Source organism: Haliotis cracherodii, unplaced genomic scaffold, assembly GCF_022045235.1.
Source record: "Haliotis cracherodii isolate W230 unplaced genomic scaffold, xgHalCrac1.p SCAF_14, whole genome shotgun sequence".
Lineage (NCBI taxonomy): Eukaryota > Metazoa > Mollusca > Gastropoda > Lepetellida > Haliotidae > Haliotis > Haliotis cracherodii.
In genome coordinates this window covers 1918287-1990375 of record NW_027266269.1, presented here as the reverse complement: position 1 = coordinate 1990375, position 72089 = coordinate 1918287, and the positions used below count along the sequence as shown (strand labels likewise).

Genomic DNA, 72089 nt, shown 5'->3' with positions numbered 1-72089 from the left:
GTTTAGATTTTAAAATATTGATATCCTCCTTAGGCATATGGACCCACCAGCAATCTGCCCAACACCACAACAGTCTGCCTTGTGTGATTCCATAAAATCTACTCTACAGTATCCATGCAGACATCTCTCAAGGAAATATTTAGTTTTGTTATGTGTTGTTTGATCATATAATATTCTGCTTGAACTCTTCATCCATATATATTGATATCTACCATATTTTTTAACCAGAAATAAAGTATTTCTGGGAATATTTTCTCAGGCAGAGCTTCTTTTGTGTACATTTACTTTAGAAAGTCCGCAATCATACATAGCTAAATGTTACTTTTCTATCTTACCGATTTGTGAAATTGGTGTAGGTGCATCGGTACCTTCAAAGTTTAGTTCATCATTTTGGTGACATTTCGAAGGCTTATATGGATGTTTTTTTCTAGTATCTGCAGGGAATTCCATTATATACAGTTAGCATCATTACATTAAGGGAAACAAAGGCTTTTTTTCTCTTATTATGGAGGTAAATCTGCATAACATATACCTTTTAAAAGCATATCAATGCCATGTCTAAGAATAATGTATCAAATCTATCCACAACCCAACCTAAAACTCTGTTAGTCCATCGCCAAAACGTTTCTTGTATCTGTTGACATGATGTATCTAATGATTAAATCATATAACTCAATTCAGTTATTACTTTTTGATTGTTCCAGAAATAAGGTCCAGTATATTCAACACGGTCACCTGTGTTATTTATATTTGGACTGTGAGCTGATAATTTATACTTTTCAAGTCAGCTAATTCCTCATCCATTCTGTACTGAAAGGATGTACTCACTGAATATGAGACATGTGTCTGGTATCAGCATAGCTTAAATATATCAATGTGTGAAGCCCATTTGTGGTGTTCCCCGCCGTGATATTGATGGAATATTGCTTAAAGCGACGTAAAACCATACTCACTCACCCACTCACTTAAATATATATTTTTTTGTTCAAATCCTGCCTGTCATGGAAGGGATGTCAGTGTGTACGAATCATATACCAAAGTACACAGTCACCTGAAAAATGATCATAAAAACACACAGATATACTAGTATGCTCTGATCGAACGAGCGTCCATCATTTAGGTCTCGAGTAGTACAATTATATCTATTTCCTATGATAATAGAAACTGTTTTGACCTATTTCTTGTAACACGATACATGGTCAAGATACATGGGTTTCTGTTTTGTAGTTCTTGCCTGGGACTCTGGCTCACCTCGATTTTGATTTGAAGTACATTCGGAAAATTCTAGCTGTCGCACTAATTCATACCACATGGAGCCAACTGGTTGTTGAGTATCCCCTTCCTTGGGCACTCGTGATTCTCCACCTCAACCCCGGGCCTCCCCACTCAACCCTGCACCTCCCTATGCAGTGTCTAGTTAAAGTGTATTTATGGTTGTATTATCTGCCAAGTCGGGTGACGTGTCTCCAGGCCAGGAGCAGCTTGTTATCTTTGGAAGCACCTGCTCAAGATAACGAATAATACTAGCAGAGTCGCAAACACTTCTACTCAATGTGTACTTTGCAGACTTGGTAGTCATAGACAAGGGCACAGTTAAGACATTTAGGGCATATTTGTTGTACTGTTCTGATCTGTACTGATCAACTCTAGGTTAATTAGCGGCTGATGACATGATCAACTCCGGTAAATCAGTGGCTAATGGCATGATCAAGGTCTGGTAAATCAGTGGCTGATGGCATGAGCAGCTCCTGGTAATTCAGTGGCTGGTGGCATGATCAACTCCAGGTAAATCAGTGGCTGATGGCATGATCAACTCCTTGTTGATCAGCGGCTGATGGCATGATCAACCCCTGGTAAATCAGTGGCTGATGGCATGATCAAGGTCTGATAAATCAGTGGCTGATGGCATGAGCAACTCCTGGTAAATCAGTGGCTGATGGCATGATCAACTCCAGGTAAATCAGTGGCTGATGGCATGATCAACTCCTTGTTGATCAGCGGCTGATGGCATGATCAACTCCTGGTAAATCAGTGGCTGATGGCATGATCAACCCCTGGTAAATCAGTGGCTGATGGCATGAGCAATTCCTGGTAAATCAGTCGCTGATGGCATGATCAACTCTGATAAATCAGTGGCTGATGGCATGATCAACTCCAGGTGAGTCAGTGGCTGATGGCATGATCAACTCCTTGTTGATCAGCGGCTGATGGCATGATCAACCCCTGGTAAATCAGTGGCTGATGGCATGATCAACCCCTGGTAAATCAGTGGATGATGGCATGATCAACTCCAGGTAAATCAGTGGCTGATGGCATGATCAACTCCAGGTAAATCAGTGGCTCATGGCATGATCAACGTCTGGTAAATCAGTGGCTGGTGGCACGATGAACGTCTGGTAAATCAGTAGTTGATGATATGGTCAACTTCTGGTAAATCTGTAACTGATGATATGGTCAACTTCTGGTAAATCTGTAACTGATGATATGGTCAACTTCTGGTAAATCAGTAGTTGATGACATGGTCAACTTCTGGTAAATCAGTAGTTGATGACATGGTCAACTTCTGGTAAATCAGTAGTTGATGATATGGTCAACTTCTGGTAAATCAGTAGTTGATGACATAGTCAACTTCTGGTAAATCAGTACTTGATGATATGGTCAACTTCTGGTTAATCAGTAGTTGATGATATGGTCAACTTCTGGTAAATCAGTAGTTGATGATATGGTCAACTTCTGGTAAATCAGTAGTTGATGACATGGTCAACTTCTGGTAAATCAGTAGTTGTTGATATGGTCAACTTCTGGTAAATCAGTAGTTGATGATATGGTCAACTTCTGGTAAATCAGTACTTGATGATATGGTCAACTTCTGGTAAATCAGTGGTTGATGATATGGTCAACTTCTGGTAAATCAGTAGTTGATGATATGGTCAACTTCTGGTAAATCAGTAGTTGATGACATGGTCAACTTCTGGTAAATCAGTAGTTGATGATATGGTCAACTTCTGGTAAATCAGAAGTTGATGATATGGTCAACTTCTGGTAAATCAGTAGTTGATGACATAGTCAACTTCTGGTAAATCAGTAGTTGATGATATGGTCAACTTCTGGTTAATCAGTAGTTGATGATATGGTCAATTTCTGGTAAATCAGTAGTTGATGATATGGTCAACTTCTGGTTAATCAGTAGTTGATGATATGGTCAACTTCTGGTAAATCAGTACTTGATGATATGGTCAACTTCTGGTAAATCAGTAGTTGATGACATGGTCAACTTCTGGTAAATCAGTAGTTGATGATATGGTCAACTTCTGGTAAATCAGTTGTTGATGATATGTTCAACTTCTGGTAAATCAGTGGTTGATGATATGGTCAACTTCTGGTAAATCAGTAGTTGATGATATGGTCAACTTCTGGTAAATCAGTAGTTCATGACATGGTCAATTTCTGGTTAATCAGTACATGATGATATGGTCAACTTCTGGTAAATCAGTAGTTGATGATATGGTCAACTTCTGGTAAATCAGTAGTTGATGATATGGTCAACTTCTGGTTAATCAGTAGTTGATGATATGGTTAACTTCTGGTAAATCAGTAGTTGATGATATGGTCAACTTCTGGTTAATCAGTAGTTGATGATATGGTCAACTTCTGGTAAATCAGTAGTTGATGATATAGTCAAGTTCTGGTCAATCAGTAGTTGATGATATGGTCAACTTCTGGTAAATCAGTACTTGATGATATGGTCAACTTCTGGTAAATAAGTAGTTGATGATATGGTCATGTTTATTTCGTGGTTAATTCCAGTTAAAGCAATGGTTGATGACATGATACATTCATGATAAAACTGTGGTCAATTGCATTGTCAAAACAGGTAAATCCGTGATTGATGGCAAGGTCAACTCCCGGTAATATAATGGTCGATGGTATGGTCAGCTCATGGTTAGTCAGTAGTTGATGGTAATGTCAGTTCAACTCCAGGTACACCAGTGGTTGGTGGTATTTCAATACCTGGTAAATCAGTGGGTGATTGCATGACAGACTCCAGGTAAGTCAGTGGATAATGTCATGGTCAACTGCAGGTAAATCGGTGGCTGACAGCATGAACAACTTCAGGTAATTTAGTGACAGACGTAACAATTCAGTGGTTGATGGAAGGAACAACTCCAGGTTAGTCAGTGGCTGATGGAAGGAACAACTCCAGGTTAGTCAGTGGCTGATGGAAGGAACAACTCCAGGTTAGTCAGTGACTGATAGCATGAACATCAAGAGGTAAATGAGTGACTGAGAGCGTTTGCAACTCAACGCGCTGCTGTGGGGCGATAACGTGCAGTCCAACAGATCACACATGTCGATTCACGAAGCACATTTCAGTTGGCTCTTAAACTATCAAGGGTATGTCTGACATATTCAAATTTTAAAAAAAATCAGTTCAATTTATTGATAAGATGTGCCTACATTATATTTCGGTCACATACTATTTGTATTGTTTGACTGTTACATGAATATTTAGACAAACTTTGGGGTATGGACCTGTTCCCAGACAAAATGTGAATAATTCTGACCAACTATACGTTGACACTGCACAGTACTAAAGCTACTAAAGCATCAGATACTAAAACCCTTTCATACAGGCGGTGTATAGTTCACGGGCAGGCTTGCCATTAACTCATCTGACAAACAAACAAAACAATCTGGTATTGTGTTTTGTTTACTGTTGATGTGTTTAATCTCCCCTTGGGGTAGAATGTGTCACCAGCACCCTGCTGCTGGTGGAAGGAGGCGACCAACTAGGGCAGCGTGTGGGGACTCGGGATGAAAAGCGTCCCAAGCTCCAAGTGTTTGTCAAAAGAGACGACCAAATAGGGCAGCCTGTGGGGACGTGGGGTGAAAAGTGTCCTAAGCACCCGGTGTTTTTTGAAAGAGGCCACCAACTAGGGCAGCCTGTGGGGACTCGGGGTGAAAAGTGTCCCAAGCACCCGGTGTTTTTGGAAAGAGACGACCAAACTGGGAAGCCTGTCAAATACAGCCAATCAAATGGCTGTTGAAATGATTACTGCGTATCCTCATGCAAATAATACAGAATACACTTACATTAAAAATAAAGGCCAAATTTGGTCCACTTCGGGTTTTATACATAAGATTAAGAGCCAGGTCACATTCAGCTCATCAAATTACATCATGCATTGGATACTAAAGAGTACATATGAAAACTTTCTTGGTGCTGTAACAGCGTGATAATGCGACATTTCATCAACATATGCTGTTGTCGCATTGCCGGGCTTGTAATAATAATTGCATATTTCAATATTTGGACAAAACGTGATCTATTGTTATCAATGAATGCGTCCAATAATCGAACTCAGTCACAACAATTAGAAAAGTGCATACATACGTCAGTGAACGAGGTAAGACTTTGAGTTAAAGGGTCGTCGGTCAACTGGTATTAACTCTGTTTAAATAAATAGCACTCAAATGTAGACATCACAAACACATTATTGTACAAATCGTCAGTGAGTACTGCTAAATGCTGCTCTGAATAGGTTTGCTATATAGTTGTGGCGTTTCAACTGGAAAGCCGGAATTGATGCAGGTCCAACACGAGAAACATGACATGCCTTATTCAAGGAAGATGTCAATTTACCCTCAAACTACAGACCAAGTGTTCGAAAATTGCATCAGAGATTTGTGTATTTATTTTAATATGAATAATATCCTATATTTATCAATATGGGCTTGTTTGTATCAGGACATTCTACTACTAAATCTATCTCGTTTTTATTGGGCCTATATTAGACAATGTTTCAGATGTATCGGATAAAACTGTTGTCGAGAAAACACTGCTGCACTTGAAATGATCTAACTAGAAGCAGCTGGCATTGTAATAGGTATCCCTTAATTCTCTTCAAGATCGAGCTTAAGTTTTATGACAAGATGGGAATCACTACCTAATCAAAGGGAATCTTTAAAAAAAGTTTTACAGTATACAGTTTTTAACAAATGTTTTGTCCATCATATTTACAGGGCATCTTACCACCCAAACTACTACAGAACTGCTGGAAATATATGTACAATCTTAAGGATGGATGTACATAATTATGTATAGATAACTGAAACATTATAATTTGTCACATTGTAACATTTAACAAGAAATAAATACCTTGATGACAAACACTTCTTTCATTTATTTCACTTACACAGGGATACATAGTAGATAATTACGGGATTCTTAGACAATAGTCACACTCTCCCGTATGCGAATGAACTATACATTTTAATATTTCATATGCAAAAAAGGGGTCAACTGTATACTGGACAATGATTTACTTGATCGTCTTCGAAAGACGGCAGACTGATCTTGTGTACCAAAATGAGAAGTGGCATATACACATTCTCAAGCACACATTTTCAATAAAACATTACTTTCCACTCTCAGAACGGGTTATCACATACAATCGACACCCTTGGTAATTACGAAAAATGCAGTATTTAATTGCTAGCTCCAGTGTAGAGCTAGAACTACAATACTAACCATCCTATGCCATAATAGGATTATACCTTTTTACAAGCAGTCTATAAACCAACCTGGTGATCACTCTACTGACTCCAACCTCACTTCTCGAGCTCTCCAAACGCAATGGAAGCCGATAGAAAGACGTTGTACAATCTAGGTGAAGCAGTAAATCCAATCAGCCAATCAACATCCTCAATAATATGACTCCACGCTGCCCACTAACATGAAATTCACATGCTATGCATATTCATTAACCTCGTCTAGATATAGAACATGTAAAGATAATAACACGAATATTACTGTAATAAAACAAGCAAGAATTTTTTTAACTTATTGTTGGCTTTTTTATATACAGAAACCACAGGATACAAAAGTAATTAGCGCCTCCCCCATTAACCCCACAACCCCTATGTGGTGTCTACTTGAAGTATTTATGGGTGTATTAAGTCAGGAGACATGTCTCAAGACCTGTGACAGGATGTGATCTAGAAATCAGTTGGGGCAGATAATGGAGTCGCGAAAATACACACATGCATCGACGAGCACTCAACATGTATTTTGGTATTTATATCTGCGAAGTCAGGTGACATGCCTCAAGACCAGTGACAGATTGTGTTCTAGAAATCAGTTGGGGCAGATAATGTATCGCGAAAATACACACATGTATCGACGTCCACTGTATTTCGCTGACATGGAAGTCACAGAGAAGGGCATAGTTTAAACCTAGTCAAGGCTCCTTATTCCTAAATAAATACTAACATGAAATGCTATTCACAATACAAAACCTGTCCTAAACATGGAAATGACAAAGGGAATATCATGAATATGTTAACCACAGAACTGTATAACGCAAGCAAGACACTTGTTGATATTGACTTTTATATCAGATAAAATACAGTACACTAAAGTCACTGATCATACATAAACATATACACACGTATACACATACACGCACACTTTGCAATGCAATGTACATATTAAAGATACAATGCCTGTTTACATGTAATTGGAGGGAAGTAAAATAACATTTGACTAATCCCATTAAAAACATATGTCAATAAAATATACCCATGTATATTAATACAATTATTTTTTGTCGTTTTGAAATTGATTGCCCCGAGGAACGTTATGCTCAGTAAATCTCAGTCTAGGACATATCTGTCCTTGATTCATTTAGTTAAATTTGAAACCATGTTTTCTTTGGATGAGTTTGTCCATTACCCTTCCGTGGTTCAAAGTCTTTGGAAACTGTATGGAGTTCTTCCAATGCTTGAGCAGCAGCATAGACGCGACAGTTAATGTCATGCAAAGGACAGTCCGCATTGAGAGAAACAGAAATAATGTCATTTAGTTTATCAAGTTGACTATGAAATTGTTCTATTTGCTCCTGTTTCTTAATCGGTAAAGCACGGATTTGATTATAAAATAACATAAAGAAAATATACAAGGGGTCATTAGAAAGATAATTGTCAGCAGAAGGGTCGGAAGAGGGATAAAACGTGTTTGCATTGTCAGAGTTGATAAATCAGTGGTTGAAGGCAACTCCAGGTAAAGCAGTAGTTGGTGACATGATCAATTCAAGGTAAATCAAAGGATTATGGCATGATCAACTCCAGGTAAATCAGTGGTTGATGACATGATCAACTCCAGGTAAATCAGTGGTTGATGACATGATCAACTCCAGGAAAATCAGTGGTTGATGACATGATCAACTCCAGGTAAATCAGTAGTTGATGACATGATCAACTCCAGGTAAATCAGTGGTTGTTGACATGATCAACTCCCGGTTAATCAGTGGTTGTTGACATGATCAACTCCCGGTAAATCAGTGGCTGATGGCATGGTCAACTCCAGGAAAATCAGTGGTTGATGACTTCATCAAGTCAGTAGTGACATGATCAACCTAAGGTAAGTAAGTGGTTCAATACATGATCAACTCAAGGTAAATCAGTGGTTGATGACATGATCAACCCCAGGTAAGTAAGTGTTTGAGTACATGATCAACTCCAGATAAAGCAGTGGCTGCTGACATGATAGGCAACTACATGTAATGCTGGGGCACGATGGCATGCAGACAAACGGGGCACACATTGTGTCGTTTAACAGGTAAGCAGAGAATAATTGTCACCTTCCTTAAGTCGCCACTGCAAAGTACTTAAGATATTAAGCCAACATACTGTCTTTTATTTCGGGCACTTTTTGACATTTTACTAATATGAGTAACAAGAACAAGTCTGGCCTTATGTAACCAATGAACACCTTGACAAAGAACACAAGTATCCGGTTTGAAAAAGGAAATACCGTATTTACATAGCCTCAATGTGTTTCTCTGTCTACTTCATACTTTTATTGTTACAGATTTATGAGTTGACAGGGACACCAGGTAATGTTAGTTGTGTCATTTTGACATAACCCACTTAATGCATGGTCAATATAAGAACAGATGCACACTGTCATTTCCAATGTCACATAGAACACCTAGATCGAAATCTGACCTTATTCTAAAGCTATTTAACACAACATTATCTAGACCCTCCTCCACTGCACACTACGCCACCCTCCCTGCTCCACTTCAACCTGATATAGGCGGCGGTCACCATTTGTACTTGGTGTTGTACTCATATTGTTATCTCTAAATCCCAACCATCAACCCCGCCCCCGGCCACCCAACCCCCACCCCTCCAGACACACATACACACGCGCTCCCGCGCACACACAACACACACACGTGCACGCACGCACGCACGCACGCACGCACGCACGCACGCACGCACTCACGCACGCACACACACACACACCTAAAAAAAATATTTTAAAAAATTAAAGAAAAATAAAAAAACAAAACAATATCGCACTAGTTTGCGCCCGCCTGCTATTTTTTAAAGGGACGGTCTGGTAGCCTAGTGGTTTAAGCGTTCGCTGTACAATTTGTGAAGCCCATTTCCGGTGTCCCCCGCCGTGATATTGTTGGAATGGTGCTAAAAGCGGCGAAAAACTACCCTCACTCACTCACTGACTCTTTTTTGAAAATAAGTCCCCGTACTCATACCGATTGTTTCTCCTAGATGGTAAACCTCACGCATTTCAAACGCTGGTAGACTTTTTTGATTCGTGTCAATGTGAACGACTCCGTTTAGGTGCCTCACAAATTCGAAAGGTGTCGACTTGCAGAATTTAAAGAAGCATGTGTTTTAATCGTGTGCCCGCCTGTTTCCGCCACATTGGCGTTCAGTTTGTAGTTACACCACCATTACACATACAGGGGCACGGAGGGTCAGTCGTCTGAGGTGCCACAATTCACTGAATTCCTGATTATGTTTCTAGGTTTGTGAGCACCATAGCCGTGCTGGTGAGTTTCATAGTATCCATACTCATAATGATTGATTATCCAAGACAGTTAACGTCTTTATCTGTATTGCGTATATATGGCTCTCCTCCCACGTTAAAACGCCTGTGATACAGATGAACACGGATATGAAACAACCGCACTCGCTCACTCTCTCATTTCCTCTTGGACATTTCATATAACCATATTTGCTTGGGTAAGTGACTGATTGAGCGAGTTATGTATAAAATAAATTTAACCCTTGCACAGTTCAGTTAGCATTGGTTACATCCGTCTACCTGTGTGCGAGGAACGCAAACATCAATACAACAACCAAATTAATATGCTGCTCACAGTTAAGCTAGAATTGACAACAAATGTCATCACATCATATCTCAATAAGTCGTAAGAAAAGAAGGAATTTATAACCAAGAATAATTAGAAATGTTCAGATAGGGTTGAGGGTGTCGTTCAAGTACGATTCCATTAAGTCCTCTTCCAGCCATTCGCATGTCAGTAAACACATTGCTCATTTCCTGAGTAGATATATACTGGCTCCAACGACCATTAGGAATAACCGTAATGCTGGCCTAAGTGTGCGACGGCTGACGCGCTGGCTGATTCAGTCCATCCCACAACCCACCCCACCCCCACCCCGACCAAACCCCTCCTACCCTTGGCCTCTACTCCAACTAGACCCCCTTCGTGGTTTGTAGTTTAGTGAGTTTGGTGTCTGACTGATATGAGGAAGGTCGGGTTTCGGTCACCTTGACGAATCATGCCAAAGGACATTAACAATGGTACTTGTGATCCCTCCTGTAATGCAATATACACACTTCCGCTGACTTTATTCAGACATGTGAATGCGTTTTCCACATATCATGCCTTTTTAGTTTCATTCCGGGGAAAAAAACACAAAGGTGACTTTGAAACAGACAAGGAGAGGATCGTGTGTCTTTCACCATGTACCTCAAGATACAAGGATACGTCTAGTAGTCTGCCCAGAGACCGGAAGGTTCGAGCCCTGGCAATGTCTTGCCAAAAGCCATGAATGAAACTGCACTTGGTGTTATCCTGCAGACAAGGAATTGTCGGCTCTCTGTTTTTTGGCTGCATTCGTGGTCTCCTATGGAAGAGCGTCCGCCTGGAGAGCGGAAAGTCGGGCGTTCTCTCCCCGACCGTGTCATACCAAGAGACATCGAAATATGGCACTTGTTGTCCTGCCTGTCGGGGGCTAAATAAGCACTGGTCGGCTTACTGTGTCAGTATGCTGTGTCTGAGTAGGGTATTATCTCAGTGGACACGCGTGCACTCACGCACGCACGCCTATATGTACGTCTCTATAACCCTGAACGTGACGTTCAAATCCATTTAACCTCACCTTTTCTTCAACTATACTACACCATTCACCTTCTGAGTGGCGGTAGGGTAGCAGAGTGGTTAAAGCGTTCGCTCGTCACGCCGAAGACCCGGGTTCGATTCCTGACATCGGTACAATGTGTGAAGTCCATTTCTGGTGTCCCACACCGTGATATTTCTGGAATATTGCTAAAAGCGGGTAAAACCAAACTCACTCACTCACTCACCTGCTGCACCCGGCAACGCCCACCGTTCTCCCCTAACTCTGTCTTCTCCCGCCATTCCACTTTCAGTGACACATACTGTCTGTTATACAGTCACGCTACTCTTGCCCGTTCAGAGATTACCTCTCAGTTGTGACGGGTCACACAGACATGTCAAGCCTCATTTATCGTGAGCGCGCTTACTGTGTGTAGGGAAAACAGTATGTGTCAATAAGGGAATAACCTGTTTATTTTGCGGAAAATAATTAAGTATGAATATGAACACATATCAGTTGTGAGTTTGGTTGGGTTTTTTTTATGTTGAATATGGAAAATGGCGACTATAGTAGATCTTTTCGGATAGTTATACCTGTTTCTGAGAAATGACATAAAAAGAGTTTACACAGCAGGGACATTTGACATTTTTTTGTGAAAATCTAGCAACGTTGAACGAAAAGACGTGCAAAAGTATTGTATAAAACTGTCGACAGGGCACGTCATGAGAACATCAACGAAAGAACAAAGACAAGATGTTACGTTTAACCGCTACACAGAGGGCGAGAGCCGCAGCTTGGAGCCAGGCATGCCGCCATTGCAAGAACGTGTTGATCCACCCATGTCACCATTAACAGATTGATGCCACGTTTACCACAGACAGGACATACATCAGGCAGGCGAAGAAGCGGGAGACAACGGGTGAATACGCCCATTGAAGACACAGGGTCAGTCGACAGACAGTGTATGTGTGATCAAGAGAACGTGGCATCGTAGCACGTCAATCCTACCGCTGAGTACTGTTATCACATCAAAACAGATAAAACAGGATAACACGGGGCAGGCGAGTCTGACGTTGGCAAGTGCGAGAATGGGACACGTCATGTCCTCCATTGATGGTAGGTGGACGTTTAGCACTCATTCATGGGAAACAAACACCTCAACACTCACATCATAACACACTCATTGGATACAAACACCACAACACTCACATCACAACACACTCATGGGAAACACACACCACAACACTCACATCATAACACACTCATGGGAAGCAAACACCACAACACTCACATCCCAACACACTCATGGGAAACAAACACCACAACACTCACATCTCAACACACTCATGGGAAACCAACACCACAACACTCACATCACAACACACTCATGGTATACAAACACCACAACACTCACATCATAACACACTCATTGGATACAAACAGCACAACAATCACATCACAACACACTGATGGGAAACAGACAGCACAACACTCACATCACAACACATTCATGGGAAACAAACACCACATAACTCACATCACAACAACTCAATGAAAACAAACACCACAACACTCACATCACAACATATTCATGGGAAACAAACACCACAACACTCACATCACAACACACTCAATGGAAACAAACACCACAACACTCACATCACAACACACTCAATGGAAACAAACACCACAACACTCACATGGGAAACAAACACCACGACACTCACATCATAACACACTGATGGGAAACAATCACCAAAACACTCACATCACAACACACTCATGGAAAACAAACATCACAACACACTCATGGGAAACAAACACCACAATACTCACATTACAACACACTGATGTGAAACAACCACAACACTCACATCACAACACACTGATGTGAAACAAACACCACAACACTCACATCACAACACACTCATGGAAAACAAACACCACAACACTCACATCACAACACACTCATGGAAAACAAACACCACAACACTCACATCTCAACACACTCATGGAAAACAAACGCCACAACACTCACATCATAACACACTGATTGGAAACAAACACGACCAACACTCACATCACCACACAATCATTGGAAACACACACCACAACACTCACATCACAACACACTCATTGGAAACACACACCACAACACTCACATCACAACACACTCATGGGAAACAAACACGACCGACACTTACATCACAACACACTCAATGGAAACAAACATGACCGACACTCACATCACAGCACACTTATTGGAAAACAAACACCACCAACACACACATCACAACACATTCATGGGAAACAAACACCACAACACTCACATTACAACACACTCATTGGAAACAAACACCACAACACTCACATCTCAACACACTCATTGGAAACACACACGACCAACACTCACATCACAACACATTCATGGGAAACAAACACCACACAACTCACATCACAACACACTCATGGGAAACAAACACCATAACACTCACATCATAACACACTCATGGAAAACAAACGCCACAACACTCACATCATAACACACTGATTGGAAATAAACCCGACCAACACTCACATCACCACACAATCATTGGAAACACACACCACAACACTCACATCACAACACACTCATTAGAAACAAACACCACAACATTCACATCACAACACACTCATGGGAAACAAACACCACAACACTCACATCACAACACACTCATGGGAAACAAACACGACCGACACTTACATCACAACACACTTATTGGAAAACAAACACCACCAACACACACATCACAACACATTCATGGGAAACAAACATGACCGACACTCACATCACAGCACACTTATTGGAAAACAAACACCACCAACACACACATCACAACACATTCATGGGAAACAAACACCACAACACTCACATCACAACACACTCATTGGAAACAAACACCACAACACTCACATCTCAACACACTCATTGGAAACAAACACGACCAACACTCGAATCAAGTGTTAGATGGCTTTAGTTGGTGTTTGTGAAATATTAACATTTTAATTCGGTTGTGTCGCGGAGTTATTTCCGTTGTTAAAAACCAGCAACACAGAACAAACCTTTTTTATTTGAAATATACATATTCGTTTTATCTTTTAACAAATCTGAGACATTGCTCAATGTCATAATTTTAAATGAAGTACTTTATGAAAAAGTTTGATTGATTCGAAAACTCAATAAGCCATAATAGGTATTGTAGGTCAAGTATCAACACAAACTATTGAATCTAGGTCGTGTCAAACATTGAACATCATCAACATGCCTTACACATTGCGCGCCTGGTGTGGGTCAGTAATAAGGAAGTATTTACTGTGGCTTCTACAGAGGACGTACCAGGCGGACGTTGATACACCGACAGCCCACACGGCAACTGTGGAGGAAATATTGACTGTGGCTTCTACAAGGCACAGACGGACGTTGATACACCGACAGCCCACACGGGAACTGTGGAGGAAATATTTACTGTGGCTTCTGCAAGGGACAGACGGACGTTGATACACCGACAGCCCACTGTGGAGGAAGTATCGAATTTCTGTTCAACTAGAACAAATATATAACTGATAACACACACTTGTGTTGTTGCTTGAAAACCATACAGGATGAATACATGGAAATTAAAATGGCTGCGTCATAATGTAGTTTAATTTAAATTTAAACAAAAATACAACACGGGCTATAGGGTAAGTATGCTAATTATAGTTAACATAGAATCCAACGTGGTGTATGTTTCAGCTGTCCACATACAACTGGTGCGAACATACATACAAATTAGAACAGATAGGATTGCAACTTAGGAAGGATGGTGGAAGGTGTACACGCGGGTTGTCAACGTACTAGACAGTGGAGGAGATGTCCTCACTGCCAGATGCACGGTTAATGGGTTAATCAAGAACTTAAACATTGGAAGGTGTTGTGTCTGTTGTTGTCTCATCAAGTCATCTGACATGACATGCCTGAGAATTAATCGGAGAACATGTCCTTATATATGTGATATGTCTCATAACACCATGATTTGTCTATGATTGAGGAAACTGTTTTGTTGCTTTGATTGCCATCGCTGAAGTTCACTAGTAGAGTATATACACTATGTATACAAGTGTCATGTAATTCGTCAATGTCATTGTCGCTGTACAATATCATTCGTAATCTATTGACACTTATGCTACGGTCTGCTTCTTTTCTGCATGTTATCCACTGTGGCCACGATCCCAATGTATTTCAATCTGTCACACAGACACAGACACACACACACACACAGTCAGACACAGACACACACAGACACAGACACACATACACACAGACACACACAGTCAGACACAGACACACACAAACACACACACACACCGTCAGACACACACACACACACAAACGTTCAGGCACGTCACTATCATATTTAAAAAAACGTTAAGCACTGCTTCACCTCACCTTTAAAGATGCATACTGTATACATAGATACTATGTATCTATATATGTGCGTGTGTGTCAGAGAATGTCTCATGTAGTGTGTTTTGTCAGGTTTACCTTGTGAGAAATACGACACTCGACTGTACCAAGACCTGATGATCGAACTCGAATTTAAGCCTGGTTATGATTGCTGTCATCACCATACGTGTAGTGGCTGCTACACCAAAGTACTAAGTGTTGTTCTTTGGGCAAAATAACTCCATTTTAAAAACAAACAAACATATTTTAATAACAGTTGTTATTGGTTACTTGACAATGAATTAAACTAATACAACACGTATCCAGTATATCAAACAGATATGACAAACATATTATGGCTCATTTCGTAAGCGGAACATGTTTTTTTTGCAGCTCGTTAAACTGAACATATACATTGTATAACGCACGGAGACTGACCACGGGGAAATGTTTCCTTCTGAAACCACAAACATCCCACTGACTGGGTCCCTGATTTATCTTCGACTCAGGGTATGGATGGCATGTTTGTGTGTGATTTCTTTAGGAGGCCATGTCATGCTCTCTGTATCAAGGTGTATTGTACACTTCGTCTCGATGTATGCATGGCGTGTTCGTCTGGGATAAATTCAGGAGTCCATGTCCTGCTCTCTGTTTCACGGTGTATTGTACACTATGTCTCTGTGTATGCATGGCGTGTTGAAAGAAGGATTTGTTGAATTCCCCACAGTTGTGTTCACATAGGATCTATGGTGGCTGAAGATTACATCTAACGGTATGAATCAAAATGATCAGAAGGGGCACACACCCATCCATGTGATTCAGCATATCTACTATTTTAATATTAGTTAAGGGCCTTTAACAAGTCACTCTTAACGATTATATGACGCTTCAGTACCTTCCTCAGACCGTTATGCTTGTTTGAAAGAGCTTGCCCAATGAGTTAATGACCACTCTTTGTAGAACCCTTTCTCTATTCATCTACTCACTCCCCACTGATATCCAAGCTGTTTACAGAAGCCACTACTCTGTTCATGGTGTATTGTACACTACGTCTCGGGGTATGTACAAAATACAATCTCTAGAATGTAATGACCTGATCTTTGACGTCAAAATATTGATTAAAACGCGTAAAATGTGCCTTTCCACAAAAGTTGAATAATGTGTACATTGCTCAGCATGGAGGGAAATTCATGATTCGAACTCTTTCCTTTGTCATGCCGTTTGGTAACAGGGCTTGCCATCATTTTGAATTGCTATGCATATATTCAAATAGGAACATGACTGTGATTACATGATACCAGTCACTGACTATGACCTTTCACTAAAGATGCATCTTAAACTGTCTGTAATGATGTGATGAAACCGGAACACATATATTCCTTCTTCACCTGCTAAACTGTGTTCTACTGTTTTCTCTGATTTTAGAATGTGATCCTTTAAGTGGCGCATAAACCAGGACGGCAGCGAATGTTCCAGTGTGGGAGTTTAGAATGTGATCCTTTAAGTGGCGCATAAACAAGGACGGCAGCGAATGTCCAGTGTTGGAGGTTAGAATGTGATCCTATAAGTGGCGCATAAACCACAACGGCAGCGAATGTTCCAGTGTGGGAGTTTAGAATGTGATCCTTTAAGTGGCGCATAAACCAGGACGGCAGCAAATGTTCCAGTGTTGGAGGTTAGTATGGCCGCATATGGCATGATCCTCAGTAAGGTATACCACTTTTTTAGTTAACAAAATAGAAAAGATGAGTTAAAATGTTAACTTTAAAGCCATGTGTGCACACACCATGTTCCACAGAGAGATTCACTCAGTTGGAAGAGGCAAATTACTATAAACAGTCCACCTGTAACCATTAGTTATCAGAAAACGGTGTCAAATGAACGCTTTCAGCATTTTTTTCACTTATACATCGACATGCATGCACTTGTGTCTGGCTGTTTGTATTAGTCCTAACTGTAGTGCTAGACCATTGAGGACTAAGGACTGACGCTTCAGTGTCCTCCTTTAGTATAAATTAATTACCCCTTATTATAACTCATTCACCCAACGTTTACGCGAAGCGTCTTTAACATATATTTTTGTCACCCTGCCTTTCCATCACGTGATGTCTAAGAGAGCAACTGACTCGAGGAGGTAGAGGGGAAGAACTCCCGTCGTGGGAGAAACATGAGCACGCAAGAGCGATACCATGGTACACATGGTCACCCAGAGAGAGATAGAGATAGACACAGAGAGAGAGAGAGACAAACAGACACACAGACAGACAGAAAAACAGACTCAGAGACAGACAGACAGACAGACAGACATACATACACTGAAAACGATTGCTTTCAGCATTGATATTTCGATATATTTTATAATACAGAATAATGTCTTAGAAAATGAAATAAGTAGCTGTTTACCCATAATGTTTCTACATATGCTAACATTATCATATTATTGTCGCTGTGTGCACAATGGATATATCATAATGCAGAGTTGGTCACACATGACATAAAAACACATCACTTATCTTTTATTTAACCAGGGAACTAAACGTAATACGCCAGTTTTAATATTAACGATTTACAAGGAACAGAACGGTGTTTTCTTAAGTATGCGGATACATTTAACAAAGAGATCAAACTTGTTTCAAAGAGCAATGCGACTCTGGTCATCTAACACCTCTCTGATCTTGACTCGGAATAAACGAATTCAAGTGAATGAGGTAGCAGTGTCCTGATGGGAGAAACCAGACATTCACTTTACACATGTCAGGATTCGAACTGAAACCTTGCTCGATGAGTGAGCATGGTTTTACGCCGCTTTTCGCAATATACCAGCAATATCATGGCGTGGGGCACCAGCAATGGGCTTCACACATTGTACCCATGTTGGGAATCGAACCCGTGTCTTCGGCGGGACGAGCAAACGCTTTAAGCACTAGGCTACCCGACTGCCCCGAGTGACGAATGAACGGCATAGACGTAGAATAATGACGACATGAAACGCAAGAGGAAATGTATTCAAGTTTCGAATTATTTATTGCTAATTGTAAAGTATACACAAACTGTCGTAACCAAGACATAAACAAGATGATAACATTCTGGTCCGTGCTCTGGCATATTGTAACGATTCCATAATATACAGCATATGGCAAAACTAAAATGAAACATCAACTTTACAAATCCCTTCGTATCAAACACCATCTGTTGTGAAAGTATATGACATATAGTAAATTGATTAGCGTTTGTTCTGTTACCTTGTGATGCAGACAATCAGGGTTAGTTACCCTCAACAGTTATCTAACACCCTAAAGGAAGCATTGAATTGACTACAAATATAAATACAATACTGTAACACAATATGCTAAAGTTAATGTTATAAAACAATCAGTCCTTGCTCGATGCTGACTCCTCATAGATCTAGAAGAATGGATTTAAGAAATTTGAATGTGTTGGCTCAAATAATGTTATTGAAGTTAATCACTAATACAATTCCAAGTCATATGCCACAAAAACACTTTTGATGGTGGACAAATGGGACGAGATTGAATGTTTATGTTCCATGGTCAAATATAAACAGGGACAGTCGGGGAATATGTTGACACTCCATTCTGTTTTAAACACCGGCTACACAAAAAATACAACAAACAAAAACAGTTTTACATTTTCAAATGACAGAGTCCAACAAAATTTTGAACAGGAAACTAAATGTGTATGCTGTTCTTCAAAACAGTCGGTCTAAGACCACGCATGTATCCGTGTATAATTATGGGCAATTAAGTGTTACAACACTTATCTGAGTCGCAAAGGAACTCATTAATGGTTATTTACGCTGCACAGCTAATTCTCGTATCAAACATTTCATCTGGTGTTTTTTAGTAAGTATTAGTAGAAATGTTCAAATAGCATCTGGTGACAGTTCAATAACAGTATATACAGTATGTGGCAAAATCACATGAAACAATTATGATTTATCCTTACAAATCCCTACTTATTAAACATAATTTCTGTACAAATCAAAAACATAGTAACATGTTTAGCAATCGTTCTGTTACATTGGTATGCACACATTCAGGGTAGATTACCCTGCACAGAAATCTAAAACCCCCGGAGAAGCACCTAAATTATTTACAAAATCCAAATAAAAAAAGTTTCAATTTTCTAAATGACAGTATCCAACACATTTTGAACAGGGAACTACATATATATTCTAGTGGGTCTTCAAAACAGTAGGTCTAAGACATTAAACCACGCAATTCACATCAAATGTATCCGACAAGGAGACTTGTTATGATATGTTTTTTTATAAAAAATCATTCAACGTATGACTATTTGATTCTAGCACAGATAATACTTCCTAGAAGAAAGTGTTCTGATATATTTGCTTCCGGGATAGATCATGTGGATGTGTAAGTATAAGTGGAACATATAAGGAAATATATCGGTTATTTACGCTGCACAGCTGATTCTCCAATTAAACATTTCATCTGGTGTGCTTTGGTAACTATTAGTAGAACATATAAGGCAATAATAAATACAATATTCAGATAGCATTACAGTAGATATAGCAGATAGATATTCGGTGGCAGTTCAATAGCATTGCAGTATATACAGTATGTGGCAAAATCACATGAAACAAATTATGATTTATACTCACAAATCCCTACTTATCAAACATCATATACTGTACAAATCTTAGTAACGTGTTTATAAGTATCCTGTTACCTTGGTATTCACACATTAAAGGTTGGTTACCCTGGTTAACGCCACACTCAGCAATATTCCAGCTCTATGACTGCAGCAAATTGAGTGAGTGGGTTTGGTTTAAAGCCGCTTTTAACAATATTCCAGTTATATCACGGCGTGTCAGCTTAATGTGGGAGGAAAGCCCGAAGTAATGCAGGTCTCAGACGTGAAACCCACGGGCACGTGTACGGTGCTGACAAACCGGGAAACATAAGGCATACATCTGGGATACATTAAGTTGGTAGAATGGTGGACATTTAATTGTAAAACAAACATAATCTGTGTCACAAAGGAAATAAATACAGGTTATTTACTATGCATGGCTAATTATCGCATTAAAGGTATTATTTTGTTTCTTGTGGGAGGCATTAGAAGACCGTATTATGAGGTGACAGTCCAATAACATTGCAGTATATACAGCATATGACAAAATCACATGACATAAATAAAGACTGTTCTTTGCAAATCCCTACTTATTTAACATCATATGCGGTACAGACCTAAGACATGGTAAAGTATTCAGTGTTACCTTGGTATGCACATACTTAGACTTAGTTACCCTGCACACTTATCTAACATCACAAGAGAAGCATACGAGTTAATTACAAAGTACATCTAAAATACAACAACACAATATGGTAAATATAACGTGTTTGTAACATCACAGCTCCTGAATGTTGAATGTTAATATATAGAACAGAGTTGCTTTCTGCTGTATTTATTTGTTGATTTTGTTAAATGACATTGGAGTCAATAAGTAATACCCTTTCTTGTTATATGTCCCACAAACTTAAAACTGCGAACAAATGGGACGAGATTGAGTAGTTATTTGTCTATGACCAAATCTAAATATTGAAAGTCAGAAACATTTTGAATCTTCATCTAGTTTTAAATAAGAGCAGCACAACCAAGAAGGGAAGGTGATGATAAAGCAACATAGAAATAAAATAGAACGTAATACAACCTGCAATTCTTAAAATGTCAATTAATAGCAAGAAATACGTCCTTGTTATGCACCGAAACAGGATCAATGACCCTGCAAGGCTATCTAACCCCCAGGAGAAACATTTTAATTTATGACAACATTGACATGATATTGTCATTGCGGAAACATGTATAGACATCAAATATTACGCACAAAGGCAATACACGATTACACATTATGTTAGGCACAGAACGTTTCTATACATGTCTTGGTATTATTATTTGATTCTAGTACAGAAGCTATTATTTTCAGAATAACGGAATCTGATACACCTGCTTCTGATATACATTACATGGTTGTGTGGAGTGCTGGGCAATTACCTCCATATCATAAAGACACCAAATAAAGATTATTTACATTGCATAGCTAACTATCCCGTTACTGTATCATCCTGTGTGTTTTTGGACGTATTGGTATAACATATAGTGAAAGGATAAATACAAATGTCCAATGGTAACACTAAAGTAACATTGTGTATACAGCATATGACAAAATCATCTAATGTAAAGATAAAGTAAAGTATATATCATGTAAGGAAGCCCCTATAATGTATCAGGTACGACTGTTTGTTTTGTGGGTGTACATAATGCTGGGTATTCACCACCAAGAAGGAGTAAACTGTCTGGTGGTGGCCCTGGTACCTTGAACATGGATTCCTCCACGGAAGCTGTATTTCACACATTGTGATACAGCTGCTTCTGTTAGACATGTGCCATGTGTAATGCTTCTGTGATAATATGTGTCATCGCTATACAGCTGCTTCTGTTATACATCTGCCACGTGTAATGCTTCTGTGATAATATGTGTCACTGCAATACAGCTGCTTCTGTTATACATGTGCCATGTGTAATGTTTTTGTAATATTATGTGTCATTGCAAGTCAGATTAGGATTCATAGTATATACAATATTTAGACTAATACATTAATTTATCCCAGCACAAGAAACAAAACAATGTTGAAGCTTTTTTTCCGGTATTGCATACATATAAAGCTTATAGACGTAACTAGTTATAGACTATCGGTTTTACATAACTACTCATCTAAAAAACCCAGCCTTATCGCTGCTGCATTCATCGCTGGTGTCCAGCCCTTGTCACAAAACACGGGAAGTATATTAGCATGTTTTGTTTAAAACATATTATACATGTGTAATGCTTTTCACACAGGAACCCGTGCACAATCCATATTGGTATGCATCCCAATATCAAACAAAAATGATTTTTGAAAATGTTTCTAGTTCAACACTATCAAAACACCTTCGCAGGTATGACTGTCGGGGGCAGAACTACTTGAAAATAAGCTTCATCACGTGTATCTCAAGACTTATCCAATAGGTACTTGACAATGTCGTCGTTGTTGCCACGACGAGCCAGGGAGGTGATATCTTCCCCTGTACTTGAGACTAGAGACAGATCTGCCTTGTGAGACACCAGCAACTGGAAGACATCACCATGGCCACACACAGCCGCCATCATCACCGGCGTCCAGTCATAGCGACCTCGGACATTGATGTCATAGGATGGGAGCAGATACTCCACACACTGTCTGTTCCCTCCTCGACAGGCCAGATGTAGTAAGCTATCTCCAAATTGATCTTTCTGAACAAGGTCAGGACTTAGTTGTGAATATGTCTTTAGGTAGTCCACTTGTGATGTCACTAGTGACTTCATCAATTCATTCCATGGTGTGATGCTCTTGTCTGAATGTTCCTCTCGTCCTAACTCCTTGATGATTCCCCTGCTTCCTCCCTGGAGGGCCAGAGTATACACATCATCTCCTGCCCTGTCTGCCAGTGTCACATCTGCTCCTAGGCCTTTAAGATATTTAAAAACAGCATAGTTTCCCTCTACAGCTGCCATTGCCAACGGTGTCCAACCAACGTTATCTTTCAGGTTAATATCAGAATATGACATGACATCCTTCACCATCTTCACGTTTCCTGCCTCACAAGCCAAATGGAGGAGACCATCTCCATCATTGTCCACCATGTTGACGTCAGCACCATGGTCCACCACAAAGTCAACTACATCAGTGTGACCTTCACACACAGCTAGCATCAGTGGCGTGTGGCCATTCTCTCCTCGTGTGTTGATGTCAAAGTCACCAATAACATGTCTAACGATGTCAATGTTTCCACCGTCACAGGCTGCATGGAGTAGAGTATCATTATCATCACCAGTGAGTGATGGGTTAGCTCCATTTAACAGGAGGAGATCAAATGTATCCTTATTCCCACTGGAGGCTCCTTTCATTAAAGGTGTCCAACTTTTGTTCCCCCGACAGTTGATGTCAAAGTCACCAATAAAATGTCTAACAATGTCAATGTTTCCACCTTCACTGCAGCCATGTGGTCGCCGACTATCAATGATAAACAGTGGCAGTAGATATTCTACAATGGACCTATTTCCACCTTCACATGCCAGATGAGGAACAGTGTCATTGTCATCATCAGTCAGTGTGAGATCAGCTCCCTTTGACACAAGCAGGTCGAAAACATCCTTATTTGCACTCTCAGCTGCAACCATTAACGCAGTCCTGCCATGTTGTCCCCGACTGTCAATGTCAAATGATGACAGTAGATATTCTACAATGGCCCTATTTCCACCTTGAGAAGCAAGATGAAGTACAGTGTCATTGTCGTCATCAGTCAGTGTGAGATCAGCTCCCTTTGACACAAGCAGGTTCAAAACATCCTTATTTGCACTCTCAGCTGCAACCATTAACGGTGTTCTGTCACATAGTCCCCGACAATTAATGTCAAATGATGGCAGTAGATATTCTACAATGGACCAATTTCCACCTTCACATGCCAGATGAAGTACAGTGTCATTGTCGTCATCAGTCAGTGTGAGATCAGCTCCCTTTGACACAAGCAGGTCGAAAACATCCTTGTTTGCACTCTCAGCTGCAACCATTAATGGTGTTCTGTCATATTGTCCCCGACAATTAATGTCAAATGATGGCAGTAGATATTCTACAATGGACCTATTTCCACCTTCACATGCCAGATGAAGTACAGTGTCATTGTCGTCATCAGTCAGTGTGAGATCAGCTCCCTTTGACACAAGCAGGTCGAAAACATCCTTGTTTGCACTCTCAGCTGCAACCATTAACGCAGTCAGGCCATGTTGTCCCCGACTATTAATGTCCAATGATGACAGTAGATATTCTACAATGGCCCTATTTCCACCTTGAGAAGCGAGATGAAGTACAGTGTCATTGTCATCATCAGTCAGTGTGAGATCAGCTCCCTTTGACACAAGCAGGTTGAAAACATCCTTATTTGCACTCTCAGCTGCAACCATTAATGATGTTCTGTCATATTGTCCCTGACAATTAATGTCAAATGATGGCAGTAAATATTCTACAATGGACCTATTTCCACCTTCACATGCCAGATGCAGCACAGTGTCATTGTCGTCATCAGTCAGTGTGAGATCAGCTCCCTTTGACACAAGCAGGTCGACAACATCCTTCTTTGCACACTCAGCTGCAACCATTAACGGCGTTCCGTTATATTGTCCCCGACTATTAATGTCAAATGATGGCAGTAGATATTCTACAATGGACCTATTTCCACCTTGACATGCCAGATGAAGGACAGTGTCATTGTCGTCATCAGTCAGTGTGAGATCAGCTCCCTTTGACACAAGCAGGTTAAATAAATCCTCAAGCCCAAGCAGCACGGATATGCCGGTTGGCGTGACACCATCTGCCCCTTTACTGTTGATGTCACAAAAAGGAAGGAGTTGACGCACAAGGTATATATTTCCCGAGTAGCAGGCATAATGAAACATGTTGTTGCCATGTTCATCTGTCACTGATGTATCAGTCAGGAAGGGTTTGAGTTCAGCAAGGATCGTATCCACTACATCCTGTCTTTCCAAAATAGGATGCATGATAGACATCCGATAGTTCCCCTCCCTCACAGCCCCAGCCAGTCTTGAAGCAATGATGTCATTGTAGGCATCTGATACATAGATGATATGACTTTCCTCATCAGTCTCGCATGCAGGTACTGTTTGGGCCTGAACACGTTCGTACAGGAATTGTATGCTGCAGTGTTGTAATACAAAAGCACAATTGATTTTGTAATAGACAAAGGCACAGGCATCATAGATTGCTGGGTGTGAAAAACTTGTATTGTCTCTTCTGGTAAAAAATGTACCGAAAAATCCCTTCACGCAACTGATAACCTTTGCACGGTCAACACCACTAACTACACTTGAAACTGTGGAGAGATGTTTCTCCAGAGCTTGGCTGCCTGATTCCAAATTGCAAAGGTTCAGGTTACCTTCACAAAGCAACATCAGGATCAGTGCTGCTGACTTGTTATTCCTTTCGTTTAGCAGAGATTCCAGTTCTGCCCTGAGATAAGTTAAAGGTGTCTTAAAAAAAACTTCATATTGATCATGTGATTTGGGAAAACTGAAGAACAGTTTGCATGTGAGCGGGAAGCCAAACAGTTGATCCTTAATGTCACATATTTTGTCTAAATCAAAATAACTACTGTTACTGTTATAATTTTTATGTTTTATAAACATCTGTTTCTTTTCTTCGACTGTGTAGCGACACTCAGTCTGTGTAAGATCAATTACAGAATCTCCTTTGAAAAACACACACTCTTTTTCTCCCAAGTGTGATTTTCCCAGCTCAAGATTGTATGATTTTGTGGTAAATATGATATGAACGTTTCCCATGTTTTTCTCTCTCTGAGCTGAATGCGACTTAAGTTTTCCATTAGATTGGAAGGGTTTAGAAAATTCAGATGTCATTTGCTCCAGCCAAGAGTTGAGAATACCTAAAATCCGTCTGAGGTGAGGTGAATCCGTTGATATACCAACTGTTCCAAATATGTCATCAAATATGAAACACATATATCTACCTTTTCTTGCACTACTTAATTTGAATTCTGAAATGCTGTTGACAAAATATAGTTCATATCCTTTCTTCTGGTATTCTGACCCCAACTTCAGCGCCATTGACGTCTTTCCTTCCCCTGAAGCACCAGATATTGTCACATGTCTAAAGTTCTCTAAACATTCCTTGACTTTATGGTAGATAGCAGTCTCTTCAAATAATTCTTCTGTCTTCTGGATCTCCCACTCAAGCATACCTGGAAGACAACATGGAGACATTTAGAAAACAAAATAGATAGACAAGGTAATCATAATCTGCAAGGTCCACTCAACCCCTAGGCTCCCGATCGACACTACTGTTTTTCACAAAACACCAGACATGCAGAGAACATCATTGACGTGTTTTACTTGAATAAGTCAGTTCCGTCCGTAGGTTTTTGCTGTTGCTTATAGCAGAACTCGCAAAGAATTATGTTTGAAATATAGATAGTGCAATGACTCTCACTTTGCATTGTCCACGTGTGGGTGTCGTGGAATTATTGAGGTTAACAGCATCAGTAAAACACAAAACATCATTTCGAACGATCCTCACTGCAGACCAACAGTCATTGCCGACTACATATAGATGATATGCTTACTCCTATGAAATCGCACAGCCAACATGACGTCACGAGATCGTCTTGCGGGCTCCCCTCACAGTTGGCCTTCACAGAACCGAATTGGAAGCTGACTTTTCATTGAATGCAGATGTTTCTAACTTGGTGATGTCTGTGTATATAACTGCTTTTATGAACATGATTTAAGAATCGGCATCTCATCGTTTCTTATAAATAGTCTTGGAGAAAGCACCGCACATTCTATGATCGAATCATCAGCTGAGAATGTTGCAATGATAGGCCATCCATAAGCAACCCATAGGCCATCCACAAGCCATCCATAAGCCATCTTAATCCACCCTCAGTTTTGTTTTACAACGCTGATTTTTTATAATATGTTTTTGATATAGTTTAAGTCAATTATAAGTAAATTACTACACTCGTTGTGGATAGACACCGTTTGTATTACAACACGCGTTATTCAAGGCGTTTCTTACGAGCAAAAGTGATTTAGACACGTTTTGAAATACACGATTTGCTTCCGCTAGATTCATTCGATTTGAAATACACAACACAACACGTAAATAAACATGGCATCTAACGCGGCCTCGTTTAGTTATCTATATATCTACATATAGCGTTCATATATCATACACATATAATAAACTGAACAAAAAACTTCCCTCCGACATTGAATAAGGTTTAATGCAAAGTTATGTTTTTACCAAATCTGAATAAATTTTGGTTGGCAACAGATAAAAGACTTCTGTGTGTGTCCAAATGGTTTAATTTGCCACACTGACTTCAGAAAATGTGTGATTTTATAAAAAAAACAAAAAAACATGAACATGCCAATATATCAATATACAAATCACAGTGCGTGTGTCCACCTCTGGTTGCGATGCAAGCAGCACATCTTCGTCTCATGGAATGGAGCAGGCATCGCACAAGTCCTGTGGGATATCTGTCCATATATGCTGGAGCATGTTTCGAGGTTCCTAGAGTTCCTGTTGAACGCATGGCTGACGTCGAAGGTGCTGATCCTGTGCTCGATTGGTGAGAAGTGATAGAGGCCGGTAGTACAGGACTGCTCCTGGCTTCTGATTGGTCGGTTGGGTCACGTGACCTCTTATGACGTCACTTCCGGTCACGTGACTGCACATGCGCGCAGGTCATTGTGGGTCATGCGTGCGCATCCAAGATGGCAGCATATCCATTTCAGGTGGCGCGAACCTCCAAGAGGACGTCACGTCCGTTTCCGGGGAGGACGGGGAAAACCCAAAGAAGCGCTCGTACAAGGTGAAAAGATCAAACGTTGAAAGAAGCGGTTATACTTTTTTTTTCTCTAAAAATAGAAGTGGTGGTAGTTTTGGTGGAGGTAGGAGGAGGAGCAGGAGGAGGAGGAGGTGCGTTCTTTGTATTGGTTTGAGGGTCGTCAAAGCAAAGGATGAAAGCGTTCTTTCGGGAGAGATGGGTGGCCCTGAAAAGGGCCGTTGGAAAACAAACTGGAAACAAGCTGGACAAGGGTTGTCTCCTTGATTACATTACTTTCCTTGATCTCGATACTAGTCCATAATATGGACAACCCCAACAGTCAGGTGTGTCAAATCCGCATTGAATAATTCGTTGTAATGCTGCCATAGCCTCAGACTTGTTCTAAAACCAGTGTGGGCTCTGCGATAGTCTCCGATTCACCCCATGGGTAGGCCACTATTGTCCACGAATAGACTTTCCTTCTCCGCCAGCTATTGTTGACTGTTGGTCTGGCACATCATACAGCTGCATTGAGATGACATGGTTGATCTCTCCTTCAGTGCTCGGACTGTGATGGTGTGCGTTGCTTCGCTCTTTTTATAGGAGAGACACTGAGACCCTGCTTCCTGATTGGTCGAAAATGCATCGTGGTGATGGGTCCATTCCGACACCTGGTCTGAGCCCCCGGTTTTCTAAACCGGACCGACCATTGTGTTTCTTTTTTCATAAAAAATTGTATGGGTCATGGGAGAGATGGAAAAAACATGGATAAAAGAGAAAGGTCATGCTTGAAAGGATCAGTTGCCAGGTGTCAGTCAGGCAGAACACAGGATGGCATCACATGATGATGAAGAGGTCATGACCACCCCTTTGACCCTACGCCAATCTTTTACGATGTCCCCTGCGGGACCCATGGGATCAGGAAAAAGTTCCTTTGTGAAATCATGTATGGAGCAGATGCATTGCCCCGAGGTGTTGGATACGCCACCACATCGCATCGTGAGCGTGTACAGTGAATGGCAACTGCTTCATCATGATCTGGAAGAGATGGCAGACCAAATAGGGGTCGCTCTTGAGTTTGTGCAGAGCATGAAAGCAGCAGATCGTGCCTTACCCAAAAAAGGGGTGGCCCCGCATTGGCTGGCCATCGATGATTTGCTTTGGGACAATACGAAAGGAGAAGAAACGGAAGTGCTGTGATGGTTCACCAAGAAAAGTCATCACCGAAGTACATCCGTGCTGTATTTTACTCAGAACTTGTTTGCTCAATCGCTGCAACATCGCACCATCAGTCTGAATGCTCACTACATGGTTCTCTTTAAAAATCCGAGAGATGCATCGCAGATCGACAGTCTGGCTCGCCAGATGTTTCCAGACAAAGTTCCTTTTTCTGCGTGAAGCCTATGAAGACGCCACCCAAACGCCTTACACTTACCTGTTCTTGGATTTGAAGCCCACCACGTTTCAAGACCATCGTGTACGCGCACCCGCCTGTTTTTGAGATCCGAATTCCCTCTCGTGTATGTGCCGATCCTATGAGATGGAGAGACTTTCATAAAAGCAGGTGAACCCCCAGACCTTCCTTTAGTTGACGTACATCCATCATGGGGCAAAGACAGAAACAGTTTCATCCCCAGGATCGTCCCCCTCTTCAATGGTACCCTTGAACATGCATCATCAGCAGCAGCCACCACCACGTCCTTCAACATCATCAGCACCCTCGCCACCACATGATCTTAAACGCTTTCAACCTCTGCAGCAGCAGCAGCACTCTTCGATGGTACCCTTGAACAAGTATCGCCAGGAACAACAACAACACACTCCCTCATCAGCAGACCCGCCCCCTCTCGATCTTCAACGCTTTCAACATCTGCAGCAGCAGGAGTCCCCTAAAAAGAAGACAAAAGACACGAGACCGTCTATTTTTCCGACAAGGGATGAGACAACCCTTGCTGTCAATGGAAGAAATCGTCTTTTGCAGTGCTTTGCGATTGCCATGCAAAACCTGAGTGCAGGGCACATCCCATTGAAAGCTCAACATAAGACGTGGTTGCAGAGACATAATGATACCCTGACTAAAATTGTCATCCACGTCTGCCTATGGATGAACGTCTTGACTACCTGATGCAACACAGTGGCAGTGGAACACTTGCAGTGGTCTTGACACACACTCTGTTGCAATGGCAACACTATCTTCAAGCACCACTCCTCAAACAGGGTAACACAAGGCGCCACCGACTTACAAGAACAACAACAACGACAACTACTAAGCCAAAAGTAAAGGTTCATGAAAATCACATGAAAGCTTAACAAGCTGTTGCTCTTGGACGATTGGCACACATGCGGACCCAAAGAAAGTCCAAGAAGGCAGATCAACAGTTGCAACTCCCTCCTGCCACTGCCTGATAAAAGAGAGAAGCTACAGATCAGGTGCCTCATTCAGGCTAACACCTCCATGCAAGAAAGATGTCTCAGTGCCTCAGGAAACAGAAACACACTCTGTGTCATGTGTGTGCTGCTGCTCCAGTGATGTGCAAAGCCGCTCTCAAACATGCTCCTACCAATCTCATCCGTGCCCTTTGTGAATGTGTGGTGCACTTGTATGCAGGCAATATTCCCATGACCATGACTCAACGTCAAAACTTGCAACGACACGGCAAAGTGTTGAACACGCTCATGAAAATTCAAGTACCTCTAAGCAAGAAACGTAAACTTCTTCAACATGGAGGAGGATTATTAGGAGGACTCATCCCTCTTATTGGTTCTGCCCTAGCCTCTTTGTTTGGAGGAAAGTAATAAATGGTCTAACACCAGGAAGGTTGGGATCAGTGTGTGGTGTGCCACGCACGCATGATGGTGTTGGTGCCTGAAGACACATGGCAGAAGTCTACAGGCCACCACACACTGTCATCATCAGACACTTCACACCCCTCTCTTGGAAAAGAAACGTCACCAAAATTTGGAAGAGATGGATGCAGAGGTCACAGCAGCCTTTGCACATGCGGGAACAAGAATAAAACCAACTGCTGGAACACATGCGAGAGTTTCAGCGCCAACAGCACAACAACAACAACAACAACACCATCAAACCACTACCCAAAGTGACACTACCACTACCGCCACCATCACCATCAACGATAGACACCACATGTAGACCAGCCCCTCCTCAACAAGTGATAGACGAAGTGGTCATGAGAGTCCCTAAAGCCATGTCCAGTAAAGCCATGAATTTGATGACAAGGATTCAAAACAATCCCGACTTGAGTTGGACTCCAGAGGTAACCCTGACAGTGGAAGGGGAACCTGTCCCTGGCACACACATGGTGGACTTGATCAACGATTTAGTGCATCACGGGAAAACCAAAGAGGGGCCTGCAGGTTGGACCATTTTGGGTCACCATTTTGCCAACAGTCATGTCCCTCATGAAATGATTGGAAATCCTCAACGATGGCAATGGATGCAGAAGCAGCAACAACAACAACAAGACCATCCTCACGCCACACCAAAAACACTCATAACCCAGTTCCCCCGCCCCAAGTTCTCTCTGCAAAGTCACAAAGAGAGAAGAACAAGAAGGAGGCGGCAGGTGGATCCACAAGTGGAAGAAGAAGAAGAAGATGAGATGCCACCCCCGCCTCCTTCGTGGCAACTGGATCCACCAGTGAGAGAAGGAAAAGATGAGATGCCAACCCCATGGTTGATGACCCCACCTCCATCTGATACCAAACAGGACAGATTCATCAACAGGCGAGGTTCATGGATACCATTTAGCACCAACTAAGAAAAAATCAAAAAAAAATCTCTCCCCTCTTTATAAAAAGGCCATTCATGTAACGAGTGGCATCAGTCTGAGAGAAATGAAGCGACAAAACCAAGACGCGACAGACCAAGACGCAACAGCGCATTCTTCCCTCTGCTGCTGCAAAACAAAGGATTTCCTACTTCCCTTTGGACGGCCTGGTTGGAAAAAAATACTTTCATCCTAAACATCCTGCAAGTTTTGGAGGCTGGCGACCTTTGTGGAAAGCAGCACACATCCACGCTCAAGATGCAAGAACCAATAAAAGCAAAAAGAAAACCATGCCATTGTAAAGTCAAATCAAGCGTTGGCTGCAAACCAAAAGTACCTACACCTTGCACAAACCAGCCAGACGGTCCTATCCGAGAGACCACTATCGTGTGGGAGTGGTCGATGAATTGTGGCAAGCAGACTTGAGTGACATGATTACCTTTCAAGATGACAACCAAGGATTCAAATATCTGCTATGTGTGATCGATGTGTTTTCAAAGATGGCATGGGTGCAACCCCTGAAGTCCAAGAGCAGTTCTGCTTTGACCGAAGGTTTTCAAACCTTGCTGATGCAACAAGCCAAAGGCCGACTCCCTGCTCAATTGCACACAGACAAAGGCAGAGAATTTGTCAAACGTCCTTTTCCAGGCTCTCATGACGAAGCATGGCATTCATTTCTACACCAGTCAAAATCCTGAAAGAAAGCAGCCGAAGTGGAACGGATTCAAAGGACTCTGAAAAATAAAATGTGGCGATACTTTACACAGCATGGGACCAGACACTATTTGAAAATCTTACCCCAGTTGATTAAGTCGTACAGCCGTCGTGTGCATCGGACCATTGGCCAGCAACATGTGAACGTCCTCCCAGGAGATCCCCTGTCAGAAATTCGTGTGTTAGACTACATGGAGGAACAACAACAACGGCTGCAGCACAAAAAGAAAATAACAACACAATGACTGTCGTCCCCCAAAACAAGATTGCCCTCTCTTTTACTGCCGGGCATCCGTGTACGTCTGAACAAAACCAAAGGCACCTTTGAGAAAGTTTATCTCCCTAATTGGACCACTGAACTGTTTACGGTGGACCGGTTGACGACAGGGAGAACACCTCCTGTGTATCGGATCAAAGATGATCATGGTGAAGTCCTCCAAGGAACCTTTTACCCTGAAGAAATACAACCCATCTTGAAAATAGACGATGTGTATGCCGTGGATTGCGTGCTGAAAAAACGCCCAGGACCGAAACAGGGTCAAGAAGAGGTATTGGTGAAATGTACTGGCTACCCTGCCAGTTTTAATTCTTGGATCCCTGCAGATCATCTACAGATAAAATAAGGAGCATGCTGTCACTCAGACTCATTCAGAGGGTGGACACACGCGATGACAGAACCACCACCACCACCGCCACCATCTCTGCAGAGAAGCCTCTCAGCATCCGTGGGTACCAATGAACCTCCCCTTGCTGCTCCATCAGGTCATCACCAGCACCGACCTTGGTGTTGTTTTGGCATGACATTAACCTGCATTGAAGTTGTGTTTTTTGCTCAGATCTTTGTGATATATGGCGTGATCATCATGAGCATGGTACAGTTGGCCTTGGATCACGGAGAAAAACAGTTGTGGACAGCCCTGCTCTCCAGTTGTTTGGGATACATACTTCCACCACCCACCTTGGCCGCCTCACCAGGCATACCCACAATGACCCGGCCTACCAGAAGACTTCAACTTGATACCTCATCCACCCAGAGTTTTCTACCTTAACTCACGTCATCATGGCTGCCACCTTTTTTTCGAAAAATACTTTTACATGACCCTACCCAGTAATGCCTCCATGGACATCTATCCAAACAACGTCAATGCATATGAAATCAAGTTGCTTTATCCTCTGCATCTGGATCGCCAACAGTGGGAGGTAGGCGTCAGCAAAATTCACTTTCCGATGACATGGTAAAACGTCGCCCCACCCTTTGACTGGTTTGCGCTGAACCTCTCACTGAAAAAAGACACCAATGTGTATAAAAGTGCATCGGCGAGTGTACCCCAGACACAGCATGGTGTCGTCCATTACGAAAGCAAGAAGATTCCTATCGAGAAAGGAGTCTATTCATCTGAAGAATTGGTGAAAACCCTCAACCGTTTGATTCAGGAGCATATTACGGGTGTCTTGAAGAACAGTCCTCAGACAAATTCCAAAGTGATGGTGGACAATTTAACATTGATGTCAAGTATCCCCAAGGTAGCTTCGATTTGACATGCTTGAAGATGCAAAGGTGCGATTCCAAACCCCTCTAGTCTATGCCACGGTACTCTATGCAACAGGAGTGATCTTACCAAGTCCACTCTCGAGAATGCTTGGATTTGTTCAACTACCGATCCTCGATGATGAGGAATACAAAAGCTACACAGAGACTCCTGTTCCCTTGAGTGTTTTATCCCAGCACCAAGTGGGGGCTCAACCCATGACAGTGGGGGGAAGTGAATTTAAACAAATCACAGGTGATACAAAAGCGAATCGCCTGTCAGGATTTGATACCGTGTACATTTACACCAACCTGATCTAAGATCAAATTGTGGGCAATACAATGACCCCATTGCTGATCCGTGTGCCTGTGTCAAAGAAGATGATGCAAGACAGTGTGGTGATTAAAAGCCCTCAGCACATTCGCTACCTCGGACTGCGTCATGGTTCCTTTGACGGTATTAAACTCTATATCATGGGCGACACTGGGCGACCCGTGCCATTTCAAATGGGGAAAGCCATCGTTACACTTCACTTCAGATGCCGCTACTAACGCAGAAAGCAACATGTTGGGACACTCATTTGCACACCAGATGAATCGAGGACAGTTCGGCCAGCGAGGGAGTGGCATCAAAGTATACAAAGGACGATATCATCGTGGCAGTGGTCTCGGAGGTATCTTGAAGATGGCGTTGCCTTTCCTTAAATCTGCCGGAACATAGATGCTAAAGATGGGTTAAAGGATCCTACCCAGGTTGGTGAATGATGTGGTTGCAGGCAAACGCAAATGGTCAGAGAGTCTGAAACATTGTGGCACAGCAGCAGTGATGGATGTCTTGGAGGAACGTGAGGAGCCGAGACCCCCTAAAAGACGGAAAGTCGTCCCAAACACCACCACCACCATCACCCACTAGTAACAGCGTAAAAGGAAAAGAAAAATGGTTTAAAGGTCAGTCCTCATCAGACTTTCAACCTGACCAGACATCCTTCAAGAAAGAGAAAAGGGAGGAACATCCATTATCATGATGCGCCGAGATGCTTGCCAATGTTCAAAGGCCATCTTTACTGTACCTCCTGTGTCCACCTCGGTGCAAGATGGTCAGTGGATTCGCTATAGTCCCTTGGCGCCACCCTCTGTGGCAGGACCGCTCCAGTTTAACATTTCCAATCCCGTGAATGATTACATTGATTTGAAACAGTGCTACCTGAGAGTATGTCTGCGTGTGACGAAAGGAGATGGCACGGATACCGTTCTAGCGGATAACCCTGTATCAACAGTCAACAACGTGATGCATTCCCGGGTAGTGTGGCTGCAAGTGGGGCACAATCACTTGGAGATCAGGCCCCAAATAGGCACTTACCCTTACAGAGCCTACTTGGAAACCCTTCTGAGTTATGGTACAGGAGCCAAAACATCTCACCTTCAATGTCCTGGATGGTTCACCGATAGTGCTTGAAAAATGGATGTCTTCAATCCTGGTGCAGAGGCGAATGCAAGAAACACAGGTGTTAGAACGTGACGCAATCTCAACGTGCCCACCAAAGAAGTGGAACTGACAGGACGTCTACACTGTGACCTGTTTCTTCAAGAACGCTATCTGTTGGATTGTGTCCCTATGAAACTGGAATTGCTATGAAGTCCCGATGAGTTCTTCTTCATACGTGCTGCTGATGGTGTCTACAAACTATCCCTGACCAAAGCCAAATTTTATGTTCGTCAACTCAACATCGATCCTGATGTTTGAGAAACACACGTGTCCAGTCTGAATGCAGGGGTGACTGCCAAGTATCCCCTTTCACGTGTGCGAGTGACAGCCCATGACATCCCCACAGGTGGTAGAGACTTTCACAAGGATCAACTCATCGGTGGGCAGTTACCAAAACGTGTGGTCCTGCGACTGGTGGACAATAGTGCCTATGTAGGAAGCAAAGAGAAGAATCCATACAACGACTTCAGCAACAACAGTGCCAATTTGAAACAAATCTACATGAATCTGTTCCGAAATACAGGACAACTGTGGCGACCTGAGACCTGTGAGGTGTCTGTCAAGGCCTTTGCTCAAGGTTACACCTTGTGGGTGATGGATCTCACACCATACCTTGGTGCTGATGAAGGCATCAACTATCCTCGACACACTGGCAAGTTGGTTTTGGAAATCCAGTTTGGACAAGCTCTCGAGAACCCAGTCACCCTCATCTGCTATGAGGAATACGAAAATGTTCTGGAAATAGATTGTTTCCGGAATGCGATGATGGTATAAAAAGAGCAGAGACAGACAATCATGGCACACTTTTCCCTCTCCTACAAGGAACCATGGATGAACCACTCGGGTTGAGCACCTTGGATTTAGAAGCCCTCGTGGCTGATGACGAACCACTTCATGCCATCTACCGGGGCACCCAGGCCAGAGATGACTTTGCCAGACTAGGATGGCAACAGGATGACCCCTTTTATCCCAAAGCCTATGTGGTCAACACAGATTTAAGCGATCAACCTGGCACACACTGGGTGAGCATCTACCGTCCAGCTGCTGGATCCGTGGAAATGATGGATAGCTATGGACTGTATTCATTACCCCTGTTTAAAGAGACATTGAATCGCATGGGTCAGATTCAACAACGATGGATTACACACCCCTCACAACATGGATACAGCACGCTGTGTGGCGTGTACTGTCTCTACATGCTGACCTATCGCGTGCGTGGGTGGACTTTTAAACAAGTGTTAGATACGTTGGACTGGAAGGACACCACCAAGAATGATGCCACGTTTTTAGCATGGTTTCATACCCAAGTGTCTTCCTCCGTTCCCGTGGATGAGATGCCAGCCTTTCGACTGAGTGCCCAGACGCGTACCCTACATCAAAAGAACCAACCTTTCTGCCCTTATTGACCTGACACTTGTTCACTGAACCTACGATAAACTGACTGTCATATTCCTGTTTGAGGAGTGTACATACGTTCACTGCGTTTTAGGAATGTACACACGTTCACTGCCAAAGTGGCAAAAGTTCACTGCATACTGCATACGTTGACATACGTGTACATACGTTCGTGTTCACAAAAATCACAGGGACGCCCCTAATCCTGTGACTTTTGTTTTGTTGTGTTGGTTCATGTGAGCAGGGGATTAAAAAAAATAAAAAAATGTTGAACAAACATAAGTGTTATATTGTCTTTATAGGTTGGAAATCATCATGCACACCCCAGTTAAAAACAAAAGATCGACATCTGACCGCTTCCTGCATTCCAACACCACGTTCATGTCTGTGCCTGTCGATTCATCTTTAGAAATTCAGGCAACACCTTTAGAATTCTACACCATGATTGTAGCACTAAGGTGATCGCCACTCACCGACTTTTAACCGGCTGTCATAGTGGGCTAGAATAAACGATCGCCTTGAGGAACGAAACCTTACACCTCAAAGTTTACAATCACATCACCATATCTAATGACATGATTTGTGGAAGGTTGTTGCAAAATCCTTCCCCGATATAACGTCAACCTAGCAACAAAGTGCCAGAGTCGTCGACTGTGCATGATAAGCTCGTCTCAGTGAGCTATCATTTCCACATGCCATCGCCACACACACACCCTCAAACCCAAACAAAGAACCCACCTCTTCCTCCTCCTCCTGCTCCTCCTCCTCCTCCCTCCCTCCTCCTCCTCCCTCCCTCCCTCCACCACCAAAAAAAAAAAAAAAGAAGAAAGATTTGATAAGCGCTTCATATTGTTGTTCATGTTGTTTTGTTGAAGAGAATCCTGAACAAGTCGAGCAATATGAGGACGGGCATTGTCATGTTTAAAGGTAATGCCTTGGTCATGACGATGCAAAAACGGTAGAACAACAGGGCCGATTATCTCGTCGCGGTACCGCTGTCCATTGAGATTTCCCTGTACCGTTATCAAAGGGGTCCTCTGTCTTGCTGTTATCCCACCCAATACAATAACGTTGCCGCCACGAAACCAATCTTCTTCCATGACACAATGGTTGTTCACCTCGACGTCGGTACACTCGACTCCCTCCATCGCTGTGACTGAGGTGAAAACGAGACTCGTCAGTGAATAGAATTTGTCCCCACTGCATGGCCGTCCAGCGTAGACGCTGTCTGCACAACTGTAGACGTGATTGAAGGTGGTTTCCTGTAAAAATGGGACGTCTGACGGGTCTTCTAGCAACAATACCTGCACATCTGAGGCAACGACGTACGGTTTGAGAAGATATTCAATCGAAGGCAAGGGATGCTTCTTGAGGTCACTTTTGCTGGCTGGAATCGATTTCATAGGTGTGTTGTTCGAATCCAGTTGTCTTGTCGACTATTGGTTACGTTTGGCCTGCCACTCCGAACATTGTCACTGACTGCATAAAAGTCGACTTTTGAATGGAATGCATGTTTTTTCTGTAGCAGTTGCGTTTTGTGACTTGATTCCATACATGTACTACACTATTAAAAAAACAAAACGTTACTTGTTTGAAAAATACACTAAAATATTGGTGTCACAGTAACTTTTGTTGTTGAGTAAATTATGAAGAGGTGATATTCACCAGTGTTCAACAGCACAAGTAAAGAGACATTCACCATATACAAAACATTGTTCTATATGTTTCAGTTGTAGCACACTGCCTCCACGGCCTAGTGGTAAAACGTCTGCTTGGAGACCGGAAGGTTCGGGGTACGATTCCTCATACAAAAAGATGCCAAGAGCTCACCATGTCTAAAACAACGACTGGAAAGGATCGGAGTGGTGAATTCATTTTAAACAACAGTATCTCACTGAGATAACTCTTTTTTGCATAAGTCCGGACTACCAGAAGCGGCAAAACACACATACATGTTCATACTATTAAACCCCAGTTTACCTTTTCTTCAGTCTTATCAGTTTTATCTTTAGGGAGAGTGATTGCAGTTACATATCTGTGCCTGTACAACCATGTTATAATTATCTACTTAAAGGTGGACACAACATGTCAATGATTTATTTTTGTCTTTGTCTCTATGCATGCCAATAGCAGTATTCATTATCTTGAATGACGAATATCTTAAATCGTATTTACTTTTCCAGCTGCATATTTGTTGAGCGCTCTAGGGTTCATACCTTATTTTGGGGTCTTTTTTTGCCGTCGCATGACAGGAGTACTTCTCTGCGGTTTCAGGCTATAAATACTTACCTTTATGATGCACATCCTGTGAATATGCGGATCTTACTTGTAGGGTAGGGCGTGGTCACCCTTTTCGCGAACAACTGGTGTTGTAACTTACTTCCATTCATATTATTTTCACATTCATTTTTACACCACACGTCAAATGGAATATTTCGTCAGAAAATCTGGAATGATTATTCTTTTGCATTGACAATTTATATTTAGCTGTTTGTGGATGTGCATTCTGTACGATAAGCACCCTGTTCGCCAATGTGCTCGCCATGACACCCTTGGGATTTTATAACATCTTGATATGTATTGTTGAAGATGCAGGTTAGAGGACACGTGAAACTGTTTCCTTTTTGTGAATTTTATACATGAAATTTCAACTACATATTCACAAGTTCCACAACGTCCCCATTGACATTTGATACACTGAATTCTGTGGACATAAATGAGTCAAATTTGGCGGGTGTTAATATGTTTATTTTAAGCTATGGCTTTGATGCTTACTTTTGATTCTCGTATCATTAGCCATAACTTGATTCATCAGCAGTTTTAATCGGAATATTTTGTCTGATGTTATGCACAAGTTAGGCATCCAAGCTAACGAACAACAACAGGCAGGCGAGCCTCCTGTTTCATTCATTGTGGACCATGGATATGCACGAATGTCGCTTAAAGGTCATGTGGAGAAATAGAGGACTATTCCCTCTACTGTAATATTGGGATTCCCTGACATCAAATAGTAATAGTGTTCTGCGGCTGATGTTTTTACATTCATTGGGAGATGAATGCAGTATAACGTGACCAATTCAGCTAATCAGAATGCAAGATTACAATGAGCACAACGAAAATAAAGTTTATACCAACCTCTCTCCATGACACCTGAATACTCCTCTTTCGTTTGATTATTGCCGATGGAAAGTCCTGCTGAAAAAAATATATATGTATGTACACATGAAAACACGATATCCACCTTCTTGTTACACTGTTTCAATATATCGTTGGAATTCACATTTCATTGGTTGCAAGGTATAAAGTAGCAAAATTATTTTCAACTTAAGCAACCCACATCAGGACCTCTGCATGGTAAAGTCAAGTAATCAGTGACATGAAATTGTTTTACATATTTTTAAAAAGAGATTACATGACTCTCTCTGCCAAACTTGGCACCTATCCCTATACACTTCATAAATGTCAATACTACTCGCAATACAAGTTATTATTCAATGCTGATATATGTTAATCATCATCTGAACCCCTTGTATTTCAAAATAATTATCTCAAGATTCAGATGTAACACCTTCAGACTAACAATTGGAAGTGGAAGACACTCGAAGACCCCAGCGTAAGGAACAACTGTGCCTGTACAGCCTTGATAAGAATGTTAACCTTATCGAGGACGAATATCATGTGTTTTTAGTGTTACCCACTCACAGCTCAGCTGTGACGTGCATATCTCTATTGTCCACTGGTTGCATAGGAAACTCTTCAATGTATTCGCCTATTTCTATCCAAAGTTCCGTGGCTCTAATAACGTTTAAACTACAAACTATTAAGATGTCCCTAGATCATATCAAGGCTTTGCGCGCATGAAATGTATCATGTGCTTTTGTCTTATTATCCATAAGGTCATGAGTACTGATTAAACTCTGTCTGTCTAATTTAAAATCAAATTTACTCAAGGGCATATTGTCATTGAACTGTCCTCAATGGCCAAAATCATTCCCAACATTACCTTGTCTAATGAACCGTTTCACTCCACTAATTGTGGAGGAAGAGGACCTCACAGATATCATAAGGTTGTGAAATGACTTAAGCCACTCCAAACACGAGGTATAAACATTTCCGGTTTGTAACATTATTTTGGTTTGAATATGTACATGTCCATTGTGGTACTCTTTTAAAACAGGAACGTATGTTCCTGTCGCAAGCACGATGCCCTATGACTCAGCATTCCCGGTTTAATGACATCCCTTCTGGTTTTGAAAGTGTTTGCCGAATACAGTAGAACTTCGAAGGTTCAATTCCTATATCAACCTCAGGAACAAAGGTATTAGCACTCCTGGTTTATCGCTATGCCTTCTCTTTGAGAAAATGCATGTCCAATTCAATAACTCAAAGTGAGTGAGTGAGGTAAAATTTAAACTCACATAGGCAATATTTCGGCCATATCGTGACTTTCAAAGGCATAATAAACATAATAAGTACATGTAAACTATAAAAACCTGTCAACAAGGGACAGTAAATCACTAGACTTATCACAGAGTATGATTTAAAACTAGCATGGAATATTGCATAATAAAAAGGGCTATAGATCGCCAGCAACTGAAGGTAGATCACCTCACTAGGGACCATGGGGAATAACTCCAAGATTCAAATAAACCACACAAAAAAACTTTGATAGTAAATATCTTCCTTCAGTCTCACATACTCACATGCATCCACCTTTAGCAACATAGATCAAGTTTATGGGGAGCCTTTTGCACCTTCAAAACAAATGACAATTACTTCTGATTGATTGCACAATGACGCATACTTTAATGCGTCATTCTCCCCATTTTTAAATGTCCTTGAATGAAGGCGGGAATCAGCAACCACCAACTCATTAGTGTACACACGAGTTCACCAGTAACATGTTGTTCCGTGTAACCCCAGCTGCTGCTCCACTACTTATAACACATATACCGTCATCATTGTCTACGTCTCTACACCTGCGGGGCGGGCGGGTAGCCTAGTGGTTAAGGCGTTCGCTCATCAGGCCGAAGACCCGGGTTCGATTCCCGATATGGGTTCAATGTGTGAAGCCCATTTCTGGTGTCACCCGCCGTGACAGTGCTGGAATTTTGCTAAAATCGGCACAAAATCATACTCACTCACTCACTCACTCCCTACAACTGCAGTGCTGAAGGAAAGCTTCCATTTGGCATTGGCAAGGTGAAAGTCAAGACACTTTCTAGTGATGTGATGTGAGTTTTCCTTTCACAATGTGACGAAATATGTGAGAATACATACAACGTCATTGTTGTTATGGTTACCTACTTGGCAGTAAAGGCATGTCTTCAGGATTCTCAGGGTCAGCACCAGCTGGAAAAAAAGAAGAAGAAAGGAATATCAAATAAAGGCATGACATGCGATTATATTATTAGGAAAATAATATAACAAATATTTTTTTTAATTATTTAAACTAAACTATTTTACGATTCAGTGGAATTAGACAAAAATGCTTCCAGATTGTGCTGATTCAGTGGGTAGGCTTATCAACATAATAATACTATATATTATATATTGACAATGGAAGAGAATAATTCGCCTAGGTTTTCTACTAAAACAGATTCATCTTGGCGTAAGGGGCAAATGACAGATGAAATGGAGAATGGACCACTGAAAATCAGTGATTATACCAGGTGTTCGCAAAAAGGGTAAGCATGTCCTGACCTACCGGTAGCATCCGCCATTCATACAAATTGCATAACAAAAGTTAGTATTTATTTCCTGACGCAACACAGCAGTACCCCTGCCATGCGACGTTAGCCTGTAAACCAACCAGACAATCAAGTGATCGATGAACCAGAAAATGTAGTGACACGAGAGTACCATTGCTGATCTTGATGAAACTAACTAATTGTTAGTCCTTTCTTTTTGCGAGTTTGTGTTCATAATAGTTGAAAACATGCTTAATACAACCTTTATGACTCAAATATTGGCAGAGACCTGACTACCTGTTTTGGGTGAATTGACGTCATGTAGTGACTGCTACACGTTAAAGTAAGGATATGCATCGCCTATAAATATTTATAATCGATGGGTCAAATTTGATGATGTCCTAATTATGAAACATTGAAACATGTCAATAGACTCAATTCAAGTGGATTATGGTGTTTTTTGCATTAACATAAAAGTGTTAATATATTGATTTTGACATATATTTATGATTTATGTGTGAGGGTCTTTGTCAATCTTTTTGTATTTCAAGAAGTGACTGACTCTGATGACGAGGGTTTTCCCCGGGGCTATGATTTTGGTATGTACATAATTGAGACTGGAGCATACAATCCTATGACTGACAACATGAGTATCGATCTCCGCGAATGGGGAACGACGGTATGCACTTCTTAAAGTCAGCGATGCTGATCACCGTTCCAACAAGCATGAGTTGCTGAAGACCAATTATATCCCAGTCCTTTACAGTAGTAGGTTACAAAGAGGACCGAAGAGATACAACTAACATCAACCGCCAACCCGACCCTACTCTGTACATCAGCCACTCAAGGAGATAACAGAAATGCATCTTGCTAACTATGGTTGTTATTTCATCTAAAAGAACAAAATAGAACCGGGCTTCTTCTTCTTATATATTTAAAGAAAGCCTTTGATACAATTTCCAAATCATTCATAATAGACGTACTTAAAAAATTTGGTTTGGGATCCTATATTGTTGATTGGGTAAATATGCTTATAAACAATAGTTTGTCCTGTGTCATACAAAATCGCCATCTTTCGTCTTTCTTTGAAAATGAAAGAGGATGTAGACAAGGTGATCTCATATCCCCGTATCTTTTTATTCTAGTAGCTGAAATCCTAAGCATACTTATTAGAGAGAATACAAACATTAGAGGTATAGAGATGCATGGAAAAGAACATAAACTTGGTCAATATGCTGACAACACTGAACTATTCTTAGAGGGTACTCCAGAATGTCTTAATGCTGTAATTAAAACACTTAAAGATTTTTACCAAATGTCAGGGCTAACAATTAATATAGATAAAACAAAGGCTTTATGGATAGGCGCCCTCGCTGGGAGTAGATTAAAAATATGTGACCAGCTCAACTTAGAGTGGCACACTGGAGACTTTGAAGTTCTAGGTATTACTCTTAACCCGCAATTAAAAGATTTACGGGTTATCAATACGCGTAAAAGATTAGAAAATATCAATAAACTTTTAGCAAACTGGAGAAAAAGGCTTTTAACATTGATTGGGAAAATTACAGTTATTACAACACTTGCTTTACCACAGCTAGTTCACATATTCACGGCATTCCCAAATCCGCCTGATGCTTTTATTAAGAAATTAGATACAATATTTTTTGATTTTCCTTGAAATGGAAAAACAGATAAAATAAAAAGAGAACATATTAAGAGAAAATATAAAAATGGGGGACTTAGAATGCCTGATATTAAAACTTTTGTGAAATCTCTAAAAATCTCCTTTTTAAGTAAATGTATTAAACATAAAAAATGTCAACAATATGACATTCCAGTAAAAGATTTACTAAGATTAGGTTCAAATGCCTTTTATTTGTACAAAAGCTTCCAACCCTTATTGGAACGATGTAATTAAAGCTTGGTGGGAATATTTTGGAAAATATGAATTAGACATTTCTCTTATTGAAAATTTTATGAATCAACCATTATGGTTAAACCACTCCTTAAATTCCCCAGGGTTTTTCATAAAAGATTGGTATAATAAGGGTACTTGGTCCCTAAAACATATTTGTCAGGGAAATAGATTTATTCCAATTGAAATTCTAAAAGAAAGATATTAAATATTAAAGGGACCTTTTTGCATTATGTTCAACTTATTTCAAATATTCCCCAAGCATGGAAAACAGCAATTAAAAAACAATTTGATGTAGATTTTTACTTTGACATGTATATTCTTCCTTGTTATCAAGACTTATTGATTTGTAAAAAAAGGTTCAAGACTCTTTTATGATAAACTTATTTTTTCTGACTCACAACCTAAAATATGTAAGAAATGGGAAATTGAATTTGGTGAATGCTAAGAATGGACTATTTTTTTTGTCTCTTTTAGAAAAGACATTATAGATGTAAAATCGATAGATTCTTCAATTTAGATTTCTGCATAGAATGATATACACAAAAAAAGAACTTTATAAAATGAAACTTGTCGATGATGATATATGTGAATTTTGCAAGATAGAGAAAGAAAACTTGATGCACATATTTTATGACTGTGAATATGTGTTCGAATTCCGGCAAACCTTGGAGTCTTTCTTGAATTCTGTTGGAAAAAATCACATACCTTTTACAAGATTTAATGTATGTTTTGGTGAAATAAGTGCAAAACCTGCAAATAATCATATTATCATGTTAGCTAAGAATTTTAGTTCTAGTTTAAATAAAAGGACACCCTCATTGGACGTTTTTAAACAAGTATTAAAAGATGCTATTTATTTGGAATATCTGTCAGCAAAACTAATAATAAGCTTGGCACTTATGACAAAAAGTGGATATTGTATTATGGTTTACATGATGCTTTGAATCTTACATAGATTGCTGACTGTGTGTTATTATTGACTGTTTCCAATCTCTTTGACTCTATTGCCAAAGAAAGACTGCAATGTTTCTCCAAGATAAGGATTACAATACTATACTATGGTACTGTTTATTCTTCTATTATTAGATTATCTTTCTACGATTGCTCATACTTATGGTGTTAACTACTTTCATGCCAGAACATCTTGTTTGATCCTACAGGATCAAGGTCTATCCTCCAAATAAGCGGTGTCAAAATGTTAATAATACTATATATGTATATATCACTGTGTATGTAACCACTGAAACTTGAATATAAATGATTTGAAAAAACTATTACAAAAAAAATATGGTTGTTGTTGTGTTGCATAAAATCAGCCTCAAGCCATCATTGTGGGACAATGGCATACTGAGTACAGTTCTAGAGTTGTAAATGTACATGTTCGTGCTGGATGTAAGTTTAGGCCTACTGTTGCCATCGTGAACAAAATCGACCAAAGACACACAACAACCCACAAGCATAATATCCTACTAAAATAGGTTCACTAAAAGCAGGCCTCTGTTCGAGTACAACTGGTAATATATTTCCGAGTCAATTTCAAATAGTGACGATGTTTCGAAAGGTTTTGGAATCTGTTTCCCAGAGGGCAGAATGCAGATTTGGGAATCAAAATAGCGGTTTCCCAGGGGCAATTACCCAGTGGCAGTTACCATGTGTGAAGATATCTAACCCTCTAATGTTGTTTGCTACATTACCTTTAGGCCTCCCGGTTGACTTTCTTCTGCAATTAATAAGAACCTATCATTAGTTCTGAGAGTAATTTGATAAACACAACAATGGTCATCAAGTTGATAACAAGTCCACTATGCGTCCACTGATGTAAAGGTCACAAGAAGTAAGTTTATTGTAAGGAATCAAGACTGTCTCATCCACCTTTCCCCAAACTCGAATTGATTTACCACCTCGTGACATTGAGGTTATTCAGACGTTTATTGTAAGAGATGTAAAGATAAACCTATTATGGGAACAGCTCTTTAGGAAAAAACAACAACAACATCAATTAGACAGCGCTGGCAAGATGTCATTCATGTCCACTTTACTAAGGAACAATTGTTGTCATACATATGTGAAAGAACAATTATTATTACTGGTTCACTGGAAAAAAATAGAGGGTATTTAAGCTGTGTATAATATATTGCTTATATTATTGGCGTTTTTCAGATTTTCACTTGTGGCATCGAGTACGGGGTAATTCCAAATGATAACCTGTTTTGCGAAATGTAGTAGAACTGAGTACATGTATTAGAAACCCACTGTCACCATTCTCGACAGTAACAATAACATTTCATCATGACTCGTATTTTCACTGCAACAAAAACATAACTTGCATTTGTATTTTTACACCCAAGTCTCAGTACTATCAAAAAGTCATCTTCTTTTAAACCATGTAGGCTTTGTGTAAGGGTACACTGAAAGAATCTTAGATATGTAAGTCACGCGTTCATGAAAAGTATATGCAATGCTGTTTTACTTACCTGTTGAATCTCTGGCGTTGACGTTTTATGACGATAGCTAGAATGATGATAACAATGATTGCCACAAAGGAGATGGTGATGATCACTGCGACGTGTGCCGTTGACAGTCCTGTTGTTTCATCTGTTGTCACCTTGACGTCTGTCCTTGTTGATACTGTCGAAATAAACGTTGCCCATGTACAACCGTACAATTGAGTCATCTTATTAATATAGTTTCTGTGATAAAAGGAGGTTTTACTTGTAGTATGTTATTAATGCTAAATTCCAATGTTGTTGTAACGTTTTGCTTTGTAATAATATTGTACAAATTGATGTATGTGTTTAAACAGGCAGATGATATGTACTAGTGGTTGACAAATACGTAACAATGATACAACTGTTAAACTGTTGTTTTTGTAACATAATACAAGCAGATTTTGTATGGATGAGTACGCATTCAGGAACATACCACATCTTTTGGGATCAAATGTGCGGTAAGACATATTTACTGCAGATATTGCTGAGTGAGGCATTATACAAAATGAGATAATATATAATTCAGACTAAAAGAAAACACAAACATATTTCTAACACGATGGGTGATATTGAATTTAAATTATTTTTTTTGTAAATTGCAAAACCCAACAGTTGTTTGCACTGAGGAATCATTGCATGAAAATTAGAATTTCTATTGTGCCATCAATCAACTTATATGTGGTGCCAATCAAACACATGACGAATTAACAATGTGAAACCGGTTACCATCCCACACCTTCAGTGACCTCACAGAAATCCCCTATTTGGTTTCCACTGCATCCCTTTGTGCAGTGTCCATTCCCATGATTGCAGACGTTGTCCAGGCAGTTCTTGCTGCACAGTTGGTCACATTGAGCATCATACCATCCAGTGATGCAGCCATCGGAGCACTCTCCTGTTTCCTTGTTACAGTGTGTGAGGTTCCTCTGTAGGTTAACCTGACAGTTTGGGGGGCAGCGTTTGTCACAATCATCACCATATTTGCCCCACTCGCACGCTGTGACTGCATGAGTCAGTACTGCTGAAACTGTCAGGAATAAACATGACTGAAACTTAGAAAGGAACACATAACATTGATACTGTGTAGATGTGCATGTTCCACTTGCTGCAGTATGTATAAAGTAGCATATTCATTTCTGTTTACATCAACTTAACTATTACGAGCAAAAATTGCATTATTGATTACAATATTTCTTAAAAACAGTCTTGCGACAAATCAGTCATGCACATGTGTTTGTTAATGTACAACATGACCTGTAATCATAATACTATCACAGGCTTATTGCCATTCCATTTTATCTAGTGCAGCGTACAACATTTCAGGGACATTATTGTAGGAATATTATGGTAAATGGGATATATTGTTGTTGTTTCATTAACAGTTCTCGTCTAGTCAAAGCATCGATTTGAAACACAGTGATGTACTGAAAGGATGAACTCACTGAACATCAGGACCGTGCCTGGCGTCAGCATGGCTTGAAGATATGGCTACTTGTTCAAATACTACCTGTTGAGGAAGAGTCAATTCATAACTAAATTTATATCTTATTCAAGCTTGTATATTATATCCAACCGTTTAATATCCAAATATGTCAGTATGTGCGAGTTCACAGTCAGTAGTGAAAAATAACCAAAACTAAATTAAATGATCTAATCGAAGGAGCATTCATCATTGACGTCTCGTGTTGAACAATTATGTTTAAAACATGTACACATACAATTATACTTCATGCAACACTGCTACTCAATCTGGAAGTACCCTGAGATTTCACACAGAAATGAACCATGAACCATGGGTTTCAGTGACAAGTTACACTTATCTGTTGTTCGTTGAACTCGATACTTTGGCTGTGCTCTAGGACAGATAGAGGACTCCCCGTAGTACCTTAGCATTATATAACGGAAAACTTGCCCCGCCTCGCCGTTTGTACTCAAAAGTGTATATCCTGATAAGTACTGTCATCTGTTCACTATTAACCCCCCACCCCCACCCCACCCCACCCCCCCCACCCACCCCTCACACACACACACACAAGACCACAGTATCCTGGTTTCTGTGACTGCTAACGTGATTGCAATGTCAGTTTTGCCAATGGATGCACTAAGCAGGAGGTTTATGCATGTAGATATGGGAACACTATTTCCGAACATCTCAACTACATATGTTTGCCCACCCAAACAGTAAGTAATATTTTTTACACCAGGGGTCAAACTTGTCTTTTGAAACTTTGAGCCTTACATTTGCTCAAATTATATCTTCCCTGACACAATCACTTTTCTCCACCTTGCATGTATGGGAGAGGGTCTTTACCTGATATGCATCATAGATACCTCTGGGTTTTTTTTCTTCTGACATATGAATGGATGAAGCTGGACATTTTATGATCGGAACGTGATGAAACTTGGTATACATAAAATCTAAGGCCGTCTCGACACCTGCAACTTGTTAGTTACATCTGTCTAATCGAGGAACTTTCTGTTTGAAACTTGGACTAAGTTGGTCATGTTTTCCCAAATTGGAAGTGCTGTTATTAAATTGAAAGTGTTTGCTATGTTTGCATTGATGTAGCTAGAAGCATAGTGCTCTCATTTTCTAAACCATATGTTTTGTGGTGGAATTAAAAGGAAGTGATTATGAATTGTGTTCGTCCAGGGTAGATATAGCACCTGGCTAAGTCATATATAACATTAGAGTCAAAGATGAATATAGCTAGATATTGGTTAGGTCAACTGTCACTTCGATAATAATAATGTGTTATGTTTCTTGTGGGAGGGTTTGCAAACCCGCAATGGTGGGGATGGCGCTGCTTCCACAGTTTCTTTTTATACCTATCCATCTCAGGTAGGTAAAGAAGACCCCCGGTTACACATTGCATACTACTTATTATATACTGCAATTATACTAGAGGGGTAATATTACTGGATAATAACTGTACTATACAGAATTAAAAAGCATTATTGGAGACTGCATCTAAAATATGTTTACAGCTAAGTACAGGAAAAGAGGTGAGGTGAGGTGAAATTTGGTTTAACGTCGCGTCCTAGATTATTGCACTTATATAGCGACGTGCATGCACGTGTGTGTGTGTGTGGCTGCTTGTACTCGTCCGGACTGATGCTAACCCACTCAGATACCCTGCTGCAGTTTGACATGAATACCCCCCTCAGACACAGTATACTGACTCTGAGCCAACCAATCCTTGTTTTAGCCCCTTAATGTCGAGAGACATCTTTTGGTATCGAACCCCGGACCTTCTGCTATCCAGGCGGACCTTCTACCAAAAGACAACAGAGGGGGTTACAGGAAAAGAAGGCATTAAACATAATTTCGCTTATGTGAAATATACACACAGCATTGTCAAACACAAGTACAAGAGTAAATAGGGTACAATTCCATGGGCCAAAAATAACGATGTTCTTCAAACAGAACAAAATGTAGGAACCCCACATACACTTTCAATTCATTTTTTAGAATATGTTGATGAATATATATATATATATATATATCAGTGTTTTTTTAAACAGCCGAGATAGGCGTGTTTTGCATTAAGCCTTGAATCTCGAGTTTCTGATAAGCTCAGAGGAAAACTTACTGCTTTTGGTGGATTTCCATCGGCGGATAGATATATGTGCCAATACTGACACGAATGACATAATGTCACAATAAATTGGTATGTATCTATTGTCTATATTGCTCTGCTTACAATGTGATGCTTCGTAATATCTGTTGTTGTTTTCGTGTTGGTGACGTTTACAGTACTGTCGAATGTTTTCATAAAATACTGCTTTGGGTTTGTAAAAAGTCAAAGTCATAATGGAAACACAAACAAATATGAATGGTCAATTGTGACAGGCAAGATAATGACCAAGTGCATGAAACAAAAATGGCAGCAGTTAATGTTCCCGTACCCGCATGCAAGAAGGGATTAAACGATCGAGAGGCACTGAGAGTGTTCATCACATACTATTGTTTGGTATGTGGATGGCATAAACTTAAACAAGGGTACAAGTTTGATTGAGAATCACCGGCAACAAAAGCGCAATGGAAAAATGAATCGCTCTGCACGGCCACGCTTAGAGCCACATTGCCAGTGTTGAATTTATCAGATGATGGATAACAATGACCAGTAAAAATTATTAACGCTCTCCTAAAGTACTACTGAAACAGTGTCAAAGTACAAGTCGAGAGAACAAATGTGGGGAGAATGTTCAAAACAAAGGCGAAAGTGTCAGGTCTATGGAGTATAGGGTACGAGAACAGGCTGCTGACTGTGAGTATGGAGATTTCTGAGACCAGGCGACTAGATATCTTTTTATAGTTGGACTGGCAGATGAAACGCTACAGGCATAGCTTAACACAAATGTTCACAGGGATGAAGAAGGTTGCAGGAATATAAAAGAATATGAATCATCCATGAACACTAACAAACTTATGAGATTGGCAGGAATTTATCGGAGACAAGTAAACTGGACCGGGGGACGAACCACAAATCAGGGTTCAGTGTAGATAAAAGGAATTGCAAACAGCAGTTACAATGGCAGAGTTAGAAGCAATTATCGATTCAAACACACTCCAACAACCGAGTTAATGAATCAGCAGGGAGAGTGTCTGTACTGTGGAGATTTCCCAAGTCATTCGAGGGGCAAGTGCAAAGTCGTGCAACTAAAATGCATCTGTGGAAAGTGTGGGTAGGAAGAACACATTGCATGTAAGTATTGTCGAATCAAAGAAATGTGCATGCTTTGGACAGTGAACAGGAAGTGTACACAAGTGAGCAAGACGTGTGGCACAAGCTATTATTATTATGACATCATAACTTCAGTGTCAGATAAGAAAGGGACAAGTTATTTGCGGAATTAACGCTCTCTGTAGTGAGAGATGAGTTTATGTGGATTAACGTGCAGTTAGACTCAGCATCAACGACCAAGACTGGTGAGGTTAGTAAAGCTGAAGAACTGCATTCGCCTGTATATCCCACAGACAAGTTAATTCAGAGGTCCAATGCCGTGCTTAACACATATAGCAATGGTGTGCTCAAACCAGTGGGCAAGATCACTTTTATGTGCGAAACAAAAGCGATATTCCATGTTCTGAGTAAGGAAAATAGGGAAGGCAAACCTGTTGTATCAGGTTGGGCGTGACGAAAGAGACGGGTCATGACCCAAATAAGGATAAAGACAGCATGATGATCGTTCATGAATATGCATTCGCTGCAGCAAACTGCAAGAAAGCATTAGGTGACAATGTCACAGGGGAGGAGACAGTTCATATGCCGGTCACTGCAGGAGACCTCACTCAGCACAAAGCAATGGAAATCTTCAGCGACGTCCTAAAGGATTCGGACCACTTGAAACACCACTCTCCATGAGCTGCATCCTGAAATTACCCCTGAACACGCGCACCAAAATAGATGTCCGGTGATAAAGGAAAAAAACAAGCAGCAGAGTCTATCAGAGATTGGGAAGTCCACAAGAGAAGCTTGAACCAGAGCAGGTATTCGGTGTTAAAACTCTGTGTGCAATTAGATCAGAACTACAAACAATGGGATTGGAAAACAAATCTCAAGATATGCTACCGGAAAACTAGAGAAAGTGCGCATTGAAACAAGGGTGGATCCATTGATGGACTGGTTTGAAGTGGATATCCTCGATCAGGACACAGCAAAACACATCATATAGTTGACGAAAGCCCATAACAGACAATGGGCGCCAGTAGATATGACTGGAGTGGGGATTCGAACAAATCATAAGATCACCATATCGTGCACAAGCCGCAAGAAATATTTGAAGAATCCAAGTCTGTTTGTTGGTCTACTGGAACACAGTAATACTCCACCTCAGAATCAGACTTACGTGCCAGATCAGAAGTTTCCCTTCTAGCCCACCAGCTCTATGCTGCCCACAGTGAGGTCACTGATGACACAATACATCCCTCCAGTGCGAGTAGTCAGAGAAGAACTGGTCAGCAGACGTCTGAGGGCAAATATGCAGAATGACAGTATTGCATGTATGCTTAAGGAGTTATTTGGTTTCTTGAGTATCCCGTCTTTGTATAAACAACGGTAGAGGTGCTCAGGATGGACTAGCTTCTTCTATATGAGTTGCATTATTTGGTTAATGGGATCAAGCTGTAATGATAACTTCCTGGGCAAGCAATGAACCTGGTCCCCACAGGCTCTTGTGCAATAAGTACTAAAAGGGGTTTTACGAGTTGTGTTAGCAAATGAAACCACCTGGTTGTTTTTACAGGACAGTGTTTTTGACAGAAAGCTTAACACGTGATCTGGTAGGTAATAAGTTATAAATGAACCTTTGACGTAATTATTATGGATTACATCGAGCAAGGCATAATTATGATGTTTCAAACCATCGTAATGAAGCGTTTCCACACATAGTTTGATAGTATTAGGTATTCTCGACTGAACATGTTTCACAATACAAATTTATGTGAAGTTAGTGTCACATAGTAAAATATGTTATTGCTAAGATAGTAGTAGTAGTAGTAGTAGTAGTAGTTGTAGTAGTTGTAGTAGTTGTAGTAGTTGTTTCACACTGTATTCGACATTCAAATCATTCCATGTAACTGAAAACATTGTTTATGTTGAAGTGAATATTTTTTGCTTTTCTTTCACAATAATGCTGTGCACTTATATATATGTGTGGGATCTCATAGGTTTTTTTATGTCATGAATATGAATATTAAAAAAGTGATGATAATAATTTTAGTCGACAAGGTAGTGTTTATCAAGTTGTTTAAGTTGATGTGTTTTCTATGTGTATCAACGAAACTGAAGATCATTACATATACTGTATATTCGAAGAATAAAACAATAAACTAAGTTTCTATGTTTGTATATATGAATAGTTAATTTTACCCTTGCTTCTCGTTGATAGAGATTTCCTATACTAATGGTAACTGTTTTGACACATTTCTCAATCCATCATCAAAACATACGAATCTGTTGTTTTTCAAGCTCTTGGCTGGGACATTCGCTCCTGTCCATTTTGAAATGAAATGTGTTCGCCATATTGAAGCTGCAACTACAGCTGGTCAAGAAGTATCCCCTTAGTTTAGGGGCTTGTGATTTCCTACCTCAACCACCGCCTGTGACAGATTGTGATCTTTGAAATCACTCGGAGCAGACATTGGAGTCGCAAAAATACACATATGGATCGACGTGCACTAACTATGTACTTAGCTGATATGGTGGCCATAGAGAAGGGCACAGTTCAAATAGTCAGGGCGTGTTCCAGGTGTTTTATTTACTGTGCTAGTGTGCATGACGCTGTCAGTTTCAAGATTATGGTGAATGCTGTGTTATGGATGCCTGTAAGTGATTGATTCCACTCTCGGTAAACAGCGGTTGATGTCATGATCAACTCAATGTAAAACAGTGGTTGATGACATGATCAACTCCCGGTAAATCAGCGGTTGATGACATGATCAACTCCTGGTAAATCAGTGGCTGTTGGCATGGTCAACACCTGGTAAATCAGTGGTTGCTGGCATAATCAACTCCAGGTAAATCAGTGGTTGATGACATGAACACTTCCAGGTAAATCAGTGGTTGATGGTATGAACAACTCCCGGTAAATCAGCGGTTGATGACATAATCAACTCCCGGTAAATCAGCGGTTGATGACATGATCAACTCCTGATAAATTAGTGGTTGATGACATGTTCAACTCCTGTTAAATCAGCGGTTGATGACATGATCAACTCCTGATAAATCAGTGGTTGATGAAATGATCAACTCCAGGTAAATCAGCGGTTGATAACATGATCAACTCCTGATAAATCAGTGGCTCCAAAGTGTATTGATGATTACATTACGTTACATGACTCCACGCCCTACTACATACATTCCCGTCAACAGAAGGCGCGTCCCGGCCGCATAGAAGGGTACTGAGACTCATTTAGTCAAATTTAATATGAACGTGTTCAGCCCCACGTTAGGCGACAATGTAGCGGCCATAACATACCGAGTCCTGTGGTGGGATTCGAACCACGGGCATTCAAGTTCGGTTATATATATTTGGACGAGGGACTCATAGTGAGTCATAATGCACGAGAAAAAGCATGTGCAGTATTGAGAAACTTTTCATCACCTCCCACTAGGTAACAAAACTAAACGTATCATGACAGATTTCAGGTTCGATTCCCGTTATCCATAGTGAAACATTGCATTTCTTGTCTTCGAATTCAGAGCATTGGACGTTTGAAACACCCGCTGTATTGCCCGTAAACCGTGAGTGCACGTGTGGCGAAACCTCCAACGATAGGTATAATTATTCATATGGAAGCAATTGTGGGTGAGTGAGTGAGTGAGTGAGTCTCCATGTCGGTAATCACAAGGCAACTTCATCTCTCTCTTCAGCGATTGATGACAGGAACAACTCCAACTAGTCCTGTGGTTGATGGCATGAACACTTCAAGGTAAACCAGTGGTTGATGGAAGGTACAACCAAAGGTAATTCGGTGGTTGATGGCATGAACACTTCCAGGTAATTCGGTGGTTGATGTCATCAGCAACTTCAGGTAATTCAGTGGTTGGTAATATGATCAACTACAGGTGAGTCAGTGATTCATAGCATGCCAAACTCCTGGAAAATATGTGGTTGATGATAGGATCAACTCCAGGTTGATGTCCAGATCAACTCAGTGGTAGATGGCATGATCAACTCCAGGTAGATCAGTCGTTGATGTCATAATCCACTTCAGGTAAATTAGTGGTTGATGTTATTAGCAACTCAAAGTTAAGAAGTAGTAGGTGGCATTAGCAACTCCAGGTACATCCTGATCTATTTGCTGAAACATGTGTTCAAATGGCAGCTAAACGCCTGGCAGACGGGTTCCACACAGTGAGCAATGATGTGCACACATGTTTTCATCACGCGTCTAGAGGAATTGGCTTCCAGGCAATGTTTATAGCATCATCATGTGCGATGACAATTTTGGGATCGAATCCAGAACAAGCAAATAAAATATCGTCATAAAACCAAGTGTATGTCATCATGCCATGTTCGTGACTGTTTCAAGTCATAATCAATGACACTTGACATTGAAATCAGATATATACATTATGAACAGGTTATGAACAGTTGCGGATTGAGTCATAGTGCACGTTGACCTCAAGGTACTTCATATCACTGCAGGTATAATAATGTTATCAAACCTCAGCGTGACACTGATATAGATCTGGCACGTATTGCGACACAAGAATATTCCTGCTATCGCCATAAAGGATTCACACATGCCCTGAACAATGAAATTAAAAACCGGGGGCAAAACCAACTATGCCGCTCAGTTGATTTCAACATGTGGGTGACTTTCAATGAGAAATGTCTCAAGTTAACAACAACTGTACTGAGTACTTCTATAAGGTTAGATTATGTCAAATATAATTTTATTCACGAAACAGATCATACCGAAGGTCATTATAGGGAATTCCATCGAGCAACGGTTGAGAAATAGACCTATGACTTGTAACTCATATTCATAACAATAAACATCTTTCTGAACAGAGGGGATGCACATTGTTCAAAAACAAAATGTGGAAAACAACTAGTATATCATACTGTGATAGCGACGTTTCGATAAAGATCCGCGTTAAAAACGCCGCGCCCAGATAACAACACACAGCAGAGACTACCATATCCTGGGTGACGGTGACCTGTTATTTCACTGCATGAACGTCAAGTACAAGGTCCAGGGAAGCTTATCTGTTGAGTCTCGCCATCATAAGACATGACCCACTTGTGATAACTGCGGGGTATTGTGTTGCACTCGCCTTACTCATGAGGTCTTCTTTCACCAACGACTATGTTTGTTGTTTAACGCCGCGGTCTGTAAATAATCGAGTCTGGGCCAGACAATCCAGTGAATGACATAATGAGCATCAATCTACGGAATTAAGATCCGATGGCATGCATCAATCAAGTCAGTGAAATTGATTTTCCGATCCGTAAGTCGCCTCGATTACATGGCCAATGGAAAGTAATGTGCAGACAGCCGTCAGCTAGCTGGAATAAGTGTAACGTTAAACAACAAACAGTGCCGAAATTTGAATCCTCGTGGTGGTCTATTGGTAAACTGTCCAAATGGAGAGCTGTTTAAGCCGCCAAATATTCTACATATTCTACGTACTACTTCCTTAACAACAGCATATGTCCAGGCAACATTGGGACCTCAAACGGTTTCTAATATGACTGAAATGTAATGTCACAAATTGATGTGCTTTAACATATAATTTTCAATTTAAATTTAAATGAGTCTTATAAGACAATACAAGGTTTAATTGTGATGTCAAGTTGATTTCCGATGCCAATGTCCTTGTATTTACGTCCAGTTGAAACATAGACCTATTCTCCCAGGACATAGTGTGTATCATTCAGCATTAAACTGTGCATTAAAATTAGAACATATGTTTTAAAAATAAACGACACATGCAAAACGGCAACATTAAATATAGCTGACACATTGACCAAGTCTTTTGGCAGTTTTAGAAACAAACCACTGCTGGGATCATTGATGAATATCTGCAGCATCGTAGAACATGCGGTTTCTGAGGAGAAGTGGAAGCATTATAAGGCAGTGGCGTATTTCATCGGTTCAGGTGAGGTAAAATGTTCAAATTATTACAGATGCTAGTATAAGATATGTCTCTACTTTGGTACAAAATATTATTCTCTGGGACTATCGGTTGTCAACAGTTACTGTACCCATATATGTGTTAGTTGATAAAGAAACACCATGTACTATTTTATCGGTGTGGTACAGCATTACAGGATTGATTAAAAATACCATGTCAATGTACCCCAACACAAGGACACAGTGACTGGGGCCGACCGAGATAAGACCTAACACGCACATAGTATGTGAATCAGAAACCTGTTCATGGGGCACATAGGCTCGATGTGAACAGTTTAGTGAATACTTAGAGGCTACATGTCACAACTATTTTTTTTTCAAATTGTATCCCCATTTGTATTAATGCCACTACATGTCTAATGTGTATTAATAAATGTATGTATCAAACACTCCCCATAAAATGCTCGGTACTTAATTCCCACAAGAACTCCATTTTGTTTATATAATAGTACATTTGTAAAGGTGTTTTTTATACAGTTAAACTGTCTGTTGACAGGGTATGTCGATAGTGCTGGTAGTCGTTGCTGTGTGTATCTACCACATGCCCAGCAGTCGATCTCAATTCGTGGCGTTGTTGTCCAGTTTCTACTTGACACAACAGCACAAGGTGGCCTGCTATGTCACTGCATGTACATGATCTAGATAGGTTTATATTATTAGTCTTGTCACCCGGTGATTTAACCTATGCATGTTGATTGTGGGGCGTTTTCATTGTCGTATTGTGTTGCACTCGCCACACCCACTGACGCCTACTTGTGCAACGAGTCTGTTTTCTGTTCTGGTTTGCAAACAATCTTGGCAACAGAGCAGACACAATTTATGGACAACAATTTCTTTCATAACTGTAAAGGTATGCTGAAACGTCGCCTTTACAGTAATTGAAGAAGTTGTTATCCATAAATTATGTCTGCTTTGTCATTCGTCAACCTCTTAGTAATGTCTATCAAATAAATTGATCTTGACAACATTATTTCAACAATGATGAATACTTAGGCCTCCAGATCCGCAAAGGACAGGGTGCGGATGGATAAAAGTAGAAGAACCGTGATATCAGTCTATGATGACACCAGGAGTTAGGGTAGACATTTCCCTACACTACCTGTAGGACCCGCATCTAACGATGTTCATACACAAAATGTAAGTGCGTTGCCTGGCATAAAGCAATCGGTTAGGGGCAGTAAAAGTGGTCAGTATCGACGGGGTACGACGCCAGCTGTCAACCAAGTCACCAAGCATCACCTTTCTGCTGTGGACGACGTCTACAACACCAGGAAGTACGACGTACGACAGTCGTAGTGCTAAGGTTGTTTTGTACGACACCCTGATACCTTCAATTGGGGGATGGCAACAGCATATTTCCTGAGGGAAACGAATAAGGGGACAATGAAAAATGTAGGGAAATAAGCTTTGTCAGTACATTTGAAATAGCACACATTCAAATTCAACACACGTCAGAATCAAATGGCGAGATGTGTTTCCAGCACGTATTTGGTGGAAACCCATGATATCAGATCATTTCAATGTGTTAAACCAGGTGTTCCTTCAATCATTCCCATATTTCAAAATTTTACAAATCATCTGAACATAATGTTGACCTCTATGTGTCTATGTCCAGACTGTTCTCTCGTTTGTTACTCACGGTACAGCCTTGCTTACTGCTTTTCCCAGCTTGCTTCTGCTGTCAGACTACCAGTGTTGCCCTCCCTGCAAGCGCTACAGGCTCCCCGTCTACCGGGTAAATGTGCATGTACTGGGTTCCCTGTCTGTTATCTTTGTGGGTCTCTGCTGACTGACTGCCAGTGTTGTCCTCCCTGCAAGCGCTACAGGCTCCCCGTCTACCGGGTAAATGTGCATGTACTGGGTTCCCTGTCTGTTATCTTTGTGGGTCTCTGCTGACGACATGCAGTCTTAACTATTTTGAACAGGGGCATGTCTCAGAGCTCGGGTTTACTTATTTATCGGGGTCGGAAACCCATTTTGACAAGGCTGGAATGATAGCAGCTTGCTGCTCCTCGACTTGGGGTGGTTTTAACCAGCCAAATGCGGAGCTATTTTTTTCAAGTGTGCGAGAATTGCGCTCACGCGGCACTAGATCCATTTCCGGCTATAAAATTAGGCAGATATGTAGAATACTAAAGTTACTATCGGATGGTGTGATGGTGGGAATTAAACTGCAAATATTACACTAGTTGTATTAGAAGACACTGCTAAACTGCTTTAATGTTTTGTTATGCGTTAACAAAAGCAAATTTCGCCACTGCTTATCATATGCCGATAAAAGTAGTTTGTTACAATTTTATTTGATTTGTTCGTTTATTTTATGTAAGAGTTTTATGGAAACTGTGAGGAAAGGAAATATTGACTTATATCCGAGGGACGCTTATATATACGAGTCGTAAGTATCCACGGGAACATACGATAAACTGACCTTGAAATATCAGATATGTGTACCTGGCAAGTTTCATGCTTGGAACGTTGTTTGTCATTAGATTTGCTGTGTGTGAACTTGTGGCTAGACTGCTGCACACTTGTCTTCAGACAGGGTACTAGCTAATATGCCTGCTGTGTGTGAACTTGTGGCTAGACTGCTGCACACTTGTCTTCAGACAGGGTACTAGCTAATATGCCTGCTGTGTGTGAACTTGTGGCTAGTCTGCTACACACTTGTCTTCAGACAGGGTACTAGTTAATATGCCTGCTGTGTGTGAACTTGTGGCTAGTCTGCTACACACTTGTCTTCAGACAGGGTACTAGTTGATATGCCTGCTGTGTGTGAACTTGTGGCTAGTGTGCTACACACTTGTCTTTAGACAGGAAACTAGTTAATATGCCTGCTGTGTGTGAACTTGTGGCTAGTCTGCTACACACTTGTCTTCAGACAGGGAACTAGTTAATATGCCTGCTGTGTGTGGACTTGTGGCTAGTCTGCTACACACTTGTCTTCAGACAGGGTACTAGTTAATATGCCTGCTGTGTGTGAACTTGTGGTTAGTGTGCTACACACTTGTCTTTAGACAGGAAACTAGTTAATATGCCTGCTGTGTGTGAACTTGTGGCTAGTCTGCTACACACTTGTCTTCAGACAGGGAACTAGTTAATATGCCTGCTGTGTGTGAACCTGTGGCTAGTCTGCTACACACTTGTCTTCAGACAGGAAACTAGTTAATATGCCTGCTGTGTGTGAACTTGTGGCTAGTCTGCTACACACTTGTCTTCAGACAGGGTACTAGTTAATATGCCTGCTGTGTGTGAACTTGTGGCTAGTCTGCTACACACTTGTCTTCAGACAGGGTACTAGTTAATATTTCTGCTGTGTGTGAACTTGTGGTTAGTGTGCTACACACTTGTCTTTAGACAGGAAACTAGTTAATATGCCTGCTGTGTGTGAACTTGTGGCTAGTCTGCTACACACTTGTCTTCAGACAGGGAACTAGTTAATATGCCTGCTGTGTGTGAACTTGTGCCTAATCTGCTACACACTTGTCTTCAGACAGGGTACTGGTTAATATGCCTGCTGTGTGTGAACTTGTGGCTAGTCTGCTACACACTTGTCTTCAGACAGGGAACTAGTTAATATGCCTGCTGTGTGTGAAATTGTGGCTAGTCTGCTACACACTTGCCTTCAGACAGGGTACTAGTTAATATGCCTGCTGTGTGTGAACTTGTGGCTAGTGTGCTACACACTTGTCTTTAGACAGGAAACTAGTTAATATGCCTGCTGTGTGGGAACTTGTGGCTAGTCTGCTACACACTTGTCTTCAGACAGGGAACTAGTTAATATGCCTGCTGTGTGTGAACCTGTGGCTAGTCTGCTACACACTTGTCTTTAGACAGGAAACTAGTTAATATGCCTGCTGTGTGTGAACTTTTGGCTAGTCTGGTACACACTTGTCTTCAGACAGGGTACTAGTTAATATGCCTGCTGTGTGTGAACTTGTGGCATGTCTGGTACACACTTGTCTTCAGACAGGGTACTAGTTAATATGCCTGCTGTGTGTGAACTTGTGGCTAGTCCGCTACACACTTGTCTTCAGACAGGGTACTAGTTAATATGCTTGCTGTGTGTGAACTTGTGGCTAGTGTGCTACACACTTGTCTTCAGACAGGGAACTAGTTAATATGCCTGCTGTGTGTGAACTTGTGGCTAGTGTGCTACACACTTGTCTTTAGACAGGAAACTAGTTAGTATGTCTGCTGTGTGTGAAATTGTGGCTAGTCTGCTACACACTTGTCTTCTGACAGGGTACTAGTTAATGTGCCTGCTGTGTGTGAACTTGTGGCTAGTCTGCTACACACTTGTCTTCAGACAGGGTACTAGTTAATATGCATGCTGTGTGTGAACTTGTGGCTAGTCTGCTACACACTTGTCTTCAGACAGGGAACTAGTTAATATGCTTGCTGTGTGTGGACTTGTGGCTAGTGTGCTACACACTTGTCTTCTGACAGGAAACTATTTAATATGACGAAACTAATGAGGGGCTCTGATCAATTAATTTGCTAAATTAACCTATTCTCATTTATGTTGAGGCCTATCTGCATTGACAAAATACTGTCTTTCATTATAATGACAACAACATGTCGGTTTGTGGTTTAACGTACAGGTGGGAAGTGAACAGGAAACTGTTTGTATCAGAGTGTCATGACATAACTGACTTTCGCTGTGGTTTCGTTGTTAAACGTTGTAACCTTGACCTTTCTGTCACTTGTTACGGGCAGGTGGGCGAGACGGAAACTGTTTTGTTTGCTATTCCTCTGTAAACGTAATACTACACTTCCTTCAATGTAATGTCGATTTTATGGCACTCGGTAAACGTCGGGCAAACTAAAAAGTATGTCTGGGCATAAACCTTTTTATTAGCTAAGCACATGCTTTGTCCTGTAAATGCATAACAGTAAAGAAAGCGTTCAAAGTCAAACCCTCACAATGCAATATATCTTCAGACAATAAAATTATCAACATTAAAACATGTATCTTTTATATTTATCTATGGTTACATACATGAACAAAATGTCTTCAAACAATAACATCCTTAACATTAAATAAAGTATTTTATATATTTATCTATGGCTACATACGTGAACAAAATGTCTTCAAACAATAACATCTTCAACATTAAATAAAATATTTTATATCTTTATCTATGGTTACATACGTGAACAAAATGTCTTCAGACAATAACATCCTCAACATTAAATACAGTATTTTATATATTTATCTGTGGTTACATACGTGAACAGAATGCACAGATGTTCATTTTTGGAATGTGCAAATAACAGTGCGAACATTTTCTATCAGTATTCAACACAAGCTGTCTATGAGGTTAAGGATCTGAATCCTACCTATATAGTTTAGGCACATATCTGATACCACTTTAGGAACAGAAACCTTGAGGCGTTATGTGAATATTTGAGAATAAAATAAAAATATATCAAGACTTTGTCCTAACATTTCAAGACCTCGCAATATCTTCTAGTGTCAGAACAAATAAGGAACCTATGTACCAAATCGACTGTGTACTTCGTTACGTTCGAAAGCCAAAGTTAATTGGAGAAACATTGGAATAAGTTGTATAACCTACAAGGGCAAACATATCGGTGTTCATAAAAAGCATATGTGCACTAGGGTCATATCACGTCACGAGATGACATTGTATTGTATCCATCTGGACTGCATTGTTGACATCATTCGAATCTTACTCTGATGTGAGTCACACAAAAAAACGACGTCATAGCTGAAGGTTGTTGCCGTCATTCATCAAATTGTAGACATCTTCTTCGATAATGAATAGGATGCTCGGGAAATATTGGAATTTAGACACCCGTGTCATTAACACTCATATAATATCCTTGTCAAAAACAGATTTCGAAGTTTCTTCATCCAGTGATGATACTATTACTCACAGGAAACATAGTTAGCTTTACTTATTCTAAGTTATAAAACTATTTTTATCCTCATCCAATTATTCTGTTTTTGAAGCAAAAAGTCGAATATCAACGTTACCTGATACCTGTTACATAAAAAAATAAGATGATGTCATTCATTGTTGATGATGTGGCAAATCTTTTTTTGTGACGTTGTAACAGCAATAGAATCGCAAAGTTGATTGTTTCAATGTAACCGGAATATTGTCTTTGAAATACAAATGATTAAACGTTTTTAATGCGCGTGTTTTGGGGTGGTAAGTATCCAGAATAAAAAATGGACATTGAAAGTAGTACCTACCTTATCTCTCATACGTGCATCGTTATCCGTATATGACCCTAACGGATACCCCTTTTTCAGTCTGATGTCGGAAAACCTAACCAATATATGGTAAAGTATATTACGGACTTACAGTAACATATATGAAATGCAATTAGTCAACAACTGGCGATATATAGCTCACGACTGTCTTGGGGTCATCTACAAACACATCACGCAGGAGGTGGGTGTAGGACTGTGTGTCACTGGAGGAACTCTGGGATGTATCAGGATCGCTGTCTGGAAGATCCCGTGACATGTCAGTGTAGGAATGGTTATCTCCGACAAAAGTCTGTGTCGCACCACCGTCTGCAACATCTTGTGACATTGGAATGTAGGACTGGTTCTCACTGGCAGAACTCCGGGTAGCACCACCGTCTACAACATCCTGTGACATATCAGTGTAGGAATGGTTATCTCCGGCAGAAGTCTGTGTCGCACCACCGTCTGCAGCACCCTGAGACATTGGAATGTAGGACTGGTTCTCACCGGCAGAACTCTGGATTGCACCACCGTCTGCAACATTCTGAGACATTGGAATGTAGGACTGGTTATCTCCGGCAGAACTCAGGGATGTATCAGTGTTCCTGTCTGCTACTCCAGCTGCTGTAGGAAAGCATTCCGCCAAAACAGGCATGGCAAGTCCGTGTCCGCGTTCCTCTTGTTTCGTTGACGGAACACAGGGCATGTTTGTATATTCATCTCTGATCAGCCAATTTATGTCTATGGCCTGGCATTCTATATCTTCATCTCTGATCTGCCAATATCTGTTTGTGGCCTGGTATTCTACAGAATATATATCATCCGGAGCTCCTTCATCGTTGTGTTGAACAATTGATGAGTGTTGTGCTCTGCAGTAGGAGAGACGAAAGATGCATGTCAACACAAGTTTCGAGTATAATGAATTCATCTCTGATCAGCCAATTTATGTCTATGGCCTGGCATTCTATATCTTCATCTCTGATCTGCCAATATCTGTTTGTGGCCTGGTATTCTACAGAATATATATCATCCGGAGCTCCTTCATCGTTGTGTTGAACAATTGATGAGTGTTGTGCTCTGCAGTAGGAGAGACGAAAGATGCATGTCAACACAAGTTTCGAGTATAATGAATACATCATAATACTATTCAGACTCAGCATAAAACGTACACTCAAAATCCACTGAACGAAATACGAATATATCTCTCTGCGATATACATACCTTTTAGTTCTCCTAAGTTTGATTGCAGACAGACATGCAAGAATCACAATCACAATGACCATCGCTATAAGGCCAGTTGGCAGTCCTATTGACGTGTCCATCTCACTTTCATCTGGAAAGTCAAAGCCATTTCAGTATAACCTATTCCAACTTTCTCCTATATAAGTTCAAATAAGTATAGGTAAAGTTGATCCATTAACGTGGAATTGCTACATATGTTGGTACGAATATCAGAAGTATAAAGGGACCTGGATTATTGTGACAATTACACAAGGAAACAACAACTCAACTTATACGCCTGGCGTAAGCGTAAAAAATTACATCATTACTCAATCCTAACCTGAACAGACACTTACATACATATTAATCAATAGTTTCCTTTATGAGAGAACGCAAAGGCCAACTATTTGATTTCCTTCCTTCAAGATTAACTCACCTTGACACGATTGGCAATCGTCCACAGTGCAGTTGTTCCTGCAGATAGATGTGCATTTATGGCCGGTTGTATTGCAGCCTTTGAAACACTTTCCTATCATTTGGTCACACTCTCCATCAAGGCAGAATTCACACGTGTTGTTACACGATTGTCCATAGAACCCAGTAGTACATCCATAAACACAAGTTCCATAGCTTGTATGACATGTGTGGTTGATACAGTTGTCAGGGCATGGTATACAGTTTCTTCCAAAATGATGAGATAAACAACCATCTACACAGTCGCCTGTATCGTTGCATCTCCCATTCCTACAGTTAACATTACACTGTAAGGAGCAGTGTGGCCCAAACCAGCCATCTACACATCCATGAAGACAATCACCACTGTACTGATTGCATTCCACTGTGTTATTAATTACAGGCCGTGTGTCTGCAGTGCTATTGTCTAACATCATTGGGCTAAATCCACAGTTTGTACTGCATTCCTTCTCACAGGCAGCACCATAAAAGCCAGGTATACAGCCATGCAGACATCCAACTTGACACGTGTCCCTACATTGTTCACATAAATACTCACAGTACGTCCCAAAATATTGTGAAAAACACTCCTCACACATCCCTGTATAGCCATTGCAGGTTTTACATCTACTTGAACATTGTTTACAGTCAGACCCATAGTAGGAACCACTGCATCCTGACACACAAGTTGAACTCACCTCGCAAAATGTTCCAGCACAACCGCCAACACAAGCTGTACAGTTACCTCCTGGACTGTCACATGGTATGTTGCACCTACCGCCCTGATACCCTGGGACACAACCTTCTGTGCATACTTCTGTGCCACCCCTCAAGGATTTACATTTCTTATTTTTACAGTTGCTGCTACAAGGAGTCTTACATTTCAGGTCGAAATAACCACTGTCACACTCGGTCAGACAACTGCCAGTGTCGCTGTCACAGTCTCGGCAGTGTTGGTCTTCACTGCAAAGGGCAGCTGGAAATCATACAAAGAATACACCATGAAATAAAGACAGGTATTAAGGATCTGAATCTCTACCAAGTCAACCCTAGATGGACAACACATATATAGCTGACCTGGATATGTTTATGGTTTTAAAAAATGATCATCAAGCATTAAATAACATGGCTGGAACAAGCATTAAAAAGTTAGGATTTTTACTGCTTAACTTTTATCAGAATGTTTACCTGTAGATATGATCAGGTAAGCAATGCGTACTATCACCAGTAGAGACATCTTTTACCTGTAATAAAGAAGATGTCATGTGAAACCAGAACAGACACCTGTTACACATTAATGTTATGATGCTACTTACAGAAGTATGTCACCTACATAATTTTCAACTCACGTGTTCGATCAACGCAGCCAAAGTGAGCGATGAGTTCGTTGACTGGCTGTTTGAATCTAACGAAGTTTATTCGTTATGATCTAGTTTATACAATGGCGTTTTTCCTCATTACACGGAAAATAAAATTACAAAGCTGAAGGGCAAACACAAATCACATTCACACTGTGTATGAATGTCAATAAAAGGAAACAAAAACAAAATATCCTTGGTAACATGGATGTGATTAATTAGGTCATCATCACAGTAAAAGCACAAATCAACACGGCAATAGATAGAGTGTTTTCATAGACACTTGCTATAAAGCTGAAATTGTTCTTACTGGGTGACTGAGAACGTTTTCTATAATAACACTATTCATAAACGCAACTGACCACACATCATCATCCTGATGTTGTCAACTGCTTGATCACGTCAAACGAGAATCTCAACGAATTCAGTTGTCATATATAGCAATACATTAGGTCGTCACCACATTACAAATACAAATCAACCAACAAAGTTATACATTTGAAATGTGTCCTGATAGAGAGTTTTCACTCTGGCATGCAAAAAGACACTTTTTATAAAACTGAAAATGTTTATGTTAATGTTTCTACAGGGTGACTAATGACGTTTTGTCAGTCACCTGCATTAATAAAACTTACCACACATCATCACTTTGATGCCGTCAGCCGCTTGATGACGTCATACGAATCTCCAGTACTTCCCCTGTATAGCCTTTTCCAACTGAATTCAGACTAGCCGCTGTTGTCGATCTAGAATCTGCCTGTCCATGCGGTCTCACACGTTTTCAAATGGTTTCATATCCGTTGAACATGCTGGCCATGGCAGGGCCTGCACATTGTTTAGGATGCCCTGGGCAGTTCTTCTCTTGTTTTGTTGTGTTCCAGAATCTTACTTTGGGTTCTCCACATAAAACTGGCAGATAATTTGTCTGGATAATTTCATATCTAAATCCGTGAATATTCAGGTTCAAATTCACGAGGCACGTTTTCTGCTCATTGCAGATGCCTACCTATACCATCCCACCAACTCCAGTTTGGTGGACCTCTTGGATGCATCCAGATGCCAGGCGTTCCTCTTGATGCACACACTCTTCCATCAACCCGATGTGACTTTCGTCGGGTACCCTCGGACAGTTGTGTCACTGCCAACAGTTCTTTACCATTGAAGCAGCACCGAAACATCGCAGGACGGTGCATCAACTTATGTGGTGACCCAAAACTTAAGCACCTACAGGGTCTTGCGATATCCACCTACGTCACCCTATTTGTGACATACAAACTCCTTTCCCTCTCTCTCTGTTCCGCTGATAAGTGTTTCACTTTGCTAATTACGTTTCGGCTGCCGTGTCAAAGGATTGTAACGTCCAATATATATGCCATTTCTATGTGTGCATTTTGATTCAGGTTTGGAAAACCTGCTTCATCATTTCCCCGGGATTCAACGGAAGTCACGAATGTTCCATGAGACAAGTCGTCCTGTACACCTCGGTACTGTTGGGAGAATGTCTTTAGTCTGCTTACATTTTACTCGCTTTGATTTCAATTGAAAGGAAACAGCTATTAATCAGTGAAAGATTTAGTTTATACAATATATGAAGCCCATTTCTGGTGTCCCCCGCCATGATATTGCTGGACTATTGCTAAAAGCGGCGTAAAACCATACTCACTCACTAACTCAGATCAGTTATATATTTCAATATGGATTACTTTTAACATGAGATCCAAGTAACAGTAGGGATATGGCCCAATTGCATCGGACATCATTCTTGTCAAATTTGGAAAGACATGCACCTGTCTACCATGCAATTTTTTTAAGGCTTTACTGGGGCCTTGAATGTTGTATATAGGACATTAATTTACATCGGGAAATACTGTGCGGACGTTGATACACATTACAGCTCACACAACAACTGTGGAGGAAGTATTCTGCTCCAAAGTACAACCGTGTCAGTGATTAAATGTAGTTGTGCTGTTGTAGGAGACATACAGGGTGGATACAATGCGAAAAGGCTAAGTTTTGATGCACATTCATACTAATACGATGTAGTCATACCGACAGCACATATACCAACTGCCTGGTTCCTGAACCCTGTAATGCACCCTCTTGGTCGACTCCGTGGTATCAAAGAGAGTGGTTATTGTGATTTCGTGCTTCCGAATGATCAACCAGAATCAACTAATCACGATATGATAGAATATCATATTATCAACACATATCACGAACATATTAAGGCTCATTTCGAAAGTACGTCCTACTTTTCTATTGAAAACATATTGATTTATACATTCACTTCATGTATAACGCACTGACACACTGACTACCAGCAAATGCTTCCCTCTGAAACGATACAGATTGACATAAAACTCGTGCACGTTTGTAATCTATGTTTAAAGTTACGAATGCCGTGTATGACTGTCTGTTTTTAGTTGTGATATCTGCAGAAGCCACGCTAGCTGTATCACGTGACAGTCAGGGGATTGTGGACATTTCAGTGGAGTGTGAAACAGGAAACAGACAACACGCGCCTTGTTGTCAGCTAGAGCTGCCCAAATACACAGGTACAAGGTCAAACAGTGTCCTCCATCATTGTGAAACTAGACTTCCTGCTCATGGCCCAGTTACTTGAGGCAATGTCTACCCCCCACCCCCCCTTTCACCAGGCGCACATTGAGAGTAGTTTTTTATATGAAACTGTTCACAGCAGAAATAAACATGCACAAGATCAACAGGACATGGTTTCAACAAAAACAAAAATGTAGGTTGTATTTTTCGTGAAGTTGGTTTTGTTTATGTAAACACAGTTGACACATTACAACGGTTTGGCATGTATTTAGGATTACAATGGTTGTCACATGACCAGAATGCAGTGATATTAAGGTTGTTGCCTGACCTCAACCAGTGAAATACATGTTATGGACAGTAACAGTTACTGTTCTACAAGGTGTGCTTCAACATGATTGGTTAGATAGATCCTTATTGTCGGTAACAGTTACTGTTCTATAAGGTGTGCTTCAACATGGATAGTTAGATAGATCCTTATGGACGATAACAGTTACTGTTCTATAAGGTGTGCTTCAACATGGATAGATAGATAGAACCTTATGGACGAAAACAGCTACTGTTCTACAATGTGTTCTTCAACATGAATAGTTAGATAGATCCTTATGGTCGGTAACAGTTACTGTTCTACAAGGTGTGCTTCAACATGGATAGATAGATAGATACTTATGGACGGTAACAGTTACTGTTCTACAAGGTGTGCTTCAACATGGATAGATAGATAGATACTTATGGACGGTAACAGTTACTGTTCTACAAGGTGTGCTTCAACATGGACAGTTAGATAGATCCTTTATACTGATTATGTATTTAGTTATCTATTGCTTTACTTTCTGTCTCTAAACACGAAACAGACACCTTTTGATCCATACTCAATGCCCATGTGCCAAATGTGGTTTGTGTGGAATGGCCTTTGTTATGTTTTTATTTTCCTTAAAGTCTATGACATATGGCTACATGACCTACTGATCAACTATGTGAGAACAGCTGTATTCCCGGAAAATAAACGATATATGAGTGAGTGAGTGAGTGAGTTTGGTTTTACGCCGCTTTTAACAATATTCCAGGCATATCACGGCGGGGGACACTAGCAATTGTGCCCATGTTGAGACGAGAGAACGCTTTAGCCACTAGGCTACCTGATCACCCCATCCAATATACTATGCTTTTGTAGTTGAGGTGAGGTGAGGTGAGGTGAGGTGAGGTGAGGTGAGGTGAGGTGAGGTGAGGTGGCGTCGAACGTGGTATTCGTGAATATTGCACTTATATAGCGACGTCCGTGATCACGTATGTGTGCGTGTGTCTTTGTTACACACCAGTTGGTTAACATCCAGTTTGAGATAAGTGGTATCAAACATATGTGTAATATGGAATTCCAAAGTCTTGATTTGCTAGTCCATGGTGATGACCTGACGGACTACTTTCCTAAATCATTCATACGTTTCTCGTGCTTCGGTCGAATTCAGATACGCCAGTGCGAAACTGTATGGTTTTAGCATGTTTTATAAATGCCCTTTGATCTTATACATTTATCGGGGTATGGATGTCCTCACATCTGTGATACCTACAGAAGCCCATGTACTACTCTGTCATCGTGTAGTCATGAGACTATCCACATGCCAGTGTCGAGCGAGACAGGCTTGTTTTCAGTTCAACCTACCCAAATAACATACGTGCATAGTTAAGTTGATGAATGTGAAACTGCAGACCGGACTTCCTGCTCATTAGTCTGTTAGACAGGTACAGGTACCCCGCCTGTACTCAGCCTTTAATACAACACCATGTATAATTAATGTATTCAGATTAGTGCTACGATTAAGTATACAGCATTATCAAGTCTTTGACAGATGGTATCAAACATTATCAGGCAGAACACTCTTTTATACGTGGCATTGGAATCGTTGCGTTTGCCAGCGTATTGCGTTGATGCATTCGGTTATAAGTTACCTCTCAACATTTATTTTATTCATGCGACGAGGGAATCCATCTGAATACAAACACCTCCGGCATAGATTTAGTAAAGCAATTCTTTAAATAGAATAGTTCACATTTATTCATTGAATTTCACAAACATTGTTGTTTATCGTACAGCTCGTTTTGTGTGTGTCAACAAGATTTTAATGAATAAAATATCCTACACGATGGAGAGAGGAGTGTCCTCATCACACATCGCCGGTTCCACCATTCAGTGATGCTGAACTGGTTGTGTATGTTCAGTCTGTGTTGTAGTACCAACACACCACACATTATACCGTAATGCATTCCTGACAACTAATTATTGTAAAAACAGGGTAATAGTGTTTCAACATTGTTGAACAATAATATTACATTACCATATAGCAATTGTGTTTCCACTTCTAGTTTCTTTTTTTATACATTTCATTTGCTAACCGTCGTCTTCCTGTTTGGAGTTGACCAGTGTCGACACATGATGAAGAAGTGACAAAATGAATGGAGATGACTGAACACGGTGATTACCATTTCCTTGATGTCAGCCGTGAGCTGAGTGATGACATGAAATATGGCATAAAGAGTTGTTTCCCTTTA

General features: G+C 40.7%; 2 protein-coding genes across 2 annotated transcripts; both read right to left on the bottom strand.

Annotated features, from left to right (window-relative positions):
* Positions 1-22676: 22676 nt before the first annotated feature.
* LOC139461315 (serine/threonine-protein phosphatase 6 regulatory ankyrin repeat subunit B-like) lies at positions 22677-48553 on the bottom strand. Its single transcript, XM_071242938.1, has 8 exons — positions 48523-48553; positions 47817-48107; positions 47066-47219; positions 46286-46308; positions 42291-42335; positions 40119-40175; positions 23734-26476; positions 22677-23670 (listed from the first exon to the last, which is right to left on the bottom strand). The coding sequence occupies exons 1-8, from the start codon at positions 48551-48553 to the stop codon at positions 22677-22679; spliced, it is 4338 nt and encodes a 1445-aa protein (XP_071099039.1).
* A 15534-nt stretch (positions 48554-64087) lies between these two features.
* Positions 64088-66865, bottom strand: LOC139461314 (multiple epidermal growth factor-like domains protein 10). The gene is made up of 4 exons (XM_071242937.1): positions 66817-66865; positions 65612-66604; positions 65176-65287; positions 64088-64823 (listed from the first exon to the last, which is right to left on the bottom strand). The coding sequence occupies exons 1-4, from the start codon at positions 66863-66865 to the stop codon at positions 64088-64090; spliced, it is 1890 nt and encodes a 629-aa protein (XP_071099038.1).
* Between the last annotated feature and the right edge of the window lie 5224 nt (positions 66866-72089).

Excerpts from the sequence above, each read along its gene's own strand:
- LOC139461314 (XM_071242937.1), bottom strand. The coding sequence starts at position 66,865 with ATGTCTCTACTGGTGATAGTACGCATTGCTTACCTGATCATATCTACA. Across the intron at positions 65,288-65,611 it reads CGATTGCCAATCGTGTCAAG|ATGAAAGTGAGATGGACACG; the intron begins GTGAGTTAATCT and ends TTGACTTTCCAG. Across the intron at positions 64,824-65,175 it reads AAACTTAGGAGAACTAAAAG|AGCACAACACTCATCAATTG; the intron begins GTATGTATATCG and ends CTCCTACTGCAG.
- LOC139461315 (XM_071242938.1), bottom strand. The coding sequence starts at position 48,553 with ATGCTGACGCCAGGCACGGTCCTGATGTTCA. Across the intron at positions 42,336-46,285 it reads GTCAACCGGGAGGCCTAAAG|CTGGTGCTGACCCTGAGAAT; the intron begins GTAATGTAGCAA and ends CTTTTTTTCCAG. Across the intron at positions 40,176-42,290 it reads AGACATGCCTTTACTGCCAA|GACTTTCCATCGGCAATAAT; the intron begins GTAGGTAACCAT and ends TTTTTTCAGCAG.